Source organism: Aegilops tauschii, chromosome 4 (assembly GCF_002575655.3).
Source record: "Aegilops tauschii subsp. strangulata cultivar AL8/78 chromosome 4, Aet v6.0, whole genome shotgun sequence".
NCBI lineage: Eukaryota > Viridiplantae > Streptophyta > Magnoliopsida > Poales > Poaceae > Aegilops > Aegilops tauschii.
Window position 1 is genome coordinate 293,595,211 of NC_053038.3, and position 72,089 is coordinate 293,667,299.

The window sequence follows — 72,089 nt, forward strand, 5'->3', positions numbered from 1 at the left end:
CCTGTGCATATAAATTGGTTGAAAAATCAAATATGTGTGCTTGGGTGCATGCTTAGGTCCCATGCAAGAAATGGGAATGAATTTCGAACACCAGGGCACCGTTGATTGCCGGCAAAACATTGAGATGCCTGGTTTTTAAATTCTAGTAAATCCAAAACTCGTCTGAAATTCATGAAACTTGGCATGCTATCATGGAGCGGCATCAACATGCCGTGGTACAAATTTTGTCCCATTTGGGGCAGGTTTGGGTATATGCTTCTCACAAACCGGAGCTTCTCACAACAAGCATGATGGTTTTCGGTAGGGAACGTCCCACCTTTGGGGATGAAACGATATCCATTGCCTCTTATTGCTTCCAATTTTTTTCTCGTGTCAACATAGAACAACAGGTGTGTTGTGTGAATTCTTGTGATTTTTTGGGGTTCGTTTGGACATTTTTATGCATTAACTGAGTTTTCAATGCATTTATGTGCATAATTCAAATTTGAACTACATGCACATGCTCCAGTGCATATAAATTGGTTGAAAAATCAAATATGTGTCCTTGGGTGCATGCTTAGGTCCCATGCAAGAAATGAGAATGAATTTCGAACACCAGGGCACCGTTGATTGCCGGCAAAACATTGAGATGGCAAAACATTGAGATGCCTGGTTTTTAAATTCTAATAAATCCAAAACTCGTCTAAACTTCATGAAACTTGGCATGCTATCATGGAGCGGCATCAACATGCCGTGGTACAAATTTTGTCCCATTTGGGGCAGGTTTGGGTATATGCTTCTCACAAACCGGAGCTTCTCCCAACAAGCATGATGGTTTTCGGTAGGGAACGTCCCACCTTTGGGGACGAAACGATATCCACTGCCTCTTATTGCTTTCCAATTTTTTCTCGTGTCAAGATAGAACAACAGGAGTGTTGTGTGATGTTTTGGGGTTCGTTTGGACATTTTTATGCATTAACTGAGTTTTCAATGCATTTATGTGCATAATTCAAATTTGAACTACATGCACATGCTCCAGTGCATATAAATTGGTTGAAAAATCAAATATGTGTCCTTGGGTGCATGCTTAGGTCCCATGCAAGAAATGGGAATGAATTTCGAACACCAGGGCACCGTTGATTGCCAGCAAAACATTGAGATGCTGGTTTTTAAATTCTATTAAATCCAAAACTCGTCGGAAATTCGTGATACTTGGCATGCTATCATGGAGCGGCATGAACATGCCGTGGTACAAATTTTGTTCCGTTTGGGGCAGGTTTGGTATATGCTTCTCACAAACCGGAGCTTCTCACAACAAGCACGATGGTTTACGGTAGGGAACGTCCCACCTTTGGGGACGAAACGATATCCACTGCCTCTTATTGCTTCCAATTTTTTTCTCGTGTCAATATAGAACAACAAGAGTGTTGTGTGATTTTTTGTGATTTTTGGGGTTCGTTTGGACATTTTTATGCATTAACTGAGTTTTCAATGCATTTATGTGCATAATTCAAATTTGAACTACATGCACATTCTCCATTTCATATAAATTGGTTGAAAAATCAAATATGTGTCCTTGGGTGCATGCTTAGGTCCCATGCAAGAAATGGGAATGAATTTCGAACACCAGGGCACCGTTGATTGCCGGCAAATCATTGAGATGCCTGGTTTTTAGATTCTAGTATATCCAAAACACGTCTGAAATTCATGAAACTTGGCATGCTATCATGGAGCGGCATCAACATGCCGTGGTACAAATTTTGTCCCATTTGGGGAAGGTTTGGGTATATGCTTCTCACAAACCGGAGCTTCTCACAACAAGCATGACGGTTTTCGGTAGGGAACGTCCCACCTTTGGGGGCGAAACGATATCCATTGCCTCTTATTGCTTCAACAGGAGTGTTGTGTGAATTTTTGTGATTTTTTGGGGTTTGTTTGGACATTTTTATGCATTAACTAAGTTTTCAATGCATTTATGTGCATAATTACAATTTGAACTACATGCACATGCTCAAGTGCATATAAATCGGTTGCAAAATCAAATCTGTATCCTTGGGCGCATCCTTAGGGCCCATGCATGAAATGGGAATGAATTTCAAACACCAGGGCACTGTTGATTGCCGGCCAAACATTGAGATGCCTGATTTTTAGATTCTAGTATATCCAAAACACGTCTGAAATTCATGAAACTTGGCATGCTATCATGGAGCGGCATCAACATGCCGTGGTACAAATTTTGTCCCATTTGGGGTAGGTTTGGGTATATGCTTCTCACAAACCAGAGCTTCTCACAACAAGCATGATGGTTTTCGGTAGGCAACGTCCCACCTTTGGGGACGAAACGATATCCATTGCCTCTTATTGCTTTCCAATTATTTCTCGTGTCAAGATAGAACAACAGGAGTGTTGTGTGATTTTTTGTGATTTTTTGGGGTTCGTTTGGACATTTTTACGCATTAACTGAGTTTTCAATGCAATTATGTGGATAATTCAAATTTGAACTACATGCACATGCTCCAGTGCATATAAATTGGTTGAAAAATCAAATATGTGTGCTTGGGTGCATGCTTAGGTCCCATGCAAGAAATGGGAATGAATTTCGAACACCAGGGCACCGTTGATTGCCGGCAAAACATTGAGATGCCTGGTTTTTAAATTCTAGTAAATCCAAAACTCGTCTGAAATTCATGAAACTTGGCATGCTATCATGGAGCGGCATCAACATGCCATGGTACAAATTTTGTCCCATTTGGGGCAGGTTTGGGTATATGCTTCTCACAGACCGGAGCTTCTCACAACAAGCATGACGGTTTTCGGTACGGAACGTCCCACCTTTGGGGACGAAACGATATCCATTGCCTCTTATTGCTTCCAATTTTTTTCTCGTGTCAACATAGAACAACAGGAGTGTTGTGTGAATTTTTGTGATTTTTTGGGGTTTGTTTGGACATTTTTATGCATTAACTGAGTTTTCAATGCAATTATGTGCATAATTCAAACTTGAACTACATGCACATGCTCTAGTTCATATAAATTGGTTGAAAAATCAAATATGTGTCCTTGGGTGCATGCTTAGTTCCCATGCAAGAAATGGGAATGAATTTCGAACATCAGGGCACCGTTGATTGCCGGCAAAACATTGAGATGCCTGGTTTTTAAATTCTAGTAAATCCAAAACTCGTCTAAAATTCATGAAACTTGGCATGCTATCATGGAGTGGCATGAACATGCCGTGGTACAAATTTTGTCCCATTTAGGGCAGGTTTGGGTATATGCTTCTCACAACCGGAGCTTCTCACAACAAGTATGACGGTTTTCGGTAGGGAACGTCCCACCTTTGGGGACGAAACGATATGCATTGCCTCTTATTGCTTCCAATTTTTTTCTCGTGTCAACATAGAACAACAGGAGTGTTGTGTGAATTCTTGTGATTTTTTGGGGTTCGTTTGGACATTTTTATGGATTAACTGAGTTTTCAATGCATTTATGTGCATAATTCAAATTTGAACTACATGCACATGCTCCAGTGCATATAAATTGGTTGAAAAATCAAATATGTGTCCTTGGGTGCATGCTTAGGTCCCTTGCAAGAAATGAGAATGAATTTTGAACACCAAGGCACTGTTGATTGCCGGCAAAACATTGAGATGCCTGGTTTTTAAATTCTAATAAATCCAAAACTCGTCTGAACTTCACGAAACTTGGCATGCTATCATGGAGCGGCATCAACATGCCGTGGTACAAATTTTGTCCCATTTGGGGCAGGTTTGCGTATATGCTTCTCACAAACAGGAGCTTCTCACAACAAGCATGATGGTTTTCGGTAAGGGACGTCCCACCTTTGGGGACAAAACGATATCCATTGCCTCTTATTGCTTCCATTTTTTTTCTCGTGTCAATATAGAACGCCAGGAGTGTTGAGTGATTTTTTGTGATTTTTTGGGGTTCGTTTGGACATTTTTATGCATTAACTGAGTTTTCAATACATTTATGTGCATAATTCAAATTTGAACTACATGCACATGCTCTAGTTCATATAAATTGGTTGAAAAATCAAATATGCGTCCTTGGGTGCATGCTTAGGTCCCATGCAAGAAATGGGAATAAATTTAGAACACCAGGGCACCGTTGATTGCCGGCAAAACATTGAGATGCCTGGTTTTTAAATTCTAGTAAATCCAAAACTCGTCTGAAATTCATGAAACTTGGCATGCTATCATGGAGCGGCATCAACATGTCTTGGTACAAATTTTGTTCCATTTGGGGCAGGTTTGGGTATATGCTTCTCACAACAAGCATGACGGTTTTCGGTAGGGAACGTCCCACCTTTGGGGACGAAACGATATCCATTGCCTCTTATTGCTTTCCAATTTTTTCTCGTGTCAAGATAGAACAACAGGAGTGTTGTGTGAATTTTTGGGATTCGTTTGGACATTTTTATGCATTAACTGAGTTTTCAATGCATTTATGTGCATAATTCAAATTTGAACTACATGCACATTCTCCATTTCATATAAATTGTATGAAAAATCAAATATGTGTCCTTTGGTGCATGCTTAGGTCCCATGCAAGAAATGGGAATGAATTTCGAACACCAGGGCACCGTTGATTGCCGGCAAATCATTGAGATGCCTGGTTTTTATATTCTAGTATATCCAAAACACGTCTGAAATTCATGGAGCGGCATCAACATGCCGTGGTACAAATTTTGTCCCATTTGGGGCAGGTTTGGGTATATGCTTCTCACAAACCGGAGCTTCTCACAACAAGCATGACGGTTTTCAGTAGGGAACGTCCCACCTTTGGGGGCGAAACGATATCCATTGCCTCTTATTGCTTCAACAGGAGCGTTGTGTGAATTTTTGTGATTTTGTGGGGTTCGTTTGGACTTTTTTATGCATTAACTAAGTTTTCAATGCATTTATGTGCATAATTACAATTTGAACTACATGCACATGCTCAAGTGCATATAAATCGGTTGCAAAATCAAATCTGTATCCTTGGGCGCATCCTTAGGTCCCATGCAAGAAATGGGAATGAATTTCAAACACCAGGGCACTGTTGATTGCCGGCCAAACATTGAGATGCCTGATTTTTAGATTCTAGTATATCCAAAACACGTCTGAAATTCATGAAACTTGGCATGCTATCATGGAGCGGCATCAACATGCTGTGGTACAAATTTTTTCCCATTTGGGGTAGGTTTGGGTATATGCTTCTCACAAACCAGAGCTTCTCACAACAAGCATGATGGTTTTCGGTAGGGAACGTCCCACCTTTGGGGACGAAACGATATCCATTGCCTCTTATTGCTTTCCAATTTTTTCTCGTGTCAAGATAGAACAACAGGAGTGTTGTGTGATTTTTTGTGATTTTTGGGGTTCGTTTGGACATTTTTCTGCATTAACTGAGTTTTCAATGCAATTATGTGCATAATTCAAATTTGAACTACATGCACATGCTCTAGTGCATATAAATTGGTTGAAAAATCAAATATGTGTGCTTGGGTGCATGCTTAGGTCCCATGCAAGAAATGGGAATGAATATCGAACACCAGGGCACCGTTGATTGCCGGCAAAACATTGAGATGCCTGGTTTTTAAATTCTAGTAAATCCAAAACTCGTCTGAAATTCATGAAACTTGGCATGCTATCATGGAGCGGCATCAACATGCCGTGCTACAAATTTTGTCCCATTTGGGGCAGGTTTGGGTATATGCTTCTCACAAACCGGAGCTTCTCACAACAAGCATGATGGTTTTCGGTAGGGAACGTCCCACCTTTGGGGATGAAACGATATCCATTGCCTCTTATTGCTTCAAATTTTTTTCTCGTGTCAACATAGAACAACAGCAGTGTTGTGTGAATTCTTGTGATTTTTTGGGGTTCGTTTGGACATTTTCATGCATTAACTGAGTTTTCAATGCATTTATGTGCATAATTCAAATTTGAACTACATGCACATGCTCCAGTGCATATAAATTGGTTGAAAAATCAAATATGTGTCCTTGGGTGCATGCTTAGGTCCCATGCAAGAAATGAGAATGAATTTCGAACACCAGGGCACTGTTGATTGCCGGCAAAACATTGAGATGCCTGGTTTTTAAATTCTAATAAATCCAAAACTCGTCTGAACTTCATGAAACTTGGCATGCTATCATGGAGCGGCATCAACATGCCGTGGTACAAATTTTGTCCCATTTGGGGCAGGTTTGGGTATATGCTTCTCACAAACAGGAGCTTCTCACAACAAGCATGATGGTTTTCGGTAGGGGACGTCGCACCTTTGGGGACAAAACGATATCCACTGCCTCTTATTGCTTCCAATTTTTTTCACGTGTCAACATAGAACACCAGGAGTGTTGAGTGATTTTTTGTGATTTTTTGGGGTTCGTTTGGACATTTTTATGCATTAACTGAGTTTTCAATGCATTTATGTGCATAATTCAAATTTGAACTACATGCACATGCTCTAGTTCATATAAATTGGTTGAAAAATCAAATATGCGTCCTTGGGTGCATGCTTAGGTCCCATGCAAGAAATGGGAATGAATTTCGAACACCAGGGCAACGTTGATTGCCGGCAAAACATTGAGATGCCTGGTTTTTAAATTCTAGTAAATCCAAAACTCGTCTGAAATTCATGAAACTTGGCATGCTATCATGGAGCGGCATCAACATGCCGTGGTACAAATTTTGTCCCATTTGGGGCAGGTTTGGGTATATGCTTCTCACAAACCGGAGCTTCTCGCAACAAGTATGACGGTTTTCGGTAGGGAACGTCCCACCTTTGGGGACGAAACGATATCCATTGCCTCTTATTGCTTCCAATTTTTTTTCTCATGTCAACATAGAACAACAGGAGTGTTGTGTGAATTTTTGTGATTTTTGGGGTTTGTTTGCAAATTTCTATGCATTAACTGTGTTTTCAGTGTATTTATGTGCATAATTCAAATTTGAACTGCATGCACATGCTCCAGTGCATATAAGTTGGTTGAAAAATCAAATATGTGTCCTTGGGTGCATGCTTAGGTCCCATGCAAGAAATGGGAATGAATTTTAGAACACCAGGGCACCGTTGATTGCCGGCAAAACATTGAGATGCCTGGTTTTTAAATTCTAGTAAATCCAAAACTCGTCTGAAATTCATAGAACTTGGCATGTTATCATGGAGAGGCATCAAAATGCCGTGGTACAAATTTTGTCCCATTTGGGGCAGGTTTGGGTATATGCTTCTCACAAATCGGAGCTTCTAACAACAAGCATGATGGTTTTCGGTAGGGAACGTCCCACCTTTGGAGACGAAACGATATCCATTGCCTCTTATTGCTTCCAATTTTTTTCTCGTGTCAACATAGAACAACAGGAGTGTTGTGTGATTTTTTTTGATTTTTTAGGGTTCGTTTGGACATTTTTATGCATTAATTGAGTTTTCAATGCATTTATGTGCATAATTAAAATTTGAACTACATGCACATGCTCCAGTTCATATAAATTGGTTGAAAAATCAAATATGTGTCCTTGGGTGCATCCTTAGGTCCCATGCAAGAAATGGGAATGAATTTCGAACACCAGGGCACCGTTGATTGCCGGCAAAACATGGAGATGCCTGGTTTTTAAATTCTAGTAAATCCAAAACTCGTCTGAAATTGAAGAAACTTGGCATGCTATCATGGAGCGGCATCAACATGCCGTGGTACAAATTTTGTCCCATTTGGGGCAGGTTTGGGTATATGCTTCTCACAAACCGGAGCTTCTCACAACAAGCATGATGGTTTTCGGTAGGGAACGTCCCACCTTTGGGGAAGAAATGATATCCATTGCCTCTTATTGCTTTCAATTTTTTTCTCGTGTCAACATAGAACAACTGGAGTGTTGTGTGAATTTTTGTGCTTTTTCGGGGTTCGTTTGGACATTTTTATGCATTAACTAAGTTTTCAATGCATTTATGTGCATTATTAAAATTTGAACTACATGCACATGCTCAAGTGCATATAAATTGGTTGCAAAATCAAATCTATATCCTTGGGCGCATGCTTAGGTCCCATGCAAGAAATGAGCATGAATTTCAAACACCAGGGCACTGTTGATTGCCGACAAAACATTGAGATGCCTGGTTTTTAGATTCTAGTAAATCCAAAACACGTCTGAAATTCATGAAACTTGGCATGCTATGTTGGAGCAGCATCAACATGCTGTGGTACAAATTTTGTCCCATTTCGGGCAGGTTTAGGTATATGCTTCTCACAAACCAGAGCTTCTCACAACAAGCATGATGGTTTTCGGTAGGGAACGTCCCACCTTTGGGGACGAAACGATATCCATTTCCTCTTATTGCTTTCTAATTTTTTTTCTCGTGTCAAGATAGAACAACAGGAGTGTTGTGTGAATTTTTGTGATTTTTCGGGGTTCATTTGGACATTTTTATTCATTAACTGAGTTTTCAATTCATTTATGTGCATAATTCTAATTTGAACTACATGCACTTGCTCCAGTCCATATAAATTGGTTGAAAAATCAAATCGGTGTCTTTGGGTGCATGCTTAGGTCCCATGCAAGAAATGGGCATGAATTTCAAACACCAGGGCACCGTTGACTGCCGGCAAAACATTGAGATGCCTGGTTTTTAAATTCTAGTAAATCCAAAATTCTGTTAACCATTCACGTGACGCCACATGTCTTGGTTTCAATGGCTGTTGGAGGTGCCGTGCAGATAGCTGCTTGACCTTGACAGAACAGGATTTCTGCAGCTCTTGATCGCAAACATTTAGATAGAACACCCGTATGCAAAGTGAAAGCAGCGCAGGATTTGTGCATCCCTTCAACGCAAACGGTTGTTCTGGATGACCCGTGTGCAACCGCGTACAAACAATTTGGTAAGATTTGCATTTGTCATATTGGCTATGTTGCCATTTGTCAAATTGGAAAGACTTTCATTTGTTGATCTAGTAACGTTTCCATTTGCCAATCCTTGTAACACTGTGATTTGTCAAAATATGCAGCTAGAAATCATTAGCATTATGTAATTTTTGCAACTAAAATTCAGTAATTAAGCATAGATTTCATTCATAGATTAAGTAGTCGTTCTTAATTTATACAAATAGTTCAACTCGACAGCTGAACCGACCAAACTTCTCTCCAATTGTTGCCAACCACGTACTGAAATAGCTAGTTCAACTATATATACTAGCTAATTTTAAGTACGTTGTACAGTTCAACCACGCATCTATAGTCAGATGAACTGAACAAAATAGCCCCTAAATACTACTACTACCACGGAGGGGCTTTATGCTACTTCCGGCAGCCTCTCCTCTGCCGAGCGCGCTCAGTGAGAGGCAGAGGAGGAGGAGGAGGAGCCTACCGACGAGCCGGAGAAATGCAATACGGTGCCTGCCGCTTTTGCACGTTCAGCGAAGCTCGCCAGCTCGAACACCCACTGCCGCTCCAGATGATCCCTCTCTAAGTGGCTGGACTGCTCATAGATCTCCTGATTCCTCACCTCTATGTCGGCGGTTGCTGCGGCCACGGCTGCGGAAAGGCTCTTTGCATGCTAGACGAGGCGCTCCTCCTCCTCCCGCAGGAACTCGATGTAGCGCGCAAGGTCGCTGACGCACGTGCGGTCCTCCACCTCCGCCTCCCTCCTTCGGGTGGCGGTGTCGGAGCGGGTGATGATCCCGGCAGTCGACGGTGGGCTGGCGGCCATGGTGGCCGACGATGGGGTGGCGGCCACGGTGATAAATATTTTTGGTATTTTTATGATATAGATTGAAAGCAAAGATTGCAAAGTAAAAATAGATTGGAAACTTATATGATGGAAAATATACCCGGGGGCCATAGGTTCACTAGTGGCTTCTCTCAAGATAGCATAAGTATTACGGTGGGTGAACAAATTACTGTCGAGCAATTGATAGAGAAGTGCATAATTATGAGAATATCTAGGCATGATCATGTATATAGGCATCACGTCCGCGACAAGTAGACCAAAACGATTCTGCATCTACTACTATTACTCCACACATCGACCGCTATCCAGCATGCATCTAGCGTATTAAGTACATAAGAATAGAGTAACGCATTAGGCAAGATGACATGATGTAGAGGGATAAACTCAAGCAATATGATATAAACCCCATCTTTTTATCCTCGATGGCAACAATACAATACGTGTCGTTTCCCTTTCTGTCGCTGGGATCGAGCAACGCAAGATTGAACCCAAAGCTAAGCACTTCTCCCATTGCAAGAAAGATCAATCTAGTAGGCCAAACCAAACTGATAATTCGAAGAGACTTGCAAAGGTAACAAATCATACATAAAAGAATTCAAAGGAGATTCAAATATTGTTCATAGATAATCTTGATCATAAACCAACAATTCATCGGATCTCGACAAACACACCGCAAAAAGAGTTACATCGAATAGATCTCCAAGAAGATCGAGGAGAACTTTGTATTGAGATCCAAAGAGAGGGAAGAAGCCATCTAGCTAATAACTATGGACCCGAAGGTCTGTGGTAAACTACTCACACATCATCGGAGAGGCTATGGTGTTGATGTAGAAGCCCTCCGTGATTGATTCCCCCTCCGGCGGAGCACCGGAAAAGGCCCCAAGATGGGATCTCACGAGTACAGAAGGTTGCGGCGGTGGAAATAGGGTTTCGTGGTGCTCCTGGATGTTTTCCGGGTATATGGATATATATAGGAGGAAGAAGTAGGTCGGTGGAGCTATGAGGGGCCCATGAGGGTGGGGGGTGCGCCCAGGGTGCAGGCACGCCTCCCTGCCTCGTGGCCTTCTCGCTTCTTTCTTGACGTCCACTCCAAGTCCTCTGGATCATGTTCGTTCCAAAAATAACTCTCCCGAAGGTTTCATTCTGTTTGGACTCCGTTTGATATTCCTTTTCTGCGAAACACTGAAATAGGCAATGAAATAGCAAATTTGCACTGGGCGTTCGGTTAATAGGTTAGTCCCAAAAATAATATAAAAGTGCTTAGTAAAGCCCATTAAACATCCAAAAAGGATAATATAATAGCATGGAACAATAAAAAATTATAGATACGTTGGAGACGTATCAAGCATCCCCAAGCTTAATTCCTGCTCGTCCACGAGTAGGTAAATGATAAAAATAGAATTTTTGATGTGGAATGGTACCTAGCATATTTCTCAATGTAATTTTCTTTATTGTGGCATGAATGTTCAGATCTGAAAGATTAAGGACAAAATTTTAATATTGACATAAAAATAATAATACTTCAAGCATACTAACTAAGCAATTATGTCTTCTCAAAATAATATGGCCAAAGAAAGGTCATCCCTACAAAATCATATAGTTTGGTCATGCTCCATTTTCGTCACACGAGAATGCTCTCATCATGCACAACCCCGATGACAAGCCAAGCAATTGTTTCATACTTTAGTAATCTCAAACTTTTTCAACCTTCGCGCAATACATGAGCGTGAGCCATGGATATAGCACTATTGGTGGAATAGAATATAATGACGCGGTTAATCAACGGGCTAGGGAGATGCCCACCAATTGATGTCAATGCAAGGAGTAGGGATTGCCATGCAACAGATGCACTAGACCTATAAATGTATGAAAGCTCAACAAAAGAAACTAAGTGGGTGTGCATCCAACTAGCTTGCTCACGAAGATCTAGGGCATTTGAGGAAGACCATTATTGGAATATACAAGCCAAGTTCTATAATGAAAAATTCCCACTAGTATATGAAAGTGATAAAACAAGAGACTCTCTATCATAAAGATCATGGTGCTACTTTGAAGCACAAGTGTGGAAAAAAGGATAGTAGCATTGTCCCTTTTTATTTCTCTTCTTTTTTTGGCCTTCTCTTTTTTTATTTGGCCTTTCTCTTTTTTTATTTGGGACAATGCTCTATTTATGATGATCATCACACTTCTGTTTATTTACAACTCAATGATTACAACTCGATACCAGAACAAAATATGACTCTATATGAATGCCTCCGGCGGTGTACCAGGATGGGCAATGAATCAAGAGTGGCATGTATGATAAATTATGCATGGTGGCTTTGCCACAAATATGATGTCAACTACATGATCATGCAAGGCAATATGACAATGATGAAGCGTGTCATAATAAATGAAACGGTGAAAAGTTGCATGGCAATATATCTAGGAATGGCTATGGAAATGCCATAATAGGTAGGTATGGTGGTTGTTTTGAGGAAGATATAAGGAGGTTTATGTGTGATAGAGCGTATCATATCACGGGGGTTGGATGCATCGGCGAAGTTTGCGCCAACTCTCAAGGTGAGAAAGGGCAATGCATGGTACCAAAGAGGCTAGCAATGATGGAAGGGTAAGAGTGCGTATAATCCATGGACTCAACATTAGTCATAAAGAACTCACATAATTATTGCAAAAATCTACAATTGATCAAAAACCAAGCATTCCGCGCATGCTCCTAGGGGGATAGATTGGTAGGAAAAGACCATCGCTCGTCCCCGACCGCCACTCATAAGGATGACAACCAAAGAACACCTCATGCTTCAAATTTGTTACACAACGTTTATCATACGTGCATGCTACGGGACTTGCAAACTTCAACACAAGTATTTCTCAGATTCACAACTACTCAACTAGCACGAATCTAATATTACCATCTCCATATCTCAAAACAATCATCAAGTATCAAACTTCTCATAGTATTCAATGCACATATTATGAAAGTTTTTATTATATCCAATTTGGATGCCTATTGTATTAGCACTAATCTCATAGCCAAAGCAAATTACAATGCTGTTATAAAGGACTCTCAAAATAATATAAGTGAAGCATGAGAGATCAACAATTTCTATAAAATAAAACCACCACCGTGCTCTAAAAAGATATAAGCGAAGCACTAGAGCAAAATTATCTAGCTCAAAAGATATAAGTGAAGCACATAGAGTATTCTAATAAATTCCGATTCATGTGTGTCTCTCCCAAAAGGTGTGTACAGCAAGGATGATTGTGGTAAACTAAAAAGCAAAGACTCAAATCATACAAGACGCTCCAAGCAAAACACATATCATGTGGTGAATAAAAATATAGCATCAAGTAAAGTTACTGATGGACGAAGACGAAAGAGGGGATGCCGTCCGGGGCATCCCCAAGCTTAGGCTTTTTGGTTGTCCTTGAATTTTACCTTGGGGTGCCTTGGGAATCCCCAATCTTAGGCTCTTGCCACTCCTTATTCCATAATCCATCAAATCTCTACCCAACACTTGAAAACTACACTACACAAAACTCAACAGAAAATCTCATGAGCTCCGTTAGCGAAATAAAACAAAACCACCACTTTAAGGTCCTGTAATGAACTCATTATTTATTTATATTGGTGTTAAACCTACTGTATTCCAACTTCTCTATGGTTCATAACCTCCGATACTAGCCATAGACTCATCAAAATAAGCAAACAACACGCGAAAAACAGAATCTGTCAAAAACAGAACAGTCTGTAGTAATCTGCCTCTAACACAAACTTCTGTAACTCAGAAAAATCTACCAAAATAGGAAGACCTATATAATTTGTTTACTGATCTACTTCAATTGGAATCATTATTTTATCACGTTCTGGTGATTTTTAACAATTGTTTTCGTGAGCAGAAAGTTTCTGACTTTTTCAGCAAGATCAAATAACTATCATCCAAGAAGATCCTATAGGTTTCACTTGGCACAAACACTAATTGAAACATAAAACCACATCTAACCAGAGGCTAGATCAAATATTTATTACTAAACATAACCAAAAAGCAATAAACAAAAATAAAATTGGGTTGCCTCCCAACAAGCGCTATCGTTTAACGCCCCTAGTTAGTCATAAATGCAAGAATAGATCTAGGTATTATCATCTTTGGTATGCAATTCGTAAGTGGCTCTCATAATATATTCATAAGTTAATTTAATTTTATTTCTAGGAAAGTGCTCCATGCCTTTCATTAACGGAAATTGGAATCTAATATTCCCTTCTTTCATATCAATAATTGCACCAGTCGTTCTAAGGAAAGGTCTACCAAGAATAATAGGACATGTAGGATTGCAATCTATGTCAAGAACAATGAAATCTACGTGCCCATAATTCCTATTTGCAACAATAAGAACATCATTAATTCTTCCCATAGGTTACTTAATGGTGGAATCCGCAAGATGCAAGTTTAAAGAACAATCATCAAATTCACGAAAACCTAACACATCACACAAAGTTTTTGGAATCGTGGAAACACTAGCACCCAAATCACACAAAGCATAGCATTCATGATCTTTAATCTTAATTTTAATAGTAGGTTCCCACTCATCATAAAGTTTTCTAGGGATAGAAACTACTAATTCAAGTTTTTCTTCATAAGATTGCATTAAAGCATCAACGATATGTTTGGTAAAAGCTTTATTTTGACTATAAGCATGAGGAGAATTTAACACGGATTGCAACAAGGAAATACAATCTATTAAAGAAAAATTATCATAATTAAATTCCTTGAAATCCAAAATAGTGGGTTCATTGCTATGTAAATTTTTTACCTCTTCAATCCCACTTTTAGCAATTTTTGCATCAAGATCTAAAAACTCCGAATCATTGGGACGCCTTTTAACTAAAGTTGACTCATCTCCAGTCCCATCATTATCAAGATTTATATTGCAAAACAAAGATTTAATAGGGGACACATCAATCACTTTTAGATCTTCATCCCTATTATCATGAAAACTAGAAGAACGCGCTTTTACAAAGTAATCTTTCTTAGCACGCATCCTAGCGGTTCTTTCTTTGCACGCATCAATGGAAATTCTCATGGCTTTGAGAGACTCATTGATATCATGCTTAGGAGGAATAGATGTAAGTTTCAAAGAATCAACATCAAGAGAAATTCTATCCACGTTCCTAGCCAACTCATCAATCTTAGGCAATTTTTCTTCAAGCAAAGCATTGAAGTTCTTTTGAGAAATCATAAATTCTTTAACACTAGTCTCAAAATCAGAAGGCATCTTATTAAAATTTCCATAAGAGTTGTTGTAGGAATTACCATAATTATTAGAGGAATTACTAGGATATGGCCTAGGATTAAAGTTTCCTCTATAAGCGTTGTTGACAAAATTGTTCCTACCAACAAAATTCACATCCATAGACTCATTATTATTCTCAATCAAAGTAGACAAAGGCATATCCTTAGGATCAACAGGAGCACTCTTATTGGCAAATAACTTCATAAGTTCACCCATCGTTTCACTCAAAACATTATTCTCTTCTATCGCATGAACCTTTTTACTAGTAGATCTTTAGGTGTGCCATTGAGAATAATTAACCATAATATTATCTAGGAGTTTAGTAGCTTCTCCTAAAGTGATTTCCATAAAAGTGCCTCCTGCGGCCGAATCTAAAAGATTTCTAGAAGCAAAATTCAATCCGGCATAAATTTTTTGTATAATCATCCATAAATTCAAACCATGTGTAGGGCAATTATGTATCCCCTCCCAAGATTGTGCAACATGCTCATGATCAAGTTGCTTAAAATTCATAATGTCGTTTCTAAGAGAGATGATCTTAGCGGGAGGAAAATACTTAGATATAAAAGCATCTTTGCACTTATTCCATGAATCAATACTATTTTTAGGCAAAGACGAAAACCAAGTTTTAGCATGATTTCTAAGCGAAAAAGGAAATAGCTTCAGTTTAAGAATATCATTATCCACATCTTTATTCTTTTGCATATCACACAAATCAACAAAGTTGTTTAGATGGGTAGCGAAATCTTCACTAGGAAGGCCAGAGAATTGATCTTTCATGACAAGATTCAACAAGGCAACATTAATTTCACAAGATTCAGCATCGGTAAGAGGAGCAATCGGAGTGCTAAGAAAATCATTGTTGTTGGTATTGGAAAAGTCACACAATTTAGTATTGTCTTGAGCCATCGTGACAAACGATCCAACACACAAGCACACAAGAAGCAAGCGAAAAGAGACGGACAGAAAAAGAGGGCGAATAAGACGGCAAGGGTGAAATGGGGTAGAGGAAAATGAGAGGCAAATGGAAAATAATGTAATGAGAGGGATAGGAGTTGTGATGGGTACTTGGTATGTCTTGACTTGACTTGACTTGGCGTAGATCTCCCCGGCAACGGTGCCAGAAATCCTTCTTGCTACCTCTTGAGCTTGCATTTGTTTTTCCCTTGAAGAGGAAAGGGTGATGCAGCAAAGTAGCGTAAGTATTTCCCTCAGTTTTTGAGAACCAAGGTATCAATCCAGTAGGAGACTACACACAAGTCGCCTCGTACCTACACAAACAAATAAGAACCTTGCAACCAACATGATAAAGGGGTTGTCAATCCCTTCACGGCCACTTGCAAAAGTGAGATCTGAAAGAGATAATAAGATAAATATTTTTGGTATTTTTATGATTTGATTGAAAGTAAAGATTGCAAAGTAAAAATAGATTGGAAACTTATATGATGGAAAATAGACCCGGGGGCCATAGGTTTCACTAGTGGCTTCTCTCAAGATAGCATAAGAATTATGGTGGGTGAACAAAGTACGGTCGAGCAATTGATAGAAAAGTGCATAATTATGAGAATATCTAGGCATGATCATGTATATAGGCATCACGTCCGCGACAAGTAGACCGAAACGATTCTGCATCTACTACTATTACTCCACACATCGACCGCTATCCAGCATGCATCTAGAGTATTAAGTACATAAGAATAGAGTAACGCATTAGGCAATATGACATGATGTAGAGGGATAAACTCAAGCAATATGATATAAAACCCATCTTTTTATCCTCGATGCCAACAATACAATACGTGTCGTTTCCCATTCTGTCACTAGGATCGAGCAACACAAGGTTGAACCCAAAGCTAAGCACTTATCCCATTGCAAGAAAGATCAATCTAGTAGGCCAAACCAAACTGATAATTCAAAGAGAATTGCAAACATAACAAATCATACATAAAAGAATTCAGAGGAGATTCAAATATTGTTCATAGATAATCTTGATCATAAACCCACAATTCATTGGATCTCGACAAACACACCGGAAAAAGAGTTACATCGAATAGATCTCCAAGAAGATCGAGGGGAACTTTGTATTGAGATCCAAAGAGAGAGAGACAAGAAGCCATCTAGCTAATAACTATGGACCCAAAGGTTTGTGGTAAACTACTCACACATCATCGGAGAGGCTATGGTGTTGATGTAGAAGCCCTCCGTGATCGATTCCCCCTCCGACGGAGCGCCGGAAAAGGCCCCAAGATGGGATCTCACGGGTACAGAAGGTTGCGGTGCTGGAAATAGGGTTTCGTGGTGCTCCTGGATGTTTTCGGGGTATATGGATATATATAGGAGGAAGAAGTAGGTCGGTGGAGCTACGAGGGGCCCACGAGGGTGGGGGCGCGCCCAGGGGGGCAGGCACACCTCCCTGCCTCGTGGCCTCCTCGCTTCTTTCTTTACTTCCACTCCAAGTCCTCTGGATCACGTTTGTACCAAAAATAACTCTCCCAAAGGTTTCATTCCGTTTGGACTCCGTTTGATATTCCTTTTCTGCGAAACACTAAAATAGGCAAATAAACAACAATTTGCACTGGGCCTTCGGTTAATAGGTTAGTCCCAAAAATAATATAGAAGTGCTTAGTAAAGCCCATTAAACATCCAAAACAGATAATATAATAGCATGGAACTATCAAAAATTATAGATACATTGGAGACGTATGAGCCAACAACGACGAAAAGGTCATGGCGAACTGGTTTACCATGGCTCTCAAGGACGGCGTGCACTCATGGCTCCTGAACCTGCCCGCGGGATCAATCTCCTCCTGGGATGAGATGCGTGAGCATTTCGTCGCCATCTTCTAGGGTACTCGCGACCGCCGCCTGCTGCAGGTGACCTGCGACTCATCAAGCAGCCAGGGGAGACCCTGCAGAAGTACATCCAGCGCTTCAACGGCGTTCGCCTCAAGATCCCCAAGGTGACGGACGAGGCCATCATCTCAGCATTCTCCGATGGCGTCCGCGACGTCAAGATGAAGGAGAAGCTCGCCATCCACGAGGACCTGTGCATGGCCCTGGAGATGTTCAACATGGAGACCAAGTGCGCGGGAGCTGAGGAAGGGCGTCTCTCCCTCCTCGAGCTCCCAGCTGCCGACCCAGAAGACAAGAAGGCCGAGACCAAGGACGTGAAACGCAAGGGGGCGGCCGTGCTCGCGGCTGAGACCGAGAGGAAGCACGGCTGCGACCACCCAGAGTCATCCAAGGCCAATCGCCCGTTCTACGCCTTCCACAACGTACACAGCCACAACACCAACGACTGTTTGGAACTCAGGGCCATTCATGATGAGCGCCTTGGTCGACGCCCTCAGCGCAACGACCGGGGCTATGGCCGAGGAGGAGGACGAACCGGAGGACACTGCGATCACCGCGGCCCTCGCCAGGAGTGGCGCGACCAGCCTCGTGAGAACCGCTGGCAAGGCCGGCCTCGCAAGAGCACCTGGAGAGATCAGCCTCGAGAGGAGCGAACTCAGGGCAACGCCGGCCTCCCTCCGCTACCACCACCACCAAGGAGGAACGACGACCATCACCAGGACGAGGGGGCTGGGGGCTTCCAGGAGCCTCGCGCCATTGCTTGCATCTTGGGTGGCGCTCAGGCCCCAGCCTCCCAACGCTTCTTCAAGCAGTTCGCTCATGAGGTGAATGCGGCCCTCCCCAAGCTCGAGGCACGCGCCCGCTCAGGTGGTCCAAGTGCACCATGAAAGTGCAACTATCCCTGGGTGGTTTTGGTAATTCCTAACAACATATAGCTCATTGAACTAATGCTATTTCAAGATGATCATTTCAGAAAGTTAAATAATTGGCATGGCATGGATTAGGAATGTGGACCCCTCAAAATGCTAAGTGCACATATTGGCTCAAGCTCAAGACTCTACATTTTCATTTTAGTGATCCAAGATCAGATTGAGTCCATAGGAAAAGCCAATACTATTAAAAGGTGACGAGGTGTTGCTTAATGGCTTGCTTGCTCAAAATTATTAGTGATATGCTCCAAAAGCCCTCAACCACTTTCTCATATCCACATATGTCCCAAACCAAAAGTCAAACTCAGCCCTACCGATTTGATCTATCTGGCGCCACCGAGTTCATTTGACATAGCCAGTCCCAGAAACCCTAGTCTTTTCGGTCTCACCAATAGGGATCTCGATCTCACCGAGATGGGATTGCAAAATCTCTGTTTCCCTTCGTAACGTTTCGGTCCAACCGAGATGAGCAATTGGTCCCACCGAGTTCGCAATGCAGACTCTCTGTTTCCCTTTCGTAACGTTTCGGTCCCACCGAAATGAGCGATTCGGTCCCATCGAGTTTGCCTGACTAACTCTCTGTTTGCCTATTACAGAAATCGGTCCTACCGAGTTTATGTGATCGGTCTCACTGAGATTACGTTATGCCCTAAACCTAATGAAATCGCACTAGTGCGCGTCGGTCCTAAACAAACAGTTTTTTACCCCTTTCCGCGACGGCATTTGGAACCATCGCCAAGTGAGTCTGGGTGATAGGGGGGTCCTTCCCACACGACCCAGAAACGTCGGGGATAGGGAGCCTTGATGCATACAGTTGTCCCTATATAACCATTTTCGATATCTTGAATATCCCGAACGCTTCATCCTTGCTACTCGTTTGTGCTCGCATTGCCATCGCAGTCGGAGTTTTGTTGTTCTGCCTAAAACCAGGCAGATTCTAGGCACAAGAGCTTTCCAGGCAGATTTTAGGCAGATTCCAGGCACGGGAGATTTACGATGCCTGGCACATCACAAACAGTTCATGATTATAAACCGTGTACGATAGGTAGACAATCACACACATTTAGTTTTCCCGCACCGTATGTGATAGTGTCTGACATCACACATGCTTTGCGAACGGCAAATGTGTGCATGCTTGCACACGTTTCCTCTCTGTGAACCATCTCGGATTATGGTGTATATCGCAAACGTTTGTGTTTTACCAACCGTGTGTGCCATAATGACCTGCATAATGTAATTTCGCCCTAATTTAATTGCTGCTATTTAAAATTGTACCTAATTTAAACTTGAAAGTAGGCTATAGCTTTATTCATATCCATCAGGTTCAAACAACCAATGCATTATTCGATTCACAAGTACATATGTTTAAGAATTACAGAAGCACCAATTAAAGAATGATGTAGCAGGGTTCTATACTTGTACTATTACAGATGGTAAAGAAAGAGGCGACAGACATTCTAGTTGCTGAACAAGGTGAAGCGGAATGGCCCTTTTGTGCTCTCCTAGATGCAGAAGGCATGCAGGACTCTAGTCCAACCCCTTGTGATGGCCGGCCGCCAATCATGTAGTTTGAGAGGTAATCTTGAGTAAACTACTTCAGGATCCACTGCAAAAGAAAAAAGATTCAGATATTGTCATCTAACACAACTCATTACGGGCAGTAAAAAGAAGGCTACATGGTTCTTACTTACCATCCTGCAGTTCACTGTTGTCTTGCATAAAGTGTAAACAAAAAGTTCGATTCACATCTTTTGACCCATTTTAGTAACAATCTTTATCAGTTTCCTCACTTGATGCTGGTTCATGAATATCTCATTGCCCCATGCGCAGAAAGGGTCGAAGTGTTGATCTTTGGCAATGATATATGTACCTAAAAGCACCAAGTTAATATTAGAAGATAAACAACAATTGAAAAATGATGTAGTACAACATTCCATCCATCCCATTATATAAAATTTTATTACATGTATAACTAGACATCATCAGAACATTAAGGTAACACTCTTCCTTATTGCTATGTAGCCTGGGATTGCATATTTAGTCATTTAGTACAATGCATGTTGCTAAACAAACATTGAAAAATGAATAGGCAAGTTAACTGCAATATCCTTAACAGCAACCAAATATGGTAATTCATAGTGGTATTGTTGAAACTATTATTGATGAAATTGAACTGCACAGCAAATAGTTGCACATATAGAGCATCAATTGTGAAGAACTGAAATAAACAAGTCATAAGGACATCTCTAGGCGATCCTTAAAAAGTTAAAGGACTAAAACCTTTAGTGGATATATATACTCCATCAATTTTTGGCCTTTTCTAGTCGATCCCCTAAACTTAAGGTTGTAAACTTCAATTTGATCAAGTTCAAAGCCGGTTCAACCGAACGTAGCATGCATTCAAACATAAACATAGATAGTTTTGCATAACTGAACATAAAACATAAATTTAAACTAAGCTAAACTACTTTCGGTCGAAGTAGAGCTCGAGCCAATCCTTCCTCGTCATGTACGGTGTGCCGCGAGCCGGGTCCGGGCCAGTACCGTCGTCGGGGTCATTGGGGAAGGCACTCCTCCAGTCGTCGACATCGATCTCCTCGTCCTGGGGCCCACCTCGACGCCCTCCGTGCCGCCCTCGCCGCCACCTTCGACCTCATCATCAGAGGAGAGCATGATAACCTCGCCACCCTCCGCGCCGCCGTCCTCGCCGCCTTCGACCTTGTCATCGGAGGAGAGTGCGATAACATCGCCGCCCTCCGTGCCGGCAAAGATCGTCCGCTCCGCCTCCATGAGCTTCGGGTGCTGCCGGCGGAGCTCTTGCATGTAGGCCTCGTCGGCGGCCTCGGCCTCGAGACGCTCCCACGCCTCATCATCCTCCCACGCCATAGCCGAGCTCACAACCCCTGGCTCCGGCGGAACGAGGTGGACCGGACGTGTGCCGAACGAGAAATTGAGCATAGCCGCCGCGCCGTGGTAGCGGACCTGCCAGCGGTCGTACACCATGGCCGCAAGCTCGGCCGTGTGGAAGCTACCAAGCCACCGGCGGGTGTGGGTCTCTCGATCTGTAATCTCGGCGACCCACGTCCCGCACCGCTGCTGCCGGACGCCGAGGTACGACTTCGTCGGCAGCCGAGTCCGGGGGAGGACGGGGAAGTCCTCGAACCGGCGTAGGGGCTCGGCGGCGGGCGGATCGGGGGATCGGCGATGGCGGATCGGGCCCGCGGAGGACGACGGGGACACCTCGGCGGCCACCTCGCCGGCGTCGGGCGAAAAGGCCGCGATGAACCTCTTTTGGCCATTGGCTACTCGAGCTCCCCGGCACACAGGAAGAGGTTGAGGATGGAGGGCCGGTGAGGGCGGCGACCTACCACTGGTTTCGAGGGTTGTGTGTGTCTGTGTGAGCGGAGGTTGTGTTTGAGGAAATACTGCGGCAACTGAAAATTTTACTAGGCGGGAGTAATAAGGCAGGTCTTCTGAAAATTTGTTTCAAGGGTGAGGAGATATTTTTGAGATTGCGAGGGATGCAGAGGCGGGAGTAAAATGCCGGGTCTACTGAAAATTTGAATCAAGGGACTGAAGCAGAGAGGGATGCAGAGGCGGGAGTTTTGGGGGAGCGAGCTAGTGTGCTTGACACGCCGGCTGTGGACTGTAGCCAATGCACCTTCTCGCGTAAGCCATAGGTGTACTATACACCAACGGTGCTCCAAGATAGTTTGTACTACATGTCACACGGTTGGTGAGAATAAACTGTGTGGGATCTACTTGATTTGAATTACAAAAAGGGGTCACAGCGGCAATGGATGGTGTTTGAGTTGCTAGACCTTTTACCTGCAGTGAACATGCAACTGTATTTGTGTCGTAAAAGAATTGGAATTATTCAGGGTTCGTTTGGACATTTCATAAATTAAACTGGTTTTCTAGCCATTTCAGGTGCACAATTCAAAATTAAACTACATGCACATGCTCTGGTGCATACAAATTGGTTGAAAAATCAAATATGTGTCCTTCAGTGCATGCTTAGGTCCCATGGAAGAAATGGGAATGAATTTTTCGGGGTTCGGTTGGCCTTTTTTATACATTAACTGGGTTTTCAAGGCCTTTTATGTGCATAATTCAAATTTGAACTAGAAGCACATGCTCCAATGCACTAAAGTTTGTTGAAAAATCACATGTGTGTCCTTGGGTGAATTTCTAGGTCCCATGCAAAGGATGGGAATGAATTTCAAACACCAGGGTACTGTTGATTGCCGGCAAAATGTTGAGATACCTGGTTTTTAAATTCTAGTAAATCCAAAACTCGTCTGAAATTCATGAAACTTGGCATGCTATCATGGAGCGGCATCAACATGCGGTGGTGAAAATTTTGTCCCATTTGGGGCAGGCTTGGGTATGAGCTTCTCACAAACCAGAGCTTCTCACAACAAGCATGATGGTTTCGATAGGGAACGTACCACCTTTGGGGACGAGACGATATCCATTGCCTCTTATTGCTTTCAAAAAAATTCTAGTGTCAACATAGAACAACAGGAGTATTGTGTTCAATCTTGGGGTTCATTTGGCCTTTTTTATACATTAACTGGGTTTTCTAGGCATTTTATGTGCATAATTCAAATTTGAACTACAAGCACATGCTCCAATGCACCAAAGTTGGTTGAAAAATCACATGTGTGTCCTTGGGTGAATTTCTAGGTCCCATGCAAGAGATGGGAATGAATTTAAAACACCAGGGCACTGTTGTTTCCGGCAAAACATTGAGATGCCTGGTTTTTAAATTCTAGTAAATCCAAAACTTGTCTGAAATTCATGAAACTTGGCATGCTATCATGGAGCGGCATCAATATGCCATGGTGAAAATTTTGTCCCATTTGCGGCAGGTTTGGGTGTCGGGGAAACGACACCTATGGGATCACTGGAATCCCTTCTATGGTTGGCGGGCGCGGGGTTGTGAGAAGAGCAGGTCTAACAGGAAGCGCACGGATCGTTTACCCAGGTTCGGGCCGCTAGGATGCGTAATACCCTAGTCCTGCTTTGGTGGATGTATTGAGTGTTCTTGTGTTCTTGAGCTAGCTACGGGGTGTAACTTGCCCAAAAGAGCCGAATCCCTCTCCTGGTCGCCTCAGGCCTCCTTTTATAGGCAAAAGGGGTCACCACAGTGGCACACAGGAGGTGGAATGGTCTACAATGTGCGAGCTTATCGCCCGACGTTACAGGACGAAGTGCATTAAATGTGCTACTTAGGTGTCCATCAGCTTTATCGGGGATGGGAACGAGGCCCGTCCCATCCGTCGCCGCCCCACCTCACTTCGACACGCGCCCGGGCCAGCTATGCGTGCGGTGCCATGTAGGCAGGCAGGCTGCTGAGGTGGCGCGGTGGTAGGGTCTTCACGAAGATCTGCAAGCCACCATGCAAGTCCTTGCTGAGTCGGTGTAGAGGCCACCCGTTACCACGCAGGTGCCTGCCCAGCTGGTTGAGCTAGGAGCTCCTTGGGAACGGCGGTGGCATCTTGGCACACGCGGGCCTGGCTGCGGCCCTGCTGGTGTCCTCGGCAAGGGCCTTGCCGGGGGTGAGGGAGTACTGGACTAAGGGGTCCTCGGGCGTCCGGCCTGTTATCCGTGGGCTGGACTGATGGGCTATGAAGACATGAAGGCCGAAGGTTGTACCCGTGTCCGGATTGGATTCTACTTGGCGTGGAAGGCAAGCTTGGCAACCGACTATGTAGATTCCTTCTTATGTAACCGACTCCATGTAACCCTAGATCTCTGCGGTGTCAATATAAACCGGAGAGCGTAGTCCGAATAGATATACTCATTACCATATTCACATAGGCTAGACTTCTAGGGTTTAGCCATTACGATCTCGTGGTAGATCAACTCTTGTAACACTCATATTCATCAAGATCAATTAAGCAGGAAGTAGGGTATTACCTCCATAGAGAGGGCCCGAACCTGGGTAAACATCGTGTCCCCCGTCTCCTGCTACCATTGATCCTAGACGCACTGTTCGGGACCCCCTACCCGAGATCCGCCTATTTTGATACCGACATTGGTGCTTTCATTGACAGTTCCACTATGCCGTCGGCAAAGGGCTCGATGGCCCCTTCGATCGCCAGTAATGACGTTGTCCAGGGAGAAACCTTCCTCCCCGGACAGATCTTCGTATTCGGCGGCTTCGTACTGCGGGCCAACTCGCTTGGCCATCTGGAGCAGATTGATAGCTACGCCCCTGTGTAACGCCCCGATCCGATGCGCCAGGTGTCTTGCAGTTATTCGCTGTCATTGCCATGTCATTTGCTTGTGTGTTGCACTTTGCCATGTCATCATCTGCACTTCATTTCCATGTTTTTCAAAACTTGCATCCGTTCGGGTCCTCCCGGTTCTCTCTGTTGTCTGTTCCGAGCCCAGACACACCCGCACGCGCCCGCGGCATGTCCGAAATATTATTTTATAAGTGGCACAAAAATGTTCTCGGAATGGGATGAAAGTTGGCGTGCGGTCTTATTATAGTGTAGACAGGCCGCTTGCCAAATTTCGTCGCATTCGGAGTTCGTTTGACTGCCCAACCGTTAAATATATAACCGCGATATAGCCGGTATAGACGTACGTTTTCGGTATTCGGAAACAGTTGCCGGGCTCCACTTCTATTCTCTCCCCTCAGCCCAAGCCATCCTACACAGCCCATCTAGCCCACCTACACTACCCCTCCGCTCCGGACCGTCAGATCACGATCCGATGCCCGAAAACACCCCCTAGACCCCAAACCCTAGCACCTACCCTATATATACACCCCCTTCCTTCCAAAAATGGGCTACCCTAGTCTTCCCCTACCCCTAGACCCCTTCTCCTCGTATCAGCCGCTGCCAGCCTCGTTTTCAGCGGCGTCCCGCTCCCTCCTCGCCACTTGGCACCGCCGCCAGCGCCCTGCAGCCAACCACCGTGCTCCACCTCACCCCAGCAGCCTCGCGCAACCAACCAGGAGCGGCCACTTGGCATCTCCATGTCGCCCCCACGCCCCAGCGCCGCCGCGGCCCGCCAGGCCCGCGGGAGGCCCGCCCTGGGCCGGATCTGGGCCCGAGGCGCCCGCTCCATGCCGCCGCCTGCCCGAGCGCCCCAGCGCCCCCGCCGTCATCACGCGTCCCCGCGCCCTCGCCGCTCGTCCCCGCGCTCCGGCCAGATCCGAGCAGGTGCCGCCCGGATCCGGTGCCCCGCCCATCTCCGGCGAGCTCCCCAAGCTCCGGCGACCCCTCTCCGCCGACTCCCTCCCTCGCCGGCGAGTTCTTCCTCAACTCCGGCCGCCGGCGCCTCAGATCCGGCGAGATCCGCCGCCGTATCGATTCCCGTGCGAACCCTAGGTTGACCTCTGTTTTTCTCCAAGTCCCGAAATATTTACATTCTGGTGCCAACTTTGCCATGCCATAACTTCATGTATATCACTCCGTTTGATGTGTATGATATATCAAAATGTTCACTGTGAGATTCTCTTCATTTCATTCCATCGTGGAATGCTTGTTTGAGTTCATCTTGATGCCCTAATAATAATTTCAAGAGTGCTATATGATGTTAACAGCTGAAACTTGTTAAAACTTGGTGATTTGTCGTTTTCGTTGCTTTTTGTGTGTGCATCCTTTAAGCATGATGTCTACATGTTTTAGGAGAATATTCATGCGATCGTTACATTGGTGCAATCCATGTATTTTTTGTGTCTTGTGGTGAGTGCAGCAAGCTCGTGAAGTGGGCTACTTGCTGTTGATGTTCTATCAATGCTGAACCTGTTATATCATGTTGCTATCTTTGCTTGATGCTATACATGTCATGCTCTATCAATCCATGCTTTTGGTTGCAGTTATAACCTGCTGTAGCTTGTTGTAATCTTGCCCTCAAATTGCTAAATAATGTTGCTGTCAGCCTATTAACATTAAGTTCAGTTTTGCCATGTGTTTTGCTAGTGGTCCATGCACTCTATGGACTTGCTATTGCCATGCTTAGTTTGATGAACATGTCTTCTTACTGTTTGTTACCTTGTCATGCCATGTAATGCTCTGTAGTGAGTTGTACAAGCTCACCAACATGCCTACTTATCGTTGTTCCTGCCATGTACTGTTATTTCACGGTCTGAATCTGTCATATCATTTGCCATGTTTGCATGGGTGCTACCATCTTTTCTGTTGATCTTTGGAATTTGCTCAGTAATGGAGTTTTGTTCTTTGTATTTAGTACTAGCATTCCATGCCTTTGGTTTCCATGATAAGTACCTGTAGCATGTTGTTTGATAGCTCTAAACATCGCAACCTGATGTTAGTTCTGCCATGTCTAGTGTTTTCTGCCAAGTCTGTGAACTGTTATTATTTGCAATCTTGCCATGTCCTTTTGAGCATGTTCTAATGAATTCTGGAGATAGCTCAGTGTTCATGTTTTGTTATGCTTTACCTTTACATCATTCCCGTGCCATTGTTTTTCATGTTGGGGTGCTGTAGCATATTGTTTTGATGCTTGCAATTTGCCTAGTTGCTGTTTTGGACAGCTTGTCCTTTAAACTTGTTTCATGTGTATGTGTTGATCCGTTGCTCCGTTTTGAGTGTGCTCTACATGAAACTTGCTTAGTTTTGCATGTAGTTTCATATTACCTTATTGCATCCATGTTTTGAGTGTGTTTTCTTGATGTTTGAATGCATTTTGCATCAATGCCATGTTTAACTTGTTTTGCTCATATCTTCTAGACCGTAGCTCCAAATTAAATGAATTTTATATGAAACTTGACTAGAATTTCGTGTAGATCATTTTGGTGCATCTTAACTTGCTGTTTAACAACTTGAACATAAGGTTTATTCAGATCTAGACCAATTTCGAAATTTGCATATGGGGACTTAGTGGGATTGTTATATGTTGTTTCCGGCCTTATTTAAACTTGCTTTGATGTGTTGTTCTTGTATGCATCATCTCTTGCCATGCGTAGCCTCATGTAGCCTTGTCATGCATCATACTTGGTTGAGCATCATGCCTTGTTCATGTGTGGTGTGTTACCATGTTGTGTGCTTCTTCTCGATAGTTCCCGTTTTCGTTGCGATCGTGAGGATTCGTTCGTCTACGCTTGGTTCGTCTTCGTGGCTTCATCTTCTTCGTGGACTCGTTCTTCTTCCTAGCGGGATTTCAGGCAAGATGACCGTCACCTTGGATCTCATTACTATCATTGCTATGCTAGTTGCCTCGATGCTATCGCTATGCCGCGTTACCTACCACTTGCTTTTCAAGCCTCCCAAATTGCCATGAACCTCTAACCTTTGTCACCATTCCTAGCAAACCGTTGTTTGGCTATGTTACCGCTTTTGCTCAGCCCCTCTTATAGTGTTGCTAGTTGCAGCTGAAGATGAAGATTGCTCCATGTTGGGATATCACAATATCTCTTATATTATGAATGCATCTATATACTTGGTAAAGGGTGGAAGGCTCGGCCTTATGCCTGGTGTTTTGTTCCACTCTTGCCGCCCTAGTTTCCGTCATATCGGTATTATGTTCCCGGATTTTGCGTCCCTAACGCGGTTGGGTGTTATGGGAACCCCTTGACAGTTCGCCTTGAATAAAAATCTTCCAGCAAGGCCCAACATTGGTTTTACCATTTTCCTAACAACCTATTACCTTTCCCGTGGGAGTAATTATCCCGAGGGTCATCTTTATTTAGCCCCCCCGGGCCAGTGCTTCTCTAAGTGTTGGTCCGAACCGAGCCGCCTATGGGGCCACCTTGGGGAAACTCGAAGTCTGGTTTTACTCGTAGCCTGTCTCATCCGGTGTTGCCCTGAGAACGAGATATGTGCAGCTCCTATCGGGATTGTCGGCACATCGGGCGGTCTTGCTGGTCTTGTTTTACCATTGTCGAAATGTCTTGTAACCGGAATTTCGAGACTGATCGGGTCTTCCCGGGAGAAGGAATATCCTTCGTTGATCGTGAGAGCTTATCATGGGCTAAGTTGGGACACCCCTGTAGGGTATAAACTTTCGAGAGCCATGCCCGCGGTTATGTGGCAGATGGGAATTTTTTAATATCCGGTGGTAGAGAACTTGACACTTGACTTAATTAAAACGCATCAACCGCGTGTGTAGCCGTGATGGTCTCTTTTTGGCGGAGTCCGGGAAGTGAACACGGTTTTTGGGTTATGTTTGACGTAAGTAGGAGTTCAGGATCACTTCTTGATCATTGCTAGCTTCTCGAACATTCTGTTGCTCCTCTTCTCGCTCTTATTTGCGTAAGTTAGCCACCATATCATGCTTAGACGCTGCTGCAACCTCACCACTTTACCCCTTCCTTACCCAGTAAGCTTTGCTAGTGTTGATACCCATGGTAATGGGATTTCCGAGTCCTCGTGGCTCACAGATTACTACAACAACAGTTGCAGGTACAGGTTATGCAATGATCATGACGCGAGAGCGATGTTTACTTGTTTTGGAGTTCTTCTTCTGCTTCTTCTTTGATCAGGGGATAGGTTCCTGGTCGGCAGCCTGGGCTAGCAGGGTGGATGTCGTTTGAGTTTCTGTTTGTGCTTCATCCGTAGTCGGATGATGCTCTTATGTATGATGTTGTTGTATTCGTGTGGCATTGTATGCCTCTTGTATGTATCCCCAACTATTTTGTAATGGTACGATGTAATGATATCCACCTTGCAAAAGCATCTCCAATATGCGCTTCTATCCTTGGTGGGAACTTCGAGTTCCTTTAGGATAGGGTCGCATATTGGACGTGACACCCTGGCCATCAGGTCAGATTCGGAAGCTTGAACTACGTTGCGGACATCCGTGGAGACTTGATCTTCGACGGATTCGAGACCGCGGCAACCGCTCCCCATCGCCCCGATGAACATGTCTTAAACCTATCATCGGGCCGCATCCAGGAGATAGCTCCTGTAGCAGCTCTGGCCTTAGATCCGGAGCAGATCAAGTCGTCCGAAGATGGGAAGCTCAACCCCATCATGGGGGCTACCGATTCTGCGGCGTTGGAGGCGCACGCAGATTCCACTTCATACGATATCTGCATCAACGGAACCCCGAACTCGTCTCCGATGTCGAGTTCCGAACCCTGTGAGCCCGCGGATACCGAACTCGACCGGTTATCGATCTTCAAGTTCAGCGCCGGAGATGTCTTCCAACACTCGCCCATGGGCGACCTACTAAACTCACTAAAAAACCTATCCCTGGCAGATGACTCGTCGCCGAACTATGTTCGGTTCGAACTTACGGCGGATGGTGGAGAATCTTGCTTCCCACCCGCCACCCACCAACATGCCTGACCCCCGCTCCAAAGACATCGACGGTATGGACGACGATGAGGGGCAAGGCCAGAGCTTACTACCCGCTAGACACGGGATGACCACTTCCTGGTATGACGTGTGTATGATAGACACACCTTATGACGCTCTCGACGATGGCAAGGAGGATCCAGTCGAGGATAAACCTCCTAGTACACAGTCCGAACACCGGCGCCCACGGCGCCGCAGTAAGTCACATCGCTCAAGAGAAAACACTGCTAGCACTAGAAAAGACAACACTCCCGACAATGAAGACCCTGTTGAGGTGGAATCCGAACAGGAGGAATAGGAAAGCGGGCAAGACAGCCCTGATGAACAGGAAACATATGGAGACTCGGAGGACAGCAATTATCTCCCACTCTCCGAGGAAGAGGAGATCCTCGGCAACGAGGATTTTATCGTGCCTAAGGAACCTCTCGAGCAGGAGCGCTTTAAACGCCGACTTATAGCCACTTCAAGGAGCCTAAGGAAGAAGCAGCTGTAGCTTCAAGCAAGCCAAGATTAGCTCAATGACAGATGGACCGAGGTCCTGGCCGCCGAAGAATACGGCCTTAGCGGCCTAGACAAAAGCCACCCCAAGAGTAGGTGGCTCCCTCAATACGATGGCAGGGCGTTGGAGCCCACACCACCATCGAATAATGCGGTGGGCCGACCATAGTTCGGTCCGGACAAAGCAGAAGCCCAAGCAGAGCACCATACCAACCCATCCGGCCGTCCAAGCAAGAATAAAGCAGCTCGGGGGAACACTCGTGACATCCAACAAGACCTGGAGGGTAGAATATGACACACAAAATTGACACCCAGATCGCGGGGACATGCCCCGACTAGTGACGACAGTTATCTATTCGGACACAACATACCCGACCATGCCCGGTCCAAAAACCGTAAGCGGAGTCCGCCGGAGGTGCTTCACAGTGTGGCCCAACATAGAGGAGCCGCACACCCTCTCTGCTTCACTGACGAGGTAATGGAGCATGAATTCCCAAATGGGTTTAAACCCATTAACATCGAATCATACGATGGAACAACAGATCCCGCGGTATGGATTGAGGATTACCTCGTCCATATTCACATGGCTCGTGGAGACGACCTTCATGCCATTAAATACCTACCTCTCAAGCTCAAAGGGCTAGCTCAATACTGGCTAAACAGTTTGCCAGAAAATTCTATTGGCAACTGGGAAGATTTGGAAGACGCCTTTCGGGACAACTTCCAAGGAACATATGTGCGGCCACCAGATGCCAATGACTTGAGTCACATTGTCCAAGACCCCGGCGAGTCAGCCATGCAGCTCTGGACTAGGTTCTTAGTCAAAAAGAACCAAATTGTCAACAGTCCGGACGCGGAAGCCCTTGCGGCCTTCAAACATAGCTTCCGGGATGAATGGCTAGCGCGTCACCTCGGCCAGGAAGGACCTAAATCCATGATAGCCCTTACCGCTCTAATGACTCGCTTTTGCGTGGGAGAAGACAACTGGCTCGCCCGTAAAAGCAACAACGCCAGCGACCCGGGTACTTCCGAAATCCGAGATGGCAACAGCAAGCCACGACGAACCGAACACAACAGTCGCAATAATAATGAAAGATTATGCGACACAGCGGTCAACGCCGGATTTCACAATCCGAAACCTGGTCAATGGAAGAAGCCATTAAAGGCAAACTAGGATGGACCATCCACTCTTGACAGGATATTGGACCGACCTTGTCAGATTCACAGTCACCCTGATAAGCCAGCCAATCATACCAACATAAACTGTTGGGTCTTCAAGAAGGTAGGCAAGCTTAACGCCGAGCACAAGGGGAGGAGGCCACCAGGCGATAAATACGATGGAGCGGCTCGCCAGCCGAACACCAGGGGCCAGAAACAGTTTCCCTCTGAAGTTCGACCACTCCCGGAACGGAAATAGCAGTTCGGCTTCCGCCACCCACCCACTATACTGGCATGATTTACACCACGTGTACATCACTACGCGCTCAAGATACCATGGGAGTCGGCGGAAGCACAATACGGACAACCCTGCAAGCATTCCCGTAACGTTTCTTATCTGTTTTCCTTACTTTTCTTTATTATCTCTTGAAAAACAGGTGACCATTAGGACAGCATCTACATCGGACTCTATCAGAGTTCGGATCCGTACACTCACCTAAGGGGCCACTTCCGTTAAGGACTCCCCCTCCCCAAGGATGGGCGGCGCAGACGTGTGACAGGAGGTCCAAAATAAGTTTTTGTAGACTGCACTCCTTATTTTGAGCCTGTACTATGCCCTTTTCATCCGTTCCCAACCCTGAGCATGTCAAATAGCCGGGTTGTGGTTTTTACTCTTTATATATATTTATCATTGGCATATTGCTCCGCTCCCAGTAAACTTTATCCGAACTAATCTTCCATGCTCTTTATACAATGAGTCCGGCCGTAACGGCTGCCTTACAAGACGCACCCCGACATAACTTTACAGGGGCCCGATATGGGAACAAATGAGTCGCCAGTAAAAGTCCGAACAGCTCTATAGCGTACTTCGGCGTCGCAAGTTTGGCCTTATATGCATCTGCTCCGAATCATTATCTTTGGTCAATAGTTGGGTTACCCGGCTCCTATGCTTGCTACCCTACGTTTCGCTCTATCGGCTAGGGTAGTAAAGGGAGAACTACTGCGATTGTGCCCTAGCCTAAATCGGATGAGCACCTCAGTAGAGAAAGCCAAAAACTGACTGTCATGATGCGGCGAGAGCTGGTCAACCACTTGACGACTTATTTGAATCTTTAGCGATTCTCTGTGTCACACGAAGGATCTTTTTTAGATCAAAATATGTAAGGCACCATATTATAATACGCCGTATACATACCAGGGGCTATGTCGTAGCCCCACGATAAAATTCCTATGGCTAAGTGAAAGTGTTAACGCCCTATAGTCCGATTGCCTGGTTCCCTGCATTATCACCTCCTTTATGGACCAAGACGTTGGATAAAGAGTGATTAAATGCTTTTCTGAACACCCTCGTACTTCCTACAAGGGGGCTGAAGCCGACGACTGGAAAACTTTCAGATTATACTAAAACGGCCGCACAGGAGGAATTCAAGCTCTTGAGAAAAATATAAAAATAGATTAACTATAAAGTTGTCTGTTACAACCCTTATACACATCACTCGAACATTATGTCTTTCGAGCACTGACCCTCTATCAAGCGGGCGGCCTCTAGGACGTCTTCAAAATAGTGCTCCGGCGCACAACGGTCCTTGCCCTTGGGTGGACTCCTCGCCGCAACATCAATGGCCTTAATCTTTCCCCAGAACATTTTGACTCGGGCAAAGGCCATCCGTGCACCCTCAGTAGACGCCGACCGCTTCACAGTGTCGATATGTGGCACCGCGTCAACAAGCCGCTGCACCAGGCCGAAATAACTACTCGGAACAGGCTCAGTTGGCAACAACAAGACTATGATGTTCATCATGGCAGCGCCGGATATCCTATGCAGCTCGGCCCACTAGGACATCTGTTCATTCAGCAACAGAGGGCGCTTCGACGCGCCGAATTGTGACCAGAAAAGCCTCTCTGTTGCATACCCCTCTTGTGCGTGGTAAAACTGCGCCGCATCGGAAGAACTCTTTGGTAAGTCCAAAAATTTGTCCGGAGAACTCCATACTTGGTTAAGCTGAGCATAGTTCGGATCGCCGAACTTAGTCTGTAGCAAAAAGGGCTTGCCAGCCGCAATCTCACCAGCTTGCCGGATCTCCTCACGGGCCGCACTGGATTCAGACCGCGCTTCTCTCGCCTCTCGTAAGTCCTTGTCAAGTTCAGCCGTTTTGGCTTTATTTTCCTTCTCAAGAAGTTTACAGCCGCTAGCCGCATTCTCTAATGCGTGTGCCATGGTGGACATCTTCTCCTTGTCTTGGTGCCGCACAGTTTGTTCGGCTTTCAACTCAGCCGATGCCTTTCCGGCCGTCGCATTACTAAACCAGGCCTGCTCCTTGGCCCGGGCTAGCTCCGCCCAAAGGGCCTCGACGGCGGCAGCACCATCCGCATGCATGCACATTTCATATAAAACTCTTTTTAGACTCAGGCTTAAATTACAAGCACATTGGTGTAAGGAATGCTCGAAATATATACCTTGCGAGTCGTCAAGACGCCTGTTGATCAATGCAATGTCATCCTCTGCAATATCCAGCTTTCGCTGCAGTTCGGCCACTTCCGAATTTCGGGTAGCCGTAGGAGGGGAGGCAGCCTGTATTCCAAGTAAAATCAAGGTTAGTACCTGAGCATATCTTTTCGATCCTCCGATCGCTTCCTTTGGAAGGCAATCCGAGTCTCAGGGGCTACTACATATACAACAGGTACATTCTGTCAATAAAATTCCATTGGCAAAATTACATCACAAACCTCAAAACCCCTTAGGAGGCTCGTGAAGGCCTCGTTCAACCCGCTCTTCGCGGATAGAACCTTTTTGACCACCATAACCATCAAGGCATGGTGTTCCTCCGAAACGGACGCTTGTCGCAGCATGTCCGTCAGCATTTCCGACGCTTCTGGGTCTTCAGAAACCGCCGCCGGAGTACAGCATTCCTTTGAAGGAATCCACCCACTCGCCTCCAGAATCGTCTCCGGCTGTAAACCGGATAGTGCGGAGCCGTCATGCTTGATTCCCGAACCCTGAGTGACAGAGGCACCACCTTCGGGTAATGCCTTCTTCGCTTCCTGCACTACTTGTCGACCGGGAGGAGCCCCCGGGACGATACCTCAGAATCAACCGCCCAGTTGGGCGATGAGGCCGGAGAAGGCATGCCACTCTCCATCATCTCTGGAAGAAGGTCTCCCGAGGAGGAGGACGATTGGGAAACACCAGGCGTTAACCTGCGAGGACGTACGTATGTCGGAGGATTACTTCAGTAATTAGAAAGGAATGATGTATGATTAAAGTACCCTGCTGCACTTACGGTCTGGCCAAAGGTTTATCCTCATCATAAAGCTCCACGTCAACATCGCTTGCCCGGCCCAAGCCGCCCGTCGATGGCGTTTTCCCTTTCTTGGAAGGTTTCCCCTCCTGATCTTCAGAAGCGGCCCTCTTCTTGCCATGGAGGGCTTCCTCTGCACCTTTGCCCTCGGGCAAGAGTGTTTCGGTTTCCCCGAACACAACGTCTAATTTATACTTGGGGCAGATACCACCTCCGGCCTCCCTGTTCTCGCCCTCCTCCGCAGACACCTGGTACGGTGTCGGAGTCAGCATCCTCGTTCGCAAGGCGTTCGTAGAGTCTTCGGGAAGGGGCGCCGGACACCATATCAACACCGCTTTCTTTATGCAGTCATGTGAAGGGACGGATTGTTCAATATCTTACCAAGAGATACTCGAATAGAGGGTATGCGGAGATTGAATACTTACCGAAGTGTCTGGATGATTGCAGTCGAGGCCAACATCTTCGGTGGTGTCCGACCATTGCTCCCGCTCCCCGAAATATAATTTCCACATTCCTCCATGCGTAGTGCCGAAGAAGTGCTGAAGAGTCTTCCACCCTTCTGGATTAAACTCCCACATATGGAGAGGCTGCCGCTGACACGGCAGGGTCCGGCGAACTAGCATTACTTGAACGACATTCACAAGATCGATGCCCCTCTCGGTAAGGCTTCGGATGCGACTTTTCAAAGTCTGCACTTCATTGACGGATTCCCAGTACAATCCCTTATTGATCCATGAAGCAAGCTGAATTGGAGGGCCAGGTCAGAACGCAGGCACAGCCGCCCACCTGGAGCCACGCGGCTCGTTGATATAAAACCACCCCTGATGCCATAGGTCAGAGGACTCGGCGAAAGATCCTTCAAACCAAACCGCGCTGGCAAGCTTGCCTATTATGACGCTGCCACACTCTGCCTGCTCCTCCTCTACCACCTGCGGCCTCACGTCAAAGGTCTTGAGCCACAAACCAAAGTGCGGAGGAGTCCGGAGGAAGGCCTCACACGTGACGATAAATGTCGAGATGAGAAGAACAGAGTCCGGGGCCAGATCGTGAAAATCTAGCCCGTAGTAGAACATAATCCCCCGGGCGAAGGGGTTAAGCGTGAACCTTAACCCGTGGAGGAAGTGGGACACAAATACTACTCTCTCACCAGATTTGGGGGTGGGAATAACCTGCCCCTTTGCGGGAAGCCGATGAAGGATTTCTGGGGTCAGATACCTCGCCGCGCGGAGCGTCGCGATATCCTCCTCCGTGATAGAAGAGGCCACCCACCGGCCTGGACGGCCAGACCCGGACAAGATTGGGGCTGGTGGTGATTGGAACCCGAGGGCTAGAACTCGAGGTGGCTGGGGTTGAGGAAGAAGCAAGCACAAAAGAAAAGTACGAGACTGGGTCTCTATATAAAGACCCCGAATACTGAGCGTCTCCTCTCGGGTCTCGAAACTTGCCTATCTCCAAAGAGTTGTACCCAGGGGACGGTTGGATTACCCATGATTGCATTAATAAATATCCCATGAATAAGGGGACATGATCTCTACTTTGACAAGACGTGCCAGTAAAACCGCGTCCCAAGACGTGGGATGACGGGCTAGCCAACGGTTGGAAATAATAACCGGGCAGGTGTGATACGATGTCATAAACAGTTGTCAGCAGATTGGACTCGTGGAATATTGTATTCTCTCCAATTACATACGCATGTCCGGGTATACTTGCTACATCCGAAGACTATTCCGGAGTTCGGAAGGAGGGAACCCGCCTTGCAATGCCGAAGACAAAATCTGCGCGTCGGACTCCTCGTCATTGAAGCCAGGTTCAGGGCCTACTGAGGGAGTCCTGGACTAAGGGGTCCTCGGGCGTCTCGCCTGTAATCCGTGGGCCGGACTGATGGGCTGTGAAGACATGAAGGCCGAAGGCTGTACCCGTGTCCGGACTGGACTCTACTTGGCGTGGAAGGCAAGCTTGGCGACCGACTATGTAGATTCCTTCTTATGTAACCGACTCCATGTAACCCTAGATCTCTCCGATGTCTACATGAACCGGAGAGCGTAGTCCGGAAAGATATACTCATTACCATATTCACATAGGCTAGACTTCTAGGGCTTAGCCATTACGATCTCGTGGTAGATCAACTCTTGTAACACTCATATTCATCAAGATCAATCAAGCAGGAAGTAGGGTATTACCTCCATAGAGAGGGCCCGAATCTGGGTAAACATCATTTACCAAGTCTCCTACTACCATCGATCCTAGACGCATAGATCGGGACCCCCTACCCGAGATCCGCCGGTTCTGACACCGACAGGGGGGCCCGACAAGGGTCTTGCCGTGGTGTTGCGGTCGTCCCCGGCAAGGCGCTTGCCGAGGGTCTTGTGGATTTACTCGGCTATGATCCCGTCGAGGGTCGTCGTCTTCTGGTTCACATATGATATTATGTATTCATGATTTTGACAAAGATCTCCATGCCACCACGGAGGTGCCTCCCGAGCCCTGGTTCCAACGTAGCTATTGACGGCGTCCGGAACCCCTGGGCTCAAGGGTGGCTCGCTCCGCTGGTGTTGGGAGAGCTGCCCCGACAAGGGTCTTGCCGGGGCTGCCCCGGCAAGACCTACTTCGCCCCTCTGCTCTTTGGGTTCTTGGTCTTGGCATTGTCTTGGGCTTCGGCTTCTCTCCGGCTTCCCTCCTCTGCCCAGCTAAGTGAGGCCGTGGCGCGCGGCTCTGACTGCCCGTGCACAAGTAAAGGGGTCAAAAGAAGAGCCCCTACTTTTGTACACTGACAGGAGCCCACGGACCTGGGCCACATATAAGCGCGCCGCGTTGTTGGGCCAGGCCCAGAACGGTGCGCGGGCAGGTGGGGCGGATTTTACCGTAGTAACGGTTTCGTCCGCTGTGCTTCCCCATGACCCGTGTTGAACGCGCGACGTGGAGGATCATGCGTGATGTGGGGGCCATGTGTGGGGCGGTTCCCGCACGCATGCGTCACATCGCAGTTAATGGGAAAAGAGGCGGCCCGCGCCTTCCCCGTAAAAAGGAATAACCGCGGGCACGCTGCTCATTTACCCTTCGTGCTTTCCCCAATCTCTGAACTGCCGTCCCTTTCTTCCTCCTTGTCAAGCTCTTGCCTTCACTCACCGCCGCCGCGCCTTCGCCATCCTCCATTCCCCGCTTCCCGCAGCCGCCATGGCACCCAAGACCAGTAGAGGCAAGGGAGTGGCCAAGGACGCCGGGGAGAAGGAGCCGCTGGAGAGCGGGTTGGCGGTGCGACGGACGCAGCACGCCTACTTCCCGTCGACGGTTGATGCGGTCGAACTCCGGGACAACTTCAAGCACCTGTGGGGGTGCAAAACGGGAAGCGAGACGACGGGGCATCCGGCCACGCGCGTCATCCCCGCAGCCTTCGCCGAAGCCGGCCCGAATTGGTACCCGTTCTTCGTCGACTACTTTTCTTGCGGCCTCTGACCCCCCTTCTCTGATTTCTTCAGCGACATCATGCACACCTACAGCTTCCACCTTTTGGATTTTACTCCAAATGTCGTGGAGTGCATGGCTCTTTTTTGCGCACCTCTGCGAGAGTTTCGCTGGGGTGCATCCCAACACGGCGCTCTTCCGCCACTATTTCTTCCCTCGCATCCAAAAGGGGGGCGCCATTTCCGGTTGCGTCGCCTGGATCCCTAGGACCCAGGAGAAGGAGACATATTCGGACGGCGCCCAGAAGGAGAGGTGGGAGGAGTGGCGAGGCCGATGGTGCTGGATTGAGGAGAAGGACCCACCAGCATTCTGCGAGGTTTGCCAGGCGCCGCCGGTCGACAGAAGCGACTGGAGCGATGTCGATGTCGACGACAAGAAGCTCACGGTCGCCACCACTAGGATCCTTCGTCTCACCGAGGCCGGGCTCACCCTTGATTTGATCGGGGTGGATTTCATCCGGGCCTACTGAGGGAGTCCTGGACTAAGGGGTCCTCGGGCGTCCGGCCTGTTATCCGTGGGCCGGACTGATGGGCTGTGAAGACATGAAGGCCGAAGGCTGTACCCGTGTCCGGATTGGACTCTACTTGGCGTGGAAGGCAAGCTTGGCAACCGACTATGTAGATTCCTTCTTATGTAACCGACTCCATGTAACCCTAGATCTCTTCGGTGTCTATATGAACCGGAGAGCGTAGTCCGGAAAGATATACTCATTACCATATTCACATAGGCTAGACTTCTAGGGCTTAGCCATTATGATCTCGTGGTAGATCAACTCTTGTAACACTCATATTCATCAAGATCAATCAAGCAGGAAGTAGGGTATTACCTCCATAGAGAGGGCCCGAACCTGGGTAAACATCATTTCCCAAGTCTCCTGCTACCATCGATCCTAGACGCACAGTTCGGGACCCCCTACCCGATATCCGCGGTTCTGACACCGACAGGGGGGCCCGACAAGGGTCTTGCCGTGGTGTTGCGGTCGTCCCCGGCAAGGCGCTTGCCGGGGGTCTTGTGGATTTACTCGGCTATGATCCCGTCGAGGGTCATCGTCTTCTGGTTCACATCTGATCTTATGTATTCATGATTTTGACAAAGATCTGCATGCCACCACGGAGGTGCCTCCCGAGCCCTGGTTCCAACGTAGCTGTTGACGGCGTCCGGAACCCCTGGTCTCAAGGGTGGCTCACTCCGCTGGTGTTGGGCGAGCTGCCCCGACAAGGGTCTTGCCGGGGCTGCTGAGGCTGCCCCGGCAAGACCTACTTCGCCCCTCTGCTCTTTGGGTTCTTGGTCTTGGCATTGTCTTGGGCTTCGGCTTCTCTCCGGCTTCCCTCCTCTTCCCAGCTAAGTGTGGCCGTGGCGCGCGGCTCTGACTGCCCGTGCACAAGTAAAGGGGTCAAAAGAAGAGCCCCTACTTTTGTACACCGACAGGAGCCCACGGACCTGGGCCACACATAAGCGCGCCGCGTTGTTGGGCCAGGCCCAGAACGGTGCGCGGGCAGGTGGGGTGGATTTTACCGTAGTAACGGTTTCGTCCGCTGTGCTTCCCCACGACCCGTGTTGAACGCGCGACGTGGAGGATCATGCGTGATGTGGGGGCCATGTGTGGGGCGGTTCCCGCACGCATGCGTCACATCGCAGTTAATGGGAAAAGAGGCGGCCCGTGCCTTCCCCGTAAAAAGGAATAACCGCGGGCACGTTGCTCATTTACCCTTCGTGCTTTCCCCAATCTCTGACCTGCCGTCCCTTTCTTCCTCCTTGTCAAGCTCTTGCCTTCACTCGCCGCCGCCGCGCCTTCGCCATCCTCTATTCCCCGCTTCCCGCAGCCGCCATGGCACCCAAGACCAGTAGAGGCAAGGGAGTGGCCAAGGACGCCGGGGAGAAGGAGCCGCCGGAGAGCGGGTTGGCGGTGCGACGGACGCAGCACGCCTACTTCCCGTCGACGGTTGATGCGGTCAAACTCCGGGACAACTTCAAGCACCTGTGGGGGTGCAAAACGGGAAGCGAGACGACGGGGCATCCGGCCACGTGCGTCATCCCCGCCGCCTTCGCCGAAGCCGGCCCAAATCGGTACCCGTTCTTCGTCGACTACTTCTCTTGCGGCCTCTGCCCCCCTTCTCCGATTTCTTCAGCGACATCATGCACACCTACAGCTTCCACCTTTTGGATTTTAGTCCAAATGTCGTGGAGTGCATGGCTCTTTTTGCGCACCTCTGCGAGAGTTTCGCTGGGGTGCATCCCAACACGGCGCTCTTCCGCCACTATTTCTTCCCTCGCATCCAAAAGGGGGGCGCCATTTCCGGTTGCGTCGCCTGGATCCCTAGGACCCAGGAGAAGGAGACATATCCGGACGGCGCCCAGAAGGAGAGGTGGGAGGAGTGGCGAGGCTGATTGTGCTGGATTGAGGAGAAGGACCCACCAGCATTCTGCGAGGTTTGCCAGGCGCCGCCGGTCCGCAGAAGCGACTGGAGCGATGTCGATGTCGACGACAAGAAGCTCACGGTCGCCACCACTAGGATCCTTTGTCTCACCGAGGCCGGGCTCACCCTTGAGATGATCGGGGCGGATTTCATCCGGGCCTACTGAGGGAGTCCTGGACTAAGGGGTCCTCGGGCGTCCGGCCTGTTATCCGTGGGCCGGACTGATGGGCTGTGAAGACATGAAGGCCGAAGGCTGTACCCGTGTCCGGATTGGACTCTACTTGGCGTGGAAGGCAAGCTTGGCAACCGACTATGTAGATTCCTTCTTATGTAACCGACTCCATGTAACCCTAGATCTCTCCGGTGTCTATATGAACCGGAGAGCGTAGTCCAGAAAGATATACTCATTACCATATTCACATAGGCTAGACTTCTAGGGCTTAGCCATTACGATCTCGTGGTAGATCAACTCTTGTAACACTCATATTCATCAAGATCAATCAAGCAGGAAGTAGGGTATTACCTCCATAGAGAGGGACCGAACCTGGGTAAACATCATTTCCCAAGTCTCCTGCTACCATCGATCCTAGACGCACAGTTCGGGACCCCCTACCCGAGATCCGCGGTTCTGACACCGAGAGGGGGGCCCGACAAGGGTCTTGCCGTGGTGTTGCGGTCGTCCCCGGCAAGGCGCTTGCCGGGGGTCTTGTGGATTTACTCGGCTATGATCCCGTCGAGGGTCGTCGTCTTCTGGTTCACATCTGATCTTATGTATTCATGATTTTGACAAAGATCTGCATGCCACCACGGAGGTGCCTCCCGAGCCCTGGTTCCAACGTAGCTGTTGACGGTGTCCGGAACCCCTGGGCTCAAGGGTGGCTCACTCCGCTGGTGTTGGGCGAGCTGCCCCGACAAGGGTCTTGCCGGGGCTGCTGAGGCTGCCCCGGCAAGACCTACTTCGCCCCTCTGCTCTTTGGGTTCTTGGTCTTGGCATTGTCTTGGGCTTCGGCTTCTCTCCGGCTTCCCTCCTCTGCCCAGCTAAGTGTGGCCGTGGCGCGCGGCTCTGACTGCCCGTGCACAAGTAAAGGGGTCAAAAGAAGAGCCCCTACTTTTGTACACCGACAGGAGCCCACGGACCTGGGCCACATATAAGCGCGCCGCGTTGTTGGGCCAGGCCCAGAACGGTGCGCGGGCAGGGGGGCGGATTTTACCGTAGTAACGGTTTCGTCCGCTGTGCTTCCCCATGACCCGTGTTGAACGCGCGACGTGGAGGATCATGCGTGATGTGGGGGCCATGTGTGGGGCGGTTCCCACACGCATGCGTCACATCGCAGTTAATGGGAAAAGAGGCGGCCCGTGCCTTCCCCGTAAAAAGGAATAACCGCGGGCACGCTGCTCATTTACCCTTCGTGCTTTCCCCAATCTCTGAACTGCCGACCCTTTCTTCCTCCTTGTCAAGCTCTTCCCTTCACTCGCCGCCGCTGCACCTACGCCATCCTCCATTCCCTGCTTCCCGCAGCCGCCATGGCACCCAAGACCAGTAGAGGCAAGGGAGTGGCCAAGGACGCCGGGGAGAAGGAGCCGCCGGAGAGTGGGTTGGCGGTGCGACGGACGCAGCACGCCTACTTCCCGTCGACGGTTGATGCGGTCGAACTCCGGGACAACTTCAAGCACCTGTGGGGGTGCAAAACGGGAAGCGAGACGACGGGGCATCCGGCCACGCGCGTCATCCCCGTCGCCTTTGCCGAAGCCGGCCCAAATCGGTACCCGTTCTTCGTCGACTAGTTTTCTTGCGGCCTCTGCCCCCCCTTCTCTGCTTTCTTCAGCGACATCATGCACACCTACAGCTTCCACCTTTTGGATTTTACTCCTAATGTCGTGGAGTGCATGGCTCTTTTTGCGCACCTCTGCGAGGGTTTCGCTGGGGTGCATCCCAACACGGCGCTCTTCCGCCACTATTTCTTCCCTCGCATCCAAAAGGGGGGCGCCATTTCTGGTTGCGTCGCCTGGATCCCTAGGACCCAGGAGAAGGAGACATATCCGGACGGCACCCAGAAGGAGAGGTGGGAGGAGTGGCGAGGCCGGTGGTGCTGGATTGTGGAGAAGGACCCACCAGCATTCTGCGAGGTTTGCCAGGCGCCACCGGTCCGCAGAAGCGACTGGAGCAATGTCGATGTCGACGACAAGAAGCTCACGGTCGCCACCACTAGGATCCTTTGTCTCAGCGAGGCCGGGCTCACCCTTGAGATGATCGGGGCAGATTTCATCCGCCGCCGAATCGCTCCGCTGCACAACAAGGGGAGGCCGGCCTGGGTCTTTACGAACGCCGCCGACATCATGAGGCTCCGACCTGGCTTGGACCAGAACTTCACGGTGATGGGGCACACCCACTTCTGCCAGCGGCTCTTCCAGCTCGACGTGAACCGCGACGGCGAGATCGAGCGGTCCGGCAAGGCCACGAAGGCCGACAAGGTCGCCAAGGGGTCCTTGTTTGAGTGGCCGGCAGGGGTGGTCCCGCTGTGCAACAATTCGCGTCTGAGCGACATCATCGCCATGATGCCGGAGTTCAACGCGCACGGCCTCGTCCCGAATTGGGCCGAGCCGCCGGAGGACCAGGTGCAGGAGTTTTTCGACACCTTGGAGGATAAGTATGTCACCGCCGAGCCACGGCTCGTCTAGGACACCACCCAGGCAGAGCTGGACTACATCGCCGCCAGGGCGGTGGAGGCAGAGCTCGCTAAGGAGGCCGGTAGCACCGGCGGCATGGAGGATAAGGCCGAGGCGGCCGCGGAGGAGAAGCAGCTCGCCCAGTTGATGGAGTCCGCTAGGGAGGCCAGCAGCGCCGGCACCGGAGGTCCCCTCATCGAGAATGTGGTCGACGAGTCATCGGAGGAGGAGGTCGAGGCCGTTGACCCTCCGGACAAGGGTAGAGGGCGAGTCCTGCGGCGGGCCACCTCTGGTGAGCCGGTTCGGCTCGGAAGGCTCGTGCAGCCCCGGCAAGCCCAGGAGGTGTCCGCGCGCCAAACTAGGGCCGCGGCTGCGAAGAAACCGCTGAAGGTCGCGGTAGCGAAGGAGAAAGCATCTGCCTCTTCTTCATCCAAGCGCGTCCAGACTCCGCCTTCCTCCCCTCCCCCGGCAGACGTCGATGCGGAGGTCACCTTTGACCTCAGGTCCCTCAGCCCAAGGAGGAAGAGGAAAGCAGCAGAGGAGGAGGTGGAGGACGAGTAAGTATATTGTCCCGTTCTGTCATCTCCGTCCCCCTCGGACCGTGCCACTTATCTTGATTCATCTTCATCTTTGCAGGGATGCGGAGACACTGGCCAGAGGGTGAAGAGGGCCAGGGCTTCGGCGAGCGGCCAGCCCCCGGGAGGGATTTCCGGTAGACCGCTGGTGGTGTTGAGCAGCCCGGACAGCAGCCCCCGGCATATCCCCCAGCGTAAGTTCACCACTCACCCCTTGTTGACGTGTGTTGGGGGCACGATCTCCTAGTGCTGAACTTGCCGTGGTTGCAGGAGGAGGACAGCAGCAAGAGGAGCCACAGAGGGTTACCCCCAGCATGCCGTCCCCATCGACTACGCCGCCACGAGGGGTGTCCCCGGCAAGGGTGCGAAGCACCAAGCCCATGCACACGGAGGAGGACGAGGAGAACCCGGGCGTTGGTGGCTTCGCCTCGGCGTCAAATGTTGGTGGGGAGGGGATCTCTGCTTCGCAACCCGGCACGGGTAAGTCACTCGCCTTCCGTCCTAGTTCTTTTTCTGTCCTTTCTGACTCTTGGTCTTGGCTTCGCCTCATCCCCTTCTTGGTATCCAGATCGTCCGTCGGCGGACCAGGAGGACATAGACACCGTCATCGAGGATGTCGTCAAGGCCGCCGAGGCGGAGGCCGAGAAGATCGCCGCCGAGGAGGCCGCCATGGGCGCTGCTGAGGATGCCGCCAAGGGGCCTGCCGGGGAGCCCGGCAAGGGGCGTGCCAGGGAGGCCGGCAAGGCTGCTGCCGAGGAGGTGGTTGATGACCAGCCTTCCTCCTCCGATGCCTCTGGCTCCGGCAGGTATCTGAGGGTGAGCGACGACCTTTTCGTCCACCTCCCAGGGTCGTCAAGCTCCAGGGCGCCCATCGAGGGAGAGGTGTTCGATGAAGAGGTGCTTGCCGCCGCCGGGCTCGAGGTTGTTGACGAGTCGAGCACCGCTGGCGACGGTTCTTGGGAGGAGCGGCTTCTCCAGGCCATGGGCGCCAGCTTCCGAAAGCTCCAAGCGCTCCACCGCGCCCGCGTGGACAAGACCAAGTCCAGGATGGCAACGGTGGACAAGGCGGAAGCGGACCTCAAGGGACGCGTCGCCGAGGCGCAAATTTGGTTCCGTCAGGCTTGCGAGGAGATGAAGGCCACCCAAGGCGAGCTGGCCAAGCACGAGGTGGAGCTCACCGTGAAGCGGGCCGACATCGAGAAGGCCCAGGAGACGGCGGAGAACTTGGCCACCGCAGCCGAGGCCGCTCGAACCAAGCACCAGGCCGCGCTGAACTCCCAGGAGGAGGATCTTGTCGCGCGTGAGGAGAAGCTTGCCGCAACGCTCCGCGACAAGGATGAGGAGGTGGAGAAGCTCGTCGTGCAGCGGACCCAGGAGCTGGAGCAGAGGCACAAGGAGGCACTCGATGCCCAGGGTCTGGCTCACGACGACGGGGTGAAGGAGCTGGAGGTCGAGCGGGACGTGCTGAAGGACTAGACCCAGAAGCTGGCCAAGGAGAAGTACACGCTCAATGGTGCCCTGGCGGAGGCGCAGGGCGTAGTCCTCGGCAAGGCTGAGCAGCTCTCCAAGGCCAACGACTCCATCAAAGACCTGAAGCTGAAGCTGGAGGGCCTTGAGGACATGCGCTCAAAGGCCAAGGCTTGGGAGGAGACCTTGGCCAAGGATCTGGAGGCCGAGAAGCTACAGCGGAAGAACGAAGCCGCCAACCACAAGGATTTTGTGGAGGGCGAGAATCGTTGGATCAGCCGCCTTGAGAACGTCGCCGGCAGGATCACCATGCAGTTGGCCACCATGGGTATGCCAAATGTGAGGTACGCCCAGGATCGCAGCACGACCTCCAACGCCAGGCTGACCCTATTCTTCGAGGGTGTTCTTGGAGCCCTGGAGCACTTCCGCTCCACCAGGGCAACTTTCCTGGCCAATGAGGCCCGGAGGCTTTGTCGGGGTGCCATGACCAAGTTCCTCACCAAGGTGGCATACTGGAATCCCAACCTCAACTTTGATGCTGCGCTGGAGAGCTTGCTGGAGGATGTGGACCTCGCGCCGCTCAGGGAGCGTATCGAGCCCGTCATCAGCGGCATCGATGGAATCCAGAGGGTAGAGGGCCAGCACCGGGACTAGGCACCCCGTTTCTTTTCGTTGCTGCAGGTTCACAACCAAGACAATTTTTATCTTTAGTTAGAACTGCGGCAACAAGTGATGTAATATAACCCTGCAGTACTTTTGATATTATGCATGTTACTTTCCTGTTCAATCTCCCCTTTGTATGTTCACCCTACGCTAATCGGGTAGGCTTGCCGGCGCGTAAAACCAAGGCGGCTCCTTGGGGACGGATCCCCAATGGCCTGCCGGGTGTGCTTGCTGCCAGGCGAACCACCTTACCGCTCTTGACGCGGCCGCTCGAACTGTCGAGCTTCACTCGAGTCAGAATCGAGAGTGTTGCCAGTTGCGGAAGGCTACCCTGCCACTCTCGACGCGGCCGCTTGAGCTGTTGAGCGGACTCGAAATAGAAAAAGGGTGTTGCCAATCGCGGGAGGGCCCCTTTGCGTGCAGGTTTTCCATACAAAGAACGAGATCTCCGAGGGGAATAACCTTATGTAAAAAGGAAATATTTAAAGTCCGGCGTGACTTAGCTTTCCTGTCGCCGTCGGTGTCCTTCGCACTTGCAGGCGGCGTCACCCTCTCGGCCGTCTTCTTCTATGGAAGCCGTGGCCACGAGAAACTGCTAGGCTGGCTGCTAAACCAGATTCTCACAACTGCGCCCCCTACATGGCGCACCAAAGATGTCAGGGAAACGACACCTATGGGATCACTGGAATCTCTTCTACGGTTGGCGGGCGCAGGGTTGTGAGAAGAGTAGGTCTAACAGGAAGCACACGGATCGTTTACCCAGGTTCGGGCCGCGAGGATGCGTAATACCCTAATCCTGCTTTGGTGGATGTATTGACTGTTCTTGTGTTCTTGAGCTAGCTACGGGGTGTAACTTGCCCAAAAGAGCCGAATCCCTCTCCTAGTCGCCTCGGGCCTCCTTTTATAAGCAAAAGGGGTCGCCATAGTGGCACACAGGAGGTGGAAAGGTCTACAGTGCGCGAGCTTATTGCCCGGCGTTACAGGACAAAGTGCATTAAATGCGCTACTTAGGTGTCCATCAGCTTTATCGGGGATGGGAACGAGGCCCGTCCCGTTCGTCGCCGCCCCACCTTGCTTCGACACACGCCCGGGCCAGCGATGCGTGCGGTGCCATGTAGGCAGGCAGGCTGCTGAGGTGGCGCGGTGGTAGGGTCTTCACGAAGATCTGCATGCCACCACGTAGGTGCTTGCTGAGTCGGTGTAGAGGCCGCCCGTCGCCACGCAGGTGCCTGCCCAGCTGGTTGAGCTAGCAGCTGCTTGGGAATGGCGGTGGCATCTTGGCAGACGCGGGCCTGGTTGCGGCCCTGCTGGTGTCCTCGGCAAGGGCCTTGCCGGGGGGGCAGCAAGGGTCTTGCCGTGGTGTTGCGGTCGTCCCCGGCAAGGCGCTTGCCGAGGGTCTTGTGGATTTCCTCGGCTAGGATCCCGTCGAGGGTCATCGTCCTCTGGTTCTCATCTGATCTTATGTATTCATGATTTTGACGAAGATCTGCATGCCACCACGGAGGTGCCTCCCGAGCCCTGGTTCCAACGTAGTTCTTGACGGCGTCCGGAGCCCCTGGGCTCAAGGGTGGCTCGCTCCGCTGGTGTTGGGCGAGAGCCTTGCCGGGGCTGCTGAGGCTGCCCCGGGAAGGGTCCTGCCGGAGGAACCTGTTTCGCCCCTCTGCTCTTTGGGTTCTTGGTCTTGGCGTTGTCTTGCTTGTCTTGGGCTTCGGCTTCTCTCCGGCTTCCCTCCTCTGCCCTGCTAGGTGTGGCTGTCAAAAGAAGAGCCCCTACTTCTTACACCGACATTGGGTATGAGCTTCTCACAAATCAGAGCTTCTCACAACAAGCATGATGGTTTCGATAGGGAACGTACCACCTTTGGGGACGAGACGATATCCCTTGCCTCTTATTGGTTTCAAAAATGTTCTAGTGTCAACATAGAACAACAGGAGTGTTGTGTTCAATCTTGGAATTTTCCGGGGTTCGTTTGCCTTTTTTATACATTACCTCGGTTTCCTAGGCATTTTATGTGCATAATTCAAATTTGAACTACAAGCACATGCTCCAATGCACCAATGTTGGTTGAAAAATCACATGTGTGTCCTTGGGTGAATTTCTAGGTCCCATGCAAGAGATGGGAATGAAATTCAAACACCATGGTACTGTTGATTGCCGGCAAGACGTTGAGATGCCTGGTATTTAAATTCTAGTAAATCCAAAACTCGTCTGAAATTCATGAAACTTGGCATGCTATCATGGAGCGGCATCAACATGCCGTCGTGAAAATTTTGTCCCATTTGGGGCAGGTTCGGGTATAAGCTTCTCACAAACCAGAGCTTCTCACAACAAGCATGATGGTTTCGACAGGGAAAGTACCACCTTTGGTGACGAGACGATATCTGTTGCCTCTTATTGCTTTCAAAAAATTTCTAGTGTCAACATAGAACAACAGGAGTGTTGTGTTCAATCTTGGAATTTTTCGGGGTTCATTTGGCCTTTTTCTACAATAACTGGGTTTTCTAGGCATTTTATGTGCATAATTCAAATTTGAACTACAAGCACTTGCTCCAATGCACTAAGGTTGGTTGAGAAGTCTAATATGTGTCCTTGGGTGAATTTCTAGGTCCCACGCAAGAGATGGGAATGAAATTCAAACACCAGGGCACTGTTGATTGCCGACAAAACATTGAGATGCCTGGTTTTTAAATTCTAGTAAATCCAAAACTCGTCTGAAATTCATGAAACTTGGCATGCTATCATGGAGCGGCATCAACATGCCGTGTTAAAAAATTTGTCCCATTTGGGGCAGGTTCGGGTATATGCTTCTCACAAACCAGAGCTTCTCACAACAAGCATGATGGTTTTGGTAGGGAACGTCCCACCTTTGGGGCGAAACGATATCCATTGCCTCTTATTGCTTTCAAAAAAAATTCTCGTGTCAACATAGAACAACAGGAGTGTTGTGTCAATTTTTGGGATTTTTGGGGTTCGTTTGGACATTTTTATGCATTAACTGAGATTTCAATGCATTTATGTGCATAATTCAAATTTGAACTACGTGCACATGCTCTAGTGCATATAAATTGGTTGAAAAATCAAATATGTGTCCTTGGGTGCATGCTTAGGTCCCATGCAAGAAATGGGAATGAATTTCAAACACCAGGGCACCGTTGATTGCCGGCAAAACATTGAGATGCCTCATTTTTAAATTCTAGTAAATCCAAAACTCGTCTGAAATTCATGAATTTGGCATGCTTTCATGGAGCGGCATCAACATGCCGTGGTAAAAATGTTGTCCCGTTTGGGGCATGTTTGGGTATATGCTTCTCACAAACCAGAGCTTCTCACAACAAGCATCATGGTTTCGGTAGGGAACGTCCCACCTTTGGGGACGAAACGATATCCACTGCCTCTTGTTGCTTCCAAAAATTTTCTCGTGTTAACATAGGACGACAGGAGTGTTGTGTCAATTTTTGTGATTTTTCGGGGTTCTTTTGGACATTTTTATGCATTAACTGAGTTTTCAATGCATTTATGTGCATAATTCAAATTTGAACTACATGCACATGCTCCAGTGCATATAAATTGGTTGAAAAATCAAATATGTGTCCTTGGGTGCATGCTTAGGTCCCACGCAATAAATGGCAATGAATTTCAAACACCAGGGAACCGTTGATTGCCGACAAAACATTGAGATGCCTGGCTTTCAAATTCTAGTAAATCCAAAACTCGTCTGAAATTCATGAAACTTGGCATGCTATCATGGAATGGTGCCCGACATGATGTGGTATTTTTTGTGTCCATTTTGAGAGAAGGCGCGCTCAAATAATGACAGCCAACAAAGGCATTTTCAAAAAATAGTTGCCACTTAATATCTCACACGTTTGTATAATTCAAAACGTGTGCGTTCTGTTAACCATTCACGTGACGCGACGTGTCTTGGTTTTAATGGTTGTAGGAGGTGTCGTGCGGACAGCTGCTTGACCTTGACTGAACGGGAGGCGTGCGAGCGCAGTCCGGTGCGCAGGCTGACCGAGAGGCGTGCAAGCTGTCCTCCAATCCGCAGGCTCACCAGGAAGCGTGCAAGCTATACGCTATGCAGGCTCACCGGGAAGCGAGCCCTTTCACTTCCATGGCCGCCCGCCTTCCTCTCCATTAATGGCGCCCGAGCCGCTGTTCAATACGGGTGGCCTTACTGTTCGCCTCCCATTCCCCTCCCCCCCGCAGACCTCCACCGCCATGGCGCAGAATGATCATCTACCACTAGTCTTCAAGTTTGGTGAAGTCGACTCCGAGCCGGAGGAGATAGAAAATAAGGAGGAATGGGGCCTCATGGACATGGCCCAGAACGAGCTGGCCGCGGCAGTTGCTGCGCCTGCTCCCGTCCCAGCTCCCATCCACGCGCCCGCGCCAGCGACCATCACCATAGCATTGACGGGCAGGTCGCCGAGCACTATCGCAGAGCTGGAAGCCGCGGGCGTCAGCGAGGTCTCCGCGGACCCGCGCGAGCTCGTGTACATGCCAGCGCCAGCGCCCGTGCCCGTGCCCGTGCGCACCCCTCCACCCACCGTGCCTCCGGCCCCCGTGCGTTTGGCTGCATCCGCCGCACCCGTGCGCGCCCCTCCACCCACCGCGGCGCCGGTCCCCATGCGTTTGGCTGCACCCGCCACTACTAGAAAAAGGCTTACTAGTGGCGCACCAGTTTTGCCTACTAATGGCACACTACTGGTGCGCCACTAGTACCACGCCACTAGTATTTTTAACTAATGGCGCACCACTGGTGCGCCATTAGTATCTGGTATATTAATGGCGCACCAGGCAGTGCGCCATTAGTATAGGCCACGGTGCGCCATTAGTATGCCTCCCAGGGGGCCATATATACCCATGTGCTTTGCCATACTAATGGCGCAATATAGTGTGATGCGCCATTAGTATCCTTCGGCATACTAATGGCGCACTGCTGGGTGATGCGCCATTAGTACCCTCTGGCATACTAATGGCGCACTGCTCTGGGATGCGCCATTAGTATCCTTTGGCATACTAATGGCGCACGTTGGCGTGATGCGCCATTAGTATGTATATTAGGGATTATTATTGTTTTCTTTTCTGATTTTTGCACAGATTACAAAATATATTATTGGACAGAAAGTAAGCAGCAGGACACAACAACAGCAGATTCATCGAATACAATAGAAGATTAGTCTCCGAATACAATTCATCATATTAGTCTCCGAATTCAAAAGACCGAACGAAGATAGAACATTACAAGTCTCGAGACCGCGAGTAGCGAGTTTGTCTTCACATTACAAGTCGATATCGATCATCTAAACTACCATCACATAGAAGAGAGATGCGGTCATCACGATGAGCATCATCGCGATGAAACTGGTCTTCATCCGGTTCCTCCAACGCTCCCTCCTCTCTCCCGCTAGATAGCGCGCGTATCTAGATTCCGCCTCCGCCCTAGTGGTGTACCCTTTGTAACTGTTACCGCTGAAACGGTGAACCTGTCTCCGACACTCCTCCCAGTCGTCGTAGACTCCGGGAACCTTACCCTTGTACACGACATACGACGGCATCTCTAGGCACTAGCCAAACAATAGACAATACATAAGCAATATATAAGTATGCAACAAAAGGATCGGAAGAGAAAAGCAAGACATTACTAGCACGATTCATAGTCCTACTAACAAATAGCATCGATTACATCTAAGTTGAACGACTGTCCAAACCAAAGAGACATACAAGTTCACTACAGTTTAATTACAACATGAGCTAATGAATGTTTCAGAACTACACATAGCATCACAACTTTCGACTCGACTCATGGGACCGGAGCGTGGATGAAGCCGCCGTCTGTCGTGATGGTCATGAAGTCGCGGGCGTTGTCAGCCTGCATTTGTAGCATTGTGTCTATCTCGCTGTTGGACGGTTGAAATTTGAGGTAGAACTGCCCCGAGGTACGAAGGACATCTTGATGGATGATTTCTGCAAACTCCGACTGGATGCGAAAGAATTCTTGTCGGATGTCCGCGTCCTGGATTGCCCCCAAGCTTGCGGCCCAATCTTTGAGATTATTTGGTAGCAGAAGGTGATTATGGTCCCGCACGATCGCCCGCATGTGATGGAGGGCGTAGTAGGCATCCTTCTGACCGCCAGGCGGCTGCTTGACGCACGGGAACGCCGTATTGTGGGTGAACACGTGCCTGCCGTACCTATGAACTGGCCTCTTAAAGGTGCCTCCAGATGCGGCGTAGCCGGGGAGAGCATCATCAAGAACTTTCTTGATATTTGTGTAGTCTATCTTGGAGTCACGGTCCGGGTCGAGATACGTGGCCATGGAATATTTCGGGCTTAAGAGGATGAGTGTGCAATGTGTGTCACTGCACAGAACACGGAATGTTAGAAAAAAAAGAACGATCGAAATCTAAGAAATCATATGTTACGGGGCGGTTAGGAGCTGACTTACTCGGGAAAGTAAGGCACGAGGAAGTTATCCTTATCTGGGTTTGCCAGAATGACGCCTTCGAGGTGTGAACTCGCGACTTGCCGGTCCCCAGCGCTGCCCAAGATCTTGGCACGCATGTAGAAGGGGTCGACTATCACAATGTCCGGGGTCTTGTCTCTAATGATCCGCATCTCCATACTCAGTGAAAACAGCCGAACGAAGGTGTAGTGCAGCGGATGAAGGTTAAGCATAGCAAAGATGTCATCAAATGGCAGGACGATCGTACCCCCGACGGCGCTATCCACAAAGCCCTTGCCCTCTGGCACCTTGGCCACGAAAACCGGGTATGCCACATCATTCTCTCTGAGACGCCGCTTCTCCAAAGAAAGAACACTGTCATGCAGACTCCGCATAGCACCGGTTGCAGCATTGAGCATATTTGTCGGTAGCATCGGCCTACCCACCACATGCACCCTCCTCGAGATATCCTTAGGTGCTGGTTGGCTCGTCCTGAGCACGGATCGTACTCGGTGCCGGTTGGCTCGCACTGGCGCCCTTGTTAGTCTTTCGTTTCCGTCCCTTCTTCTTGATCTGCTGTAATGGGATCGAGTTCTGCTCACAGACCGCCTTCTTGAGCGTGTTGGGGCTGATAATATTTGGCACCTCAGCTATCTGAGGCTCGGTGAAGGCGGCAGCTGGAGGCGTCTCCTGAGAACTGAACGCCAGACGACGCCTGTTGCAATTGGGTTTCTCCGCCGTACCAGCTAGATCACGGTCGTCTTTTTGAGGGTTGGGTTCTTGAGAAGGAGGCCCGCAGAACTCGTCACCGTACCCATGTTCGGCAAAGTACTTATCGACATTGGTAAATGTACCGTCGTCGTTGTCGTCGTCGTCCGGATCCTATGCCATATGCATGTTCGGATCCTGTGCCATAGGGATGTCCGGCAGGTCCGGTAGCGTTGCGGCGTTCTTGCCATGGCTTGGCGCTGGCACGACTGGCGCTCTTCTCTGTGGGGTGGTGTCCCCCGCCCCCAAACGAATCTGGCTCTTCGGCCAAAGCAGGGGCCAGCTTACACATGCGCTGAGGGTCATCACATCATCTTCGTCGGCCCCAGCGGGTCGAATCGGAGGTAACAACTCGTCGCAGCCTGGCAGTACCCGAACCAGTTCAACCCTATAGAAGGTGGGTGGCATCGGATTACCGTGGAACACGCGGTTGCCCGGTTGAACGATTCTGCCCTTGGCGACATCGACCAACTCGCCGCCCACGAAGTGCAGGAGAGTGCAAGGAACATCGGTGGCGCCCTGCGAAAACATGTAGGGCGTCAGGGATGCCCAGTCAAAGGCAAGGAGATGAAGTCATCGGCCGAGACGCTTAGTTACCGTGATGCCGTCGAGCTCGGCTAATGTCGAGGCACCGCCAACGGCGGGCGTGCGCGTGCAACTGACGGAGGGGCCGCTTGCTGGCGAGGTGCCGGCCGGCGTACACCCAGGTGCAGTAAGCTCCAATGCCCGTGCCGGCGCCGGAGACATGAATACCGCCTCCACCGGAGACACCAATGGCGCCGCCTGCGCGTTGTGCGAGTTGCTGGCCGTGAAGCTGGGAACCGGGGGAGGCCCCTGTTGGCTGCCCGCAATCCACGTCGTCAGCCCCTGAATCAAGGTAGGCACAATGGCGGTGAGCGTCGTTCCCAGTTGTTGTTGCACTTGCTCTTGGACAATCTCCGGAATCCGCGCCACTTGTGCCTTGAGTTCTTGATCCTCGCGCGACTGGCTTTCCGAGCTGGTCTTTTTCTCCTTTCGCCCACCAGCGGTATAGTATGACGACCATTTTGTGGACAAGCCTTTGCCGGCCACACGACCAGTTGACGACGGCTTACTGAGCTTATCCTTGTTTTTCATTACGTTCAACGCCCTATTTAAAGGGGTGTCGAAAGGGGAGCTCTGAGATGACCCCGCGCTACTGCTTTCAGCCTCCTGCTGAAGGAATGTGAACCATTTAGAAATTTGGCTTCATTAACTAGAATGCAACCATATATGTAGCTAATTACGCGGGGGTGTATTCCTTACCAGAACTTTCTCAAGCGCCTTGGTCTTCGGATCCGTGGTAAGCTCCTTTGTTACCGGGTCCTCCTTGTACCGGGCCCTGACAAAGTTCCTGGTCTGCTTGTCAGGGAATTTCTCGAAGCGGGGCGGTAGGCCTTGCTCGGCACGCTCCACGTCCTCCTTGTCCCATATAGGCTCCGCCACTCTATAACCGCCGGGACCGAGTTGGTGGACCCCTAAGTTCAACTGCCGCATTTCTTTCCCCCACTGACTTGATTCGGAGGTTGCGCTGCTCTCGCACTTGATCTTGAACTCCTTGTAGTCATCTTCGCTCATCAAAGGATATTTCGCCTTGATCTTCTCATAACTATCACCTTTTTCAATCATTGCCTTCACCGTTCTTCTCCATGTAGACAGGGCCGTGCTCATCCTCATGAGGGCGGCACTGTTCACTTTATTCCCTAAGAGGCGTGTGTTTGCAAACTCATTGGGGAACTTGTATCGTTCGTGCAGCTTCTTGAAGAGGAGGAAGCGCAAATTCCCTCAGTCCTTATGCCTTAGGTTCTCGGTGTTGATCGAGACGGTGCTCCGGAGAATGCACCCGAGCTGAACTGAGTACCCCTTGACTACATGTTTGGGCGCCGTTGGATGCCCGTCGGAGTTCACTTCAGTAAATTCCTCCTTGACGGTGCCGAGCACGTTCGGGTGCCGGTCCTTCCGTTGCCTCTTCGGTTGGCTGCCATCTGTGCGTGCGCCGCCATCATCAGTGGTGGCATCCTCGGCGGCACCATCAGTGGTGTCATCCCCGACACCACTAGGGGTTGTGTAGTCAGGATCGGTGTCTTCCGCGGCATCCTCATAGCGGTGAGGTTCTTCCTCCATCTCCTGGGACAGCTCCCAGAATTTCTTGCCGCCCGAACCGCCGGCCTCATCGTTGTGGGCCATGTTTCGCTCTAAATAGGAAAAAGTTTGGTCAAAAATTTGGTTATTGTCAAGGAACAAGATCTCTAAGTTGACCAAATAATCTAATTCTCGAGGAATGTCGCCAAAAAGATGGTTATTGTCAAGGAACAATTGAGAGATGTTTGTGATATTGCCTAGGTGTTTTGGGATGGAACCTGTTAGTGTGTTGTTGCTAGGTGTTGTGGGATGGAACCAGTAGCTTCCTTGCAACCCACAAAAGAGAAAGGAAAAGGGGTGAAAAGGGGGAGATGGTTAGCTTTGATGAGCAGGCAACATCTTCCTAACCCCCTTCTTCTTGTCTCCTCTCACTATCTCTCTCACACACATGGCAAGCAAGGGTGTCTGAGTGTGTGAAAAAATACTAAACTAATCCAACCACTAAAGCACTAGATCACTACTATTGGTTGATGTCAAGATACATGCTGATTAATTTTTGTTTCGGTTGAGAATCGGGCACCTTCTAGCTCAAGAAAATTGGGCATGACCTTTGCTAATTTTCTTGACCTAGGAGGGCCCCAATCTCAACCGAAACGGAAATTAATCAACATTTCAGGAGAAAGGGGTAACGAAGTGATCGGGCAAATGTGCTGGGCACCACAATGTGATCACAGAAACAAAGCAGCACCACTGGTGTTGGATTCATAGTGTAAATGATGGATGAAAAGGCCACAGACCATATGGTCCTCTGCTTTCATATGGACAAAATAAAAGTTCACATGAATGGCTACTTGACTGAATGGTGCCAGGTAAACAAACTCCCAAAGTCCACTAGCAGATCCAAGATCTAATTCTATTACACACAACATAGCAATTTAAGAGAATTAGAATAAGGATAGTAGGAAATGAAAAAGAATTATGCTCAAAGAACAATGGTAACAGCAAAATATTGAAACCTTTGGTAAGCATTATATTACAAAAAAACAAGATATGTAGTACTACACAATATCCATAACCAGAAAACAAGACATGCATATTCTTAGGCAGAGTAAAATAGTCCTGCATTCTTGGCAGTTGTCTGCTACTGATTTGCCTCATCATCATATCATAAGTAAAATTATTATTCTTATTTACTCCTTGCATTTTCATTCTTCTTCTTACTGTCAAAATTCAGAGTAAATTCTAGCCTTATTTGTACTGCTTGTGCTTGTAGTAGTAAGATTCAGGAGTAGGAGATCACAAAAGTACAGTCCACAGGTTACTCCAAGTTTCTGAATTTTCAGTAAATTTTCTGTAAGAAAAGAACTAAAAGAAAAGAAATCCTAGGGTTAAAAAATCTGGAGCAAGTCCTAGCAGAACCACAAAATGTTCATCTACTCCTAGGATGTCCTGTTCATAATTCTAGTTCATGTCCTAGGATGTGCTATTCATAATTGTTAATCCAAACAGCAGATACACAAGCACTGGATTTTACAAATGTCCAAACAGTGTCATATCTGAAATGTATGATTTTCAGTAGCAGAGATGCAGAGTCATTAGTTTTGAGTGTACATCGTGAAAAACCTAGAGGACGCCGGCGGGGAGAGAAACCTAGGGGGAAGGAGGGGAGGAGAGAGGAGGAATCACCTAAAGGACGCCGACGTCGAGGAGGCTGCGGGCGGCGATCCAGAGGAAGGGGCCCGTGATGTCGTCGGCGTCCTTGGCCGCCTTCTTGACCTTCCGAGCAGAAGAAGGCACGGGTGGTGAGAGGAGGAGGAGGAGAAGCTAGGGGGATGGGGGAAGGGAGGGAGGGGACGTACGTGCTGAGGCGTCGAGGCAGCGCAAGACCACAGCGGCGGACGACGTGCAGGCGTGGCGGACGGAGGGGGCGGAGGAAGGGGGCGGCGGCGTACGGTTGGGGTCGAGTGGGGGATCTGGCGAGGGAGGGAGGGAGGCGACAGTGCGAGGGGAACAAGTACGTCAATTCTAATGGCGCACTTCCCCCTGGTGCGCCATAAGTACGTCGATTCTAATGGCGCACCTCCCCCTGGTGCGCCATTAGAATTTTGTTTTACTTACTAGCCTGACTGGTCAGGTTATATTCCACCTAACCCTATCTCCATCAGAACACGCCCACTAGCCCGACTGGTCAGCACGCAGCACACACACTAGGAGGCCCTGGGTTCGATTCCCAGGCTCCCCAATTTTTGTTTTTATGCATTTAAAATGCTGTTTGATATTTATTTGTGATTAAATATGTTCAAACTTGTTTAAATCATAACAGTAATATTTTTTTTAAAAACAGTAATGATTTTTTTAAAAATATCATCAAATTTGTTATTTGAAAATATAATGAAATTTGCTTTTTTTTGCAAATTTAGTTGCATTCATTTGTGACGGTGCAGCGGGCCGGGGAGGGTGCGGGGGGTCGTCGGCGACGGCCGGTGGAGCGGGGGAGGGTGCGGTGGGTCGTCGGCGGCGGTGGAGTGGGGGAGGGTGCGGGGGGTCGGCGGCGGCGGCCGGTGGAGCGGGGGAGATGGTGCCCATGAAATACAATCGAGAAATGAAGGCTACAATTTAAATACAATCGATCTTAGCTAGCTATCTGTTCACAATCTTCTTGCCCTTATTTTTCGTAAATGGAGTTCTTCTCTTGAACGGACGTCCTTTAGGTAGGGTGGTCCTGCTTCTTCTTGTGGTGTATGCTAATACTTCATCGTCGTCGTCATGTTCCATCTTCGGGTCGCCGTACTTGTCGAAGTCTTGCTCATTGGCGACTCCATCCATTCCGATGATCTTCCTTTTGCCTCTCCTCACGACAACACGACTGGGCTTTGATGGGTCGGTAATGAAGAAGCATTCGTCCACTTGGGAAGCCAGTACCCATGGCTCATTTTTCGCGGTGACGTTCGCGCCTGCGGTCTTGGATTTGGCTTCGGGTATAACCATGGTGGTGAAATACCGGTCTTCTTTTATGACGCTCTTGGCCCATCTGACACGGAACATCGGGACCTTCTCTCCAGCGTAGCTCAGCTCCCAGATCTCCTCGATCCTTCCGTAGTATCTATCCTTGTCGTTACCAGTGTAGGATTCCATCGTTACCCCGGAGTTCTGATAACCATCGCTCTTCATGTCCTTGTCCTCGGTGTAGAATGTGTAGCCGTTGATATCGTACGCCTCATACGTCATTAGGTTGTGCTCGGCGCCCTGTGACAAGGCGAATATGAGTTGTTCTTCCGCGGAAGAATCCTCATGTAAAGGGTACGACAGAAGCTTCTGCTTGAACCAACGCGTGAAACATGAGTTGTGCTCTTTGATTATATCTCCGTCTGTCCTCTGTTGGCCTCGGTCATTGTACGTCTTCTCAATAAACGTTTTGTGCTCTACCACCCAAGGATCGACCACGTCTATGTGTTGTAGCGCGACTAGGTTTGCTCTTTCAAAGTCGGCGAGTCGACCATCGAAGTCGACATGCATTTCGCGGCGACCCTCACGGTGACCCCATCCAGCGAGCCTGCCGAGGTGCCTGTTGACGGGCAGACCAACGGGGTTCTCGATGCCTAGATAATCCGTGCAGTAGGAGATGCACTCTTCGGTCAGAAAGCCCCTGGCTATGCTTCCCTCTGGACGTGACATGTTGCGAACGTATCCTTTGATGACACCATTCATCCTTTCGAACGGCATCATGCTGTGCAGGAATGTCGGCCCGAGTTGGATGATATCCTCCACGATATGGACCAGCAGATGCACCATAACGTCGAAGAATGCGGGAGGGAAGTACATCTCAAGCTTGCATAGTATCACCACGATCTCTTCCTGTAGCCTTCTGAGTTGCCTCACGCCAACCGACTTCCGAGAGATGACGTCGAAAAAGTTGCATAGGCCAAATAGCGTTTCACGGACGTGCGCGTCCATGATCCCACGGATTGCAACTGGAAGTATCTGCGTCATCAGCACGTGACAGTCGTGAGACTTCATCCCGCTGAACTTCTGCTTCACTGAGTCTAGGTATCTGCTTACCTTCCCCGCGTAACCGTAAGGAAGTTTTACTCCTACGAGGCAGGTGAAAAACTGATTGATCTCCTCCTGACTTAGAGTGAAGCACGCGGGAGGGAAGTCATTTCCGGTCTTCTTGGCCTTTTTGCCTTTGCGACGACTTTTCGTGTCCTGCTTCGCCTCATCATCATCATCATCATTAGCGTGAAGCTCCTCCCTGATGCCCATTGATTTCAAGTCTGCCCTTGCTTTCGGCCCATCTTTGGTCCTCTTTGGCATGTTGAGCAGGGTACCAAGCAGACTCTCGCACACGTTCTTCGTGATATGCATGACATCAAGGCTGTGAGGCACACGGTGGATCTTCCAGTACGGCAAGTCCCAGAAAACACACCTCGTTTTCCATACCTTCAGCAGTGGCTCTGGCGCCTTTCGCTTCTTTCCCGGCTCTGGTGCCTTTTGCTTCTTTCCCGGCAGTGGGCTATCTTTCCAATTTTTCAACAGCTCGTCTATTTCCTCGCCGCTCCTCGTACGCGGGCGTCTTCGGGGTTCGGTTTCACCATCAAACAGATCCTTGCGTTTCCTCCACGGGTCATCGTCGCGAAGCCACCTTCGATGTCCCATGAACACGGTTTTCGAAGACCCGGGATCTCTATCTAGCTGGCGATACGTTGTGTCATCCATGCACCTGACACATCCAGAAAATACGTGGACCACCTGCCCCGCGAGATATCCGAAACCGAGATAGTCGTGCACCGTCGTGAGCAGTGCGGCTCTCATAGGGAAATATTCTTTCTCTGCGGCATCCCACGTATTGGTTGGCGTTTTCCATAGCATGTCTAGCTCCTCTTCCAGCAGCCCCAGATACAGATTGATGTCGTTCCCTGGTTGTTTCGGCCCTTCAATTAGCATACTCATGTGAATGTACTTCCTCTTCATGCACAACCAGGGGGGAAGGTTGTACATCCACACAAACACAGGCCAGGTGCTATGTGTGCTTCTCTGGCTGCCAAACGGATTGACTCCATCGGTGCTCGCGCCCAGCGCGATCTTCCTTGGATCGTTCCCAAATTCTGGGTGTTCGAAGTTCAACGCTTGCCACTGGCTCCCATCCTTAGGGTGACTCAGCATCTTGTCTTTTTTATTTATCTCCGGATCATTTGCGTCATCTTCTCGCTTCTTCTCCTCCCTATCTGCGTGCCAACGCAGGAGCTTTGCTACCTTAGGGTCCGCAAAATACCGCTGCAGACGAGGACTGATCGGAAAGTACCACACCACTTTTCGAGGACTTTCTTCCTCTTCTTGTATCGAGTGACGCCGCACACCGGACATATGGTAGACTCCGTGTGCTCGTCCCGATAAATGATGCAATTGTTCATGCACACATGGTATTTCACATGCGGTAAATCCAGAGGACACACGATTTTCTTCGCCTCCTTGAAACTGGTCGGGCACTTGTTCCCCTTGGGAAGACGTTCGTGCCAGAATGACATGTTCTCGTCGAAGCATGCGTCGGTCATTTTGTGCTTTACCTTCATCTCCAGAGCCATGAGCGTTACTTTCAGGCGGGTATCCTCGGGCCTGCATCCTTCATACAATGGAGTAACCGCATCTATCTCCAGTTGATCCAGCTTGGCTTTCTCTCGGGCGGCAGCTCTTGCGTTATCCGTCTGCTTGAGAAGCAGCTCTTGAATATGAGGGTCCTGCACCCAGCCCATCGATGGTCCATCGTTGTCTACTCCGCCGGCATCTTCATCTTCATGATCATGCCCTTCGTCTGCTCCCGCATCTTCCTCATCATCATGTACGGCATCTTCTACATGATGACTGTGTACAGCATCACCGTCGTGATCATGTCCTGGAGATTCTTCGTCTTCTCGCCCGCCCAAGCCGCGGTGGTTGTCTTGCTGCCCATCCTCATTTCTTGCCTGACCCCCATGGATGACTTCATAGTCATCTTCATCACCTTGCCACCGATAGCCATCCATGAAACCACGCAAGAGCAGGTGGTCCCGCACCTGCCCGGAATCCGGGTCCGCAATAAGGCTCTTCAGCTTGCATCTTCGACACGGACATCTTATCTCCGTCTCGTTCTTTTCAAGCATCTCGGCCTTCGCGGAGCTCAAAAACCTATTCATGATGCCTTCGGTCATCGTGCGGACCATGGTCACCTGCGGGGTAGAGCAAAACGATATTTTAGAACCAAGAAAAAATTTGGCATGACTTTCCCTAAAAATAGGACCAAAAAGAATGCATAGTGCCAAAATTCTCGCCGAAACGGAAATGAATCAACATTCCGGCAAAATATTGGCAACTATCGCATTTCAAATACCGGTACCTGCAAACACAAACATATATGCAACACCACAAACATATGCAACACCACAAACATACATAGATCTAGCTAGGACATAAAAAGTGCATGTGCACGTTGTTTGAGGGAGAACAACATAAAGATAGCTTCCCCCTTACTTACCTATCAAAAAAAGGGGCTTTAACCACGAAATTTGGATGAATTTATGGTGCAAATGAGGTGAGGAGGAGGAGGCAGCCGAGACAAGCTTGGAGGAGGGAGGAAAGAATGAAGTGGGGAAAGTGAGTGGGTAGGTGTGGCTCTCCAAAATATCTAGCTCGTCCCAGGTTACTAATGGCGCACCACCACATAATGCGCCATTAGTAACCCTGGTTACTAATGGCGCACCTGCTGGTGGTGCGCCATTAGTAGTTTTGCAAAAAAACACTAATGGCGCATGGGGGAGCAGTGCGCCATTACTAGCTTAAACTAGTAATGGCGCACTGCCCCAGGTGCGCCATTAGTAGTTTTGCAAAAAAGTAAAAAATAAAAAAAATATTGTAGTGGCGCACTATGTTGCTAGTGCGCCATTACTAGTTACAACTAGTAATGGCGCACTATGTCCTGGTGCGCCATTAGTATGTCTGGCAAAATAAAAAAAATAAAATTTGTTACTAATGGCGCACCAGCACACGGTGCGCCACTGCTACATAGCAATGGCGCACCACATGTCTGGTGCGCCATTAGTGGCCATTCCATCTATAGCCCTTTTCCTAGTAGTGCGCCGCGCCCATGCCCGTGCCCGTTCCCGTGCGCCCCCCCCCCCCAGCGGGATGGGGCGCTGCCGTCGACCGCTACCTCTCAGCGGCGCCAGTTGCCGTCCTGCCGTGCCCCGCCCGTCGATCGCGCGACGACATGATGTTTGGTTTACAAGTGAAGAACATTTTGTGCTGCCTTGAAGACTTCAAGAACGGCGTCCCGGAGGACGACAACGACAATGACGGAGCGGCACGCCACCTCCGCCACCGCCGGAAATAGTTTTTTTGGGTTTAATACTCTATCTCGAATTCTTGATCACATGAATATAAATTCGCAGTGTGACTGAATGAAAGATATGGTTTGAACGAACTTGCGTTTTTCTCTCTTAATGTATAGACTTATCAAACGATTTTCTTTTGAATAAAACGTCAACGGTTTTTAAATATAAAACACTCATCGCAAACGTTTTAGTTAGAACACCTGTATGCAAACCGACAGCTTCCCCAGGAAGCCACGGGAAAATGTGCCGAGAAGGATTTTTGCATCCCTTCAACGCAAACGGTTGTTTTGCATGACCCATGTGCAACCACGTACAAACAATTGGGTAATATTTGCATATATGTCATTTTGGGTATGTTTCCATTTCTCAAACTAGAAAGATTGGCATTTCTTTATCTAGTAACATTGACATTTGTCAACCTTGTAACACTGTGATTTGTCAAAATATGCAGCTACAAATCACTAGCACTATCTAATTTTGGCAACTAAAATCACCAGCACTGTTCATATGGACACCACTAGCAGGCGTGAGTTCATGGACGCATATGCAAATGTACCATTGATTACATACAACAAGTCATCAACCCACAACGACAACGAGGATACACGTTGGATTATAGATCATTTCCAACAAAACATTCTAGTAAAGTTTATATCACACAACAAATAACAAAGCGATGAAATGAACTTCAGCTCAATCACTCGTCGGCGTTGGAAACGCTTGCTTTGAACCAGAAGTGATTCTCTAGGAAGGGCCAGCTACTGTCAATCTCGAGACCAATGCATGACTGATCATCCAGGCTGAAGCGGCCTATTTCAATACCCGTATTGGGACGGTAGGGAAGCATAGTAATGTCCGAGGTATAGATACAGTTGCTTCTCATAAATGGTAGTAACATTATGTCAACAGCAGCTGGATCGCCTTCCACCATCATTGGATAGTTTTGTCCAAGGAAGAGCGAGTTTCCTCCAAGACTTTAAATACTGAACCAGGGAGAAGGTGTTGGCGCTAGTACACCAGTATCCCTCCCGAATATCCTGCAACGGATGTTGTAATAGGTCCGGAGAGTGCGACCATATGAGACAACACCTGCTTCCTTAGTAACATCAGTAGTGCCCCGTATACAGACAAGAAGAGGTGATCCATCGGAATAAGTTGCCAGGCGCCACTGAGTATATGGGTCCTACTCGTCCTCATGCTCGTGAATAAAATTTTCAAGTATAGGTGGTGGAATGTTCACAGGACCTTGGAAACACAAGAAGGTTAATTAGTAAAGGGAAACTAGCTAACCCGCATGCATGTGGATGAAACAATTATAATTACGGTGGAAGACAAACGTACCGAAATCATGAGGATTCCATGCAAAAACAGTGCCACGAGTGGTGGCAGCAAACACAAGACCCTCGTATTGAATTGCATCACAGTACTCATCCGTGTATAGAAACTGATTTTTGAGCAATATCCATCGAGTCGAACCATGAAGGACGACAACAAGCTTGTCGAAGATAGCGACAACATAAGCATTCCTATAACCCCAAGAGCGGTTGGGAACTCGACAAATTGCTATCTTCCATAGACGACAGTCAGCACGATCGTATTTGAACTCACGTAGAATACCGGTGTACTCAACCTCTGGGCAGTCGTCTGAGATTTTTCGAAGTGGAACCCGGTGACGAGTGTACACATTCACAAGTTCCCACTTGCAGTTGTACCCAATATAAACAACCCAATCTCCATTTGCTCCTGCCCAAACCTTGCCCTCAAGCGATGGCATCTTAACATCATACATATCATTATCATGCGGCATCAACTTACACAAGGCGAGGCTTCCCTCGTCCCCACGCCAGTCGGCAGGGTCACGGCGAAGAATATAGGGGAGATCAAACCGCTCCTGAACCCTTGGGTTCCTTGTAATGATGTTATTAGTTGAGTCGAGAATGGTCTTGAATGAACCTGCCATGCTAGTCGAGGTGATGACGTCGCACCGATTAATGAGTACCTCCACCACGTCATCATTCAGATCGGGGTAAGAATAACGGGGTCATTTCCGGCTTGTTCCCTCCATGGAGAAGACGATCAAACAATGGCAGAAGGAAGGGTGTAGGCAAATGGAGGAGGAAGGAAGAGCTAGCGTGCGACAGCAGTTCCAAATCGAGAGGGAAAGGCGAAGAGTCGGTGGACGGTTGCCATGGTACAAAAAGTGGCGCCTCGGGAGCGAACGGTTGCCACAGAGGTCACACACTTACGACAAGGGCCGAGTGAACCGCATGCAATCCCATCACACAACACACACGTCTTGTTAAGTTGAAACATTTCTGTACTCTTGTGTCAACGCAAACAGTTCATCCGAGTAAACCGCATGCCGTATATCTCACACACCTTGATCTGGCTAACCGTTTCTTTTGTGTTGCCTAATCACAAACAGTTCATCCGAGTGAACCATATGCTGTATATCGCACACACCTTCATCTGGCTGCCCGTTTCTTTTGTGTTGCCTAATCACAAACAGTTCATCCGAGTGAACCGTATGCTGTGTATCGCACACGCCTTCATCTGGCTGCCCATGTCTTTTGTTCCTCCTGATCGCAAACAGTTAATTGAACTGAACCGTATGCCCTTCATCGCACACGCAACTAAAACATGAACCGTGTTTGATGCATCCGTCATCGCAAATGTTTTATACGTGCCTGACGGTTTTCATACAGCACCGTTTGCGATTATGGCATCGCACATAGTTTCTTGAAGGGTCTCTAATTGTAGTGTCGCGTTAGCAGCATCTTGCAGTAGTGTCTGTCCAAGCGAGTTGACATGTCGGTCCCACCAAAAACTCTAACGTTCACATGTTGAACTAAATCAGTCTGACCGAATTTCTTGATTCAGTCCCACCGAGTTTGGTGATTTGTGTGTAACGTCTAAATTTTGTGTAGAGGCTATATATACCCCTTCACCCACTCTTCATTTGTGGAGAGAGCCATCAGAACATGCCTACACTTCCAGCATACATTTTCCGAGGAGAACCACCTACTCATGTGTTGAGACCAAGATATTCCATTCCAACCACAAGAATCTTGATCTCTAGCCTTCCCCAAGTTGCTTTCCACTCAAATCATCTTTCCACCAAATAAAAATCTGTGAGAGAGAGTTGAGTGTTGCGGAGACTATCATTTGAAGCACAGGAGCAAGGATTTCATCATCAACACACCATCTATTACCTTTTGGAGAGTGGTGTCTCCTAGATTGGTTAGGTGTCACTTGGGAGCCTCCGTCAAGATAGTGGAGTTGAACCAAGGAGTTTGTACGGGCAAGGAGTTCGCCTACTTCGTGAAGATCTACCCTAGTGAGGCAAGTCCTTCGTGGGCGATGGCCATGGTGGGATAGACAAGGTTGCTTCTTCGTGGACCCTTCATGGGTGGAGCCCTCCGTTGACTTGTGCAGCCGTTACCCTTCATGAGTTGAAGTCTCCATCAACGTGGATGTACGATAGCACCACCTATCGGAACAACGGAAAAAATCTCCGCGTCTACATTGTTTGCTCCTTCCAAACTCCTGCCTTTACCTTCATGTGCAATGTTTTACATTCCACTGCTATACTCTTAGACTTGCATGTGTAGGTTGATTGCTTGACTTGTTCTAAGTTGCTAAAATCTGCCAAGACTTAAAATTTGGAAAAGGCTAGATTTCTATTTGGTCAAGTAGTGTAATCACCCCCCTCTAGACATACTTTCGATCCTGCAAGTGGTATCAGAGCTTTGGTCTCCATTTGCCTTGATTTCCATAGCTTTTGGTGATCATAGCCTTAGTTTCACAACCTAGGAGAGTATGGCATGTAGCGAGAGAAATTACCACCGTAGAGGTCCTTACTTTGATGGACTAATTTTGCTAGTTGGAGGCATAAGATGAAAATGAATATTCTAGGACATAACCACGTCATTTGGGCTATTGTGTGCATTGGCTTGCAAGGTGAATTCTTTGATGGGAGAGAACCGAACCGTGAAGCTACCGCGGAAGAGTTGAAGATGCTGCAATACAACGCTCAAGCTTGCGATATCCTCTTTAAGGGATTGTGCCCCGAAGAATTCAACAAAATCAGCCGTCTTGAGAATGCAAAGGAAATTTGGGATACTTTGATTGATATGCATGAGGGTACCAACACCGTCAAGGAATCCAAATTGGATGTGCTTCAAAGTCAACTTGACAAGTTCAAAATGAAGGATGGTGAAGGTGTCGCTGAAATGTACTCTAGGCTTGCTCTCATCACAAATGAGATTGCCGGCTTAGGAAGTGAAGAGATGACCGATAGATTCATCATCAAGAAGATCCTAAGAGCCTTGGATGGAAAATATGATACCGTGTTTGCATTGATCCAAATGATGCCAAATTACAAAGATCTCAAGCCAACGGAAGTCATTGGAAGAATTGTTGCTTATGAGATGTCACTCAAGGATAAGGAAGAGCTTCACAACAACTCAAGTGGTGCTTACAAAGCCTCATGTGATGCTCCTACATCATCAAGTGGGAAACAAACCTTCAATGAAGAATTGAGCCTAATGGTGAAGAACTTCAACAAGTTCTACAAGAGTACAAGCAAGGAAAGAAGTTCCAAGTCAAGGTCCTACAATGACAAAAGATCTTCGAGTTGTGAGCGTAATTGCTACAATTGTGGAAGACCCGGACACTACTCCAATGAGAGTACGGCTCCCTACAAAAGAAGAGAAGATTCACCCAAAAGGAGAAGTAGAAGAGAGAAATCACCACCAAGAGACAGGAGGAGTGGAGATGATCGTTATGAACGAAGAACCTCTCAGAGAAGCAAGGATTCGGAAGGAAGGACAAATCATCAAAGAGCTACACAAAACGAAGACATCAAGCTCATGTTGATGAATGGGTATCCGGCTCCGACTCTGACCATCACTCCGAAAGAAGTTATCACTCCGACTCCGAATATACTCAAGATGAATGTGTTTTCGGTCTAGCACTTGTGTCAACCAACTCCTATGACATATTTGACTTACCAAATGAAGGAATTGGAAGATGCTTCATGGCTAAAGGCCCAAAGGTATCACACCCCGAGTATGTTGATTTCAATAGTGATGAAGATGATTTGCTAGGTGATGATGATTTACTTGTTGCCAACTCTAGTCATGCAAACTATGATGAACTTGCTATTAATCATGCTAATCAAGATAAAACGAATGATGATGATTAGAAGTTGATTGAGCGTCTAACTAAAGAATTAAACACTCTTAAGTTAGCTCATGAAACTACCTTGGAAGATCATCGAGAGCTTTAAAGACTCATGGGAAGCTACGCTTTGAAAAGCTCAACCTTGAGCAAGAGCATGGGTTCTTAAAAGCAATCAATGAAGATCTTCGCAAGAAAAGTTCTTCTTACATTGCCAAGCATTTACTCTTGTCTACTTACATGCCACAAGTACAATCTAGCAACAAGAGTAAGAAAGATTCTTCCTCTAGTATTAACAACAATCATGTTAAATCCAATCTTGTTGCTTCTACTAGTTCTCTTGATTCCACTAATGATTCTCTTAGCCAAGTTACACTTGAGCAAGAAAATAGCTTATTGAAGGGAATTATAGAGAAAGGTGTTACAAGAGCCTTGGCGGAAGTAAGAAACTTGAGGAAATTGTATGCAAGCAAGGAAGGCACCGGAAGAATCAAGGTGTTGGTTTTTAACGAAAGTTCAATGCCAATGGAGTTGAGTGGGAAGAAGATCAATACCCCAAGACGAAGTTTGTTCCTCAACAAGAGAAGTATGATCCTACTTCTTTCCAAGGGACACAAGCTCAAGATGATCTTCCACCACAAGACCACAAGTAAAAGGGCAAGGACAAGCTTCAAGAGGAGATTGATGCATTTGAAGAAGCTCCTAAGGCCTTGGTCAAGTGGGTTCCCAAGACTACATCAAGTTCTACTTCATCCAGTATGACTACAACTCCAAGGATTCCCATCAAGATGATGTGGATCCCGAAGAAGAAGAACTAGAGAGTTCTTGAGGGTGACTTTGCCAACATACTTCACTCATATCATTTTGGCAAGAACAAGTGCAAACAACTTCCACATCTTGCACTAGTTCAAGGACTCACAAACCCTCTTGTTGGTAAGACAAGGGACAAGGTAACCTAATGCTTTCATGGACATCATCTTGTGTGAACATCACTCTATGTCTATGGATATCCTTGCTTGTTCCTTGTGGGACTAACCCGTGTAGGTATTGAAAGTGCAATTCACTCCAATGGATTGCTCCAAATGATCTACATCAACATTGAGCATCCACATCTTCAACATCTACATGAAGTCATCATCGACAAAACCCAAGGTTAGTTCATCCCTCTTAGGGGGATATCACATCTAGGGGGAGCTTTACTCTAACAATTGAGCTAAAGCAACACTAATGGTGTGAACACAACAATGCTTTATGTAAAAGTGGTAACCCCACTTGAGCTTAAACGATGAGTATGACCTATGATCAAAAGTTCTCATTTGACTCCTGATATGTGTCTGTCGTATCTATAATTTTTGATTGTTCCATGCCAATATTCTACAACTTTTATATACTTTTGGCAACTTTTTATACTCTTTTTGGGACTACCATATTGATCCAGTGCCCAGTGCCAGTTCCTGTTTGTTGCATGTTTTTTGTTTCACAGAAAATCCATATCAAACGGAGTCCAAACAGGATAAAAACTGATGGAGATTTTTTTGGAATATATGTGAATTTTGGGAAGTGGAATCAATGCGAGACGATACCCGAGGGGCCCATGAGGGTGAGGGGCGCGCCCTAGGGGGTCAGGTGCGCCCTGGGCCCTCGTGGCCACCCCATAAGGCGGTTTGTGCCCTTCTTTCGCCGCAAGAAAGCCAATATCTGGATAAAAATCATGTTCAAATTTCAACCCAATCCGAGTTATGGATCTCCGGGAATATAAGAAACGGTGAAAGGCCAGAATCAAGAACGCAGAAACAGAGAGAGACAGAGAGACAGATCCAATCTCGGAGGGGCTCTCGCCCCTCCATGCCATGGAAGCCAAGGACCAGAGGGGAAACCCTTCTACCATCTAGGGAGAAGGTTAAGGAAGAAGAAGAAGAAGAAGAAGAAGGGGGGCTCTCCCCCTCTCTTCCGGTGGCGCCGGAACGCCGCCGGGGCCATCATCGTCACCGCAATCTACACCAACACCTCTGTCATCTTCACCAACATCTTCATCACCTTCCCCCATCTATCTACAGCGGTCCACTCTCCCGCAACCCGTTGTACCCTCTACTTGAACATGGTGCTTTATGCTTCATATTATTATCCAATGATGTGTTGCCATCCTATGATGTCTGAGTAGATTTTCATTGTCCTATTGGTAATTGGTGAATTGCTATGATTGCTTTAATTTCCTTGTGGTTATGTTGTTGTCCTTTGGTGCCCATCATATGAGCGCACGCGTGGATCACGCCATAGGTTTAGTTGTATGTTGATAATACTATGTATTGGAGGGCAAGTTTGACAGAAGCTTCAACCTAGCATAGAAATTGATGCATACGGGATTGAAGGGGGACCAATATATCTTAATGCTATGGTTGGGTTTTACCTTAATGCAAGTTAGTAGTTGCGGATGCTTGCTAATAGTTCCAATCATAAGTGCATAGAATTCCAAGTCAGGGATGATATGCTAGAAGTGGCCTCTCCCACATAAAACTTGCTATCGGTCTAGTAAAGTAGTCAATTTCTTAGGGACAATGTCGCAACTCCTACCACCACTTTTCCACACTCGCTATACTACTTTATTGCTTCTTTACCTAAACAGCCCCTACTTTTTATTTACGCGCTCTTTATTATCTTGCAAACCTATCCAAAAACACCTACAAAGTACTTCTAGTTTCATACTTGTTCTAGGTAAAGCGAACGTTAAGCGTGCGTAGAGTTGTATCGGTGGTCGATAGAACTTGAGGGAATATTTGTTCTACCTTTAGCTCCTCGTTGGTTTCGACACTCTTACTTATCGAAAGAGGCTACAATTGATCTCCTATACTTGTGGGTTATCAAGAACTTTTTCTGGCACCGTGCCGGGGAGTTGTGGCGTGGGGTGAATATTCTTGTGTGTGCTTGTTTGCTTTATCACTAAGTAGTTTTTATTTTGTGCTCTTGTTTTCTATCTTTAGTTATGGGTAGGAAACGCAAAATACCAAAAAAAATTAGTTGTACCTACTACACCAATGGTTGAAGAACCACTCAAAATCTATCACACTCCTGAAGCTTTTTACTTGGATCATCTTCGATCCTTGTGTGCTCTTGCTGAAACCCCAACTAGCTTAGTTGAGGGCAAATCGTTAGGTGAGCATGCTTGTTATGTGCGACACCGCTTATCTCAAAAAGGGAAACTTTTACTGGATCAAATTCATCGTTTGCAATGCTATGCTTGGAATTTATGTGAAATATATGATTTTACTTGTTGTTCTGAAGACCCTAAGAAACACCTTCCCTACCAATGTGAGTTTAGTGATAATGGAATCGTATCTTCGTATGCTAAGGGTGTCTATAATTACTATGATGTTCAACAAATTGAAGAATTTGTTTCTTTTAAGGGTGCTTATGAAATTGCTTCTTTGATTGGAAAGTATGATGCTACTCTTTACAAATCTGAAAATTTTGCCATACTTAAATATTTTTATGATAATTATGCTTCTAATGTCTATGTTAAACCATATATTGAGGACTCCTCCGCTGTCCAAGAAGAGACTAATATTTTGCAGGAGTCTATGGAAGAAGGAATTGATGAAACTGTGGGCTCATTGGATGAAAAAGATGATGAGAAGAGCGAAGAACAAAAGGAGGAAGAGCAGATTAGCTACCCGTGCCACCCTTCTAATGAGAGTAACTCTTCAGCTCATACATTGTTTAATTTCCCTTCATGCTTACCGAAGGATGATTGCTATGATGATTGTTATGATCCTGTTGATTCTTTTGAAATATCCCTTTTTGATGATGCTTGCTATGCTTGTCGCCAAGATGCCAATATGAATTATGCTTATGGAGATGAACTTGCTATAGTTCCTCATATTAAACATGAAATTGTTGCTATTGCACCCACGCATGATAGTCCTATTATCTTTTTGAATTCTCCCGTCTACACTATATCGGAGAAGTT